General features: G+C 41.2%; 1 protein-coding gene across 1 annotated transcript; it reads left to right on the top strand.

Moving 5' to 3' along the window:
* Positions 1-58550: 58550 nt before the first annotated feature.
* On the top strand, positions 58551-68749 carry CUNH9orf170 (chromosome unknown C9orf170 homolog). Its single transcript, XM_008062111.1, is given in 4 exon segments — positions 58551-58603; positions 60412-60577; positions 68557-68682; positions 68684-68749. Coding segments are annotated over 4 exon segments (411 nt in total).
* The last annotated feature ends 3340 nt before the right edge of the window (positions 68750-72089 follow it).

Raw genomic sequence — 72089 nt, 5'->3', positions numbered from 1 at the left:
TGGTGGTCTCTGGGTAGACCCCAAGTGGTTCCAGAACAGAAAGACTCACAGACAAAATTAGCATCCCAGAGTCATACGTTTATTAACTCAATGTAAAACATGTCGCCAGAAAGGGACAGGGACAGGTAAAAAGTTAACACACTTAGCCTGATAGAGTGGAAGGGACACACTCTCAGCATCTTCTGTCATGCAGCATTGATCCATTCCATCTCTTCTTTGCGACATGACCCTTCCCACTGGCAGACATGTTTTAAGGACTAGAGTTGAGGCTTCAGCAAGGGAGCCCAGAAAACGAAATGAACCTACAGTCAACATACACACACTCCTGGAAAGGGGCAAGCCTTAACTGTTTACCTGATAAATAGCTTTGGATTTCATCTGCCTTTCTTGGGGAGAGGACAAATGTAGCCAGAATAGATGTCACTAATGGATAGCTGATATAAGACATCATGAATATTGAGTGCTTTGTGTGCATGGTGACTAAGTAGTATGTCGTGAATATTCAGAACCTCATACCCCATGAATACTTGGTGTCTATTGCCCTGTGATTTAGCCAGAGTTCGTCTGAGAGACAGAACCAATAGGAGATGAGATAGATGATAGATATATATAGATAGATAGATAGATAGATAGATAGATAGATAGATAGATAGACAGATAGATGATAGATAAAGATAGAAAGATAGGTATTAGGGGATTTATTGAGTCAATTGGCTCACATGATCATAGAGGCTGAGAAGTCCCACCAAAAACAGTCTGCAAGTTGGAGACCCTGGAATGCCAGTAGCAGGGCTCAGTTCAATTCCAAAAGCCTCAGAACCAGGAAGCTAGGCTGATGTGTAATTTTCAGTCTGAGTCCGAAGGTCGAGAACCCAAGGCAGGATTTGAGGGACACTGGTATAAGTCTTGGAATTCAAAGGTCCAGAGTTCTGATGTGCAAAGGCAGGAGAAGAACGGAATCTCAACCCCAGGAGAAAGAGGTAATTCATCTATCCTCTGCCTTTTTTTCTTTTTTTTTTTTTGAGTTGAAGTCTCACTCTGTCACTCAGACTGGAGTGCAGTGGCCGCTCCCGGCCACCGCAGCCTCAACCCGCTGAGCTCCAGCAATCCTTCCGCCTCAAGCCTTCCAAGTAGCTGCAACTACAGGCGCGCTACCACACCTGGCTAATTTTTATTTATTGTAGAGATGAGGTCTCACCAAGTTGCCCAGGCGGGTCTTCCAAGGCGCGGGATTACAGGCTGAGCCACCGAGCCCGGCTCTCTGCCTTTTTTTTCTATGACCCCAGCTGACTGAATGATGCCCACTCACACTCGGGGAAGATCTTCCCACTCAGCCCACTGATTCACATGCCAATCTCCACGGGAAACCCTCACAGACATGCCTGAAAGTGATGCTTTACAAGCTTTCTAAGTATCACCTCATCTACTTAATCTAGTCAAGTTGGCACCCACAATTAACCATCACACTCTACTTTCCCTTTCTATCTGTGTGTAGTACACATGTATTCTTCTTACTTGGTCTATGTGTAACATATCTCCCAGATTACTCACTTATCTGTATCTAACACACGTAATGAATTCTGTATATTCTTCATAAGCTACTTGCCCACACATCTTATGATTTGCATCTATCCCATTTGTTTTCTTGTCTTCCATAGCAGAATTGAGTATTTTCAAATAATACAGCAAATATAATACATTCACACTGGTTGAGTGGTATGGTAGGAAAAAGTAGAATGACTTTTTTATTGATGGAAAATATTTGTTTGGACTAGTATCCTTCTAATGGACACACCAACAATAGGAACCCAGAAATCTAGAACAAATAATTATCTCACTTTAGTCAATAGTACCATACGTTACCCAGTTGCTTAGGTCCAAACCCCAGGCACCATATTGATTTATCATTTGCTCTCATTAGCTTGTGTTTCATCCACCAGTCAATCCCGATGATTCTGCCTCCACTTCTCTCCATCTTTAATATTATCATTCACTCTAGCTTAGGCCACCATGGTGTCTTGTCTTGACAAGGCAATAGCCTACCAACCAGCATCCCTGTGGCCATTCCTTACTCTCTACAGTTCCTCTTCCACATGGCAAGCAGAGTGGTCTTGTAAATACGTAAACTGGTAAGGATGTCCTCCAATTGCTTCTAGAAGAGTGTCAACCAAAGTATAGTCAGTGAGGATGGAAACAACCCAAATAATCACAAATAAATAGGTAAGCGCAAACTGGTATATTCATTCAATGAAATATTATTTTTCCATAAGAAAAAAAGGTAGTCCTGACACATGCTACAACATGGATACATGTTAACATATGCTAAGTGAAAGAAGCCAGTCACAAAAAGTCACATATTGTATGATTCCATGAGTTTAAAATGTCCAGAACAGGCAAATCTATAGAAACAGAAAGTGCATTGGTAATAGCATAGAGCTGTGGAAGAGAGGATAGGGTATAGAGAAGTAATAGCTAAAGAATAGAGTTTCTCTTTTGTAGTGATGAAAATGTTCTAAAACTGAATGGAATGATCATTATAATTATCTCTCAATAAGGTTGTGTTTTTTAAGCCACCATCAGCATCATATGGGAGCTTGGAGAAATGTAATTTCTCAAGCTCCACTCCAGACCCACTAAAGAATCTGTAAAGGTGAGCCCAGAAATCTGTGTGTTAACAAACGCTAAAGTTTGAGTAACACTGAAATAAATTAAAATCTGAATTCCCCACCAAGTATACTAGTCCCTATAAGATCTTATTGTCTCTCATCAGCAACTCCTATCACAGCAACACCGATATCCTTCTAAAGTCCTCAGCAGGCCAAATGGGTTCTTTTACTGGCGTCTTTACATTGTCAATTCCCTTTACCTACAATGACTTTCCCTGAGATCTTTGTATATCTGGCTCCTTTCACCAATCAGTTTCCAGCTTAAGTGTTATTTCCTCAAAGAAGCCCCTCGAGACCATCCCAGCTAAATTAGTCTCTCATTCACGTGGTCACATCACCCCGTTATGTTTGCTTTATCATACTTATAATTAACTGATATTTTCCATTTTATTTATTTGCAGACTTTCCATCTGCCCTACTAGAATATAAGCAGGTCCTGCTATCTAGCAGCCACTCAATACATGTTTGTTGAAGAGGAAACACCAAATTTGAGCCCAGGTGCCCTGGAATACACACACCCTACCACTCACTATGCCCTGTGCCTCTCTTCTGAAGCCTCTGCATTTTGCCAAGGGATTGCATTGCAGCCTGTGCCACCAGAATTAGTCACATTTCCTGATGACACAAGACGACCTCAGAGACTGATGCTAGGCTAAGCTAAGGACAGTTGAGGGAGAAAAGCAAACTGGAGGAGAAAGGAATTTTTCTTCTTCACCAGACTAAAAATTCCTCAAGTATGGCCCCAGTGCCTGACACAAATTGGACGCCAAAAAAATGTTTGCTTAACTCTTGCCCTAAATGCTTAAGAAAGAAAAAGGAATTCATCTTTGTAAGAAACCAGACTCCCGAGAGAAGACCCCGTCCCTCTCCAAGTCCTTTGAGAATTACCTACATGCCCTATTCCCTGTCCTCCCCATCCTTTCTGTTAAATGAGATATTTTTGTTTTAAATGAAAACCATTGTTTACCCATCACTAGTGGGAAAGAATCAATGTGCATGCATTCCTCGTGTAATAAGAAATAAATCCTTTAAGCCTGTAATTGGCTCCTACTGGTTTAGAATTGTGGAGTCCAATAATGCATCTGCCATCTAGAAAGTTAATTCTGGGGATGACTGGCTCTGCAGCTATGTATGTAGCCATTGTTTGTGCTTGGACGACGGTCAGGAGGGGCTTGGGGCTCTGTTCTCATAATGGGCCTTATGTTTCTAAACACAGGTGCATTTCGATACAGACATCTGTGTCGTTAAACAGGGGGGAAAAGAACACGACAGCAGCTCAGAAACAGGCCCCTTGGAAATGCAAGGTGGTATGACAGCAGTGGCTCTTATCAACGCATCATTATTTCTTTGATGATGCATCAAGGTACAGAGACGGTGGTGACAAATCACATGATCTCACCACCGTGTTTTCAACATGCTGCCTTTCACTGCAGCGGGGCGGCGAGTGGGGGTGTCTTGCCAGAGCTAACTCCATTGTCATCTTATTGAAAAGAGTTGTCAGAGGGCCCCTGTTCTATTCTGCCATCATTCCAATCTGCTTTTCATTCCAACTTTGTCTTTCATCTCTGCTATTTGATGTACAAGAATGAAAGGGCTCTTGGGAAATGTTTGTTCCCTGATGGCTCTGATGAGATGTCCTGGGAAATGACTAAAAACGCGCGGGGCAAAGAAGGGAAGGCTATCAGATGAACCATAGACCTGTTCTTGCTGTCCCCACTGACTTCAGTGTGTTCTGCACTGCCGTTGCAGGATTCCTGTAATTCAGGCACTTACAGGTATTCAAGACAGCACAAGGCTTAGGACAAGGTGAGATTCTTGGCCGTTTCACAGGCACATATACTCTGGGAGTTGAGATCTTTGTAGTGAGTCTTATAACACACTACACTTTACACTTTGTTCATTGCAAAGTGAATTTTAAATTTTGGAAAACTTTAAAGGTTTTCGCAAAACTTAGCAGAAAACAATATGCAAAGTTAATTTTAATAAGCATCTTAGCTACATAGCTTCCTTTGACTAAAACATTCTCCTAGCCGGGCTCGGAGGCTCAGCCCGTAATCCCGCGCTTTGGGAGGCTGAGGTGAGTGGATTGCCTGAGCCCGCAGGTTCGAGACCCGCCTGGACAACTTGACGAGACTTCATCTCTACAATAAATCAAAAAAGTTAGCCGGGTGTGGTAGCATGCACCTGTAGTTCCAGCTACTTGGAGGGCTGAGGCGGAAGGATTGCCAGAGCAAAGCAGGTCGAGGCTGCGGTGGCCGGGAGCGGCCACTGCACTCCAGTCTGGGCAACAGAGTGAGACTCCAACTCAAAAACAAACAAACAAAAAACATTCTCCTAGATCATTTCTAATTCTAAAACTGGGAGTGAATGGACAGTCTCAATAAGTTGCTGATGCTGTGGAAGTATTTGTCTAGCAACTTCCTCCAACTTTTTGCTGGGGCTGCCAATCGTGTTCATTTAATCTGACAAAGCGAAGATACAGAGAAATCAAGTGATGTGTCACACATACACAGTTAGTGGTAATGGCTGAAACTGAAGGTCATTGTTCCAACTTGCATCTGTCTTCCCGCCTTCAGTCTCAGTGATGAAGTGACTTGTGATAAGAAGCTGATCGCCTTTGCCACAAGCCACACCTGCACCTGGCCCCGGACACAACAAGCAGAAGGAGGAGATGGGCAGCAAATGGGGCACCTGAGGTCCCTGCCACCACCCGCTGCCCTTGCCACCTAGGAAGCCCTCAGATCAGCATCCATGGAGGGAGCTGCTGTACCACCAGGCACTCTACATCGATCTTGGAAATGTAATGACCTGTGATTCACTGTCTGTCATCTTCCAAACCTCATACACATTTCCCTTTTGGCCAACTCTGACCCAGAACCTAACTGTGAAGTGAGGTCTGGAAAAAACTAGATCAAGCTCAACTAAGTAAAAAGGCTCCACATGAGGCGGCTTTGGTTTTTCTTGATGACCACATATAGAATAATTCAAATATACAAGAGAATGTGTATATTTCCTTGATTGAATTACTGACTTTCTGTTATTTTGAGAACTTAGTTGCTTCGGATCGTTTTCTTGCCGTATTGTGTTTGCTGGAATGAATTAAAGGATCAATCTGCTTGTATATCATACATACAAAATGTAAGCTTTTGATCATACTTGTAGCAAAAACAAGTCCTTCAATACTTGTATATGTTAGATAAGCGAAGACTAGACAAAATTTAAGATCCACCTGGCATTAGTATCTGTGTAACTGTATACTTATGCATTTATTTATCTAGGTACGTATCTTTATTTGTCATCTATCTCTATTAACCATCTATCCGTCTACCTATTGCCTATCTATTTAAAATCAGGTAGTGCTGCATGAATTTAAGAACAGTTTTGATGACCTCACAGCCAGATACCTAAAGACTGAGAGCCAAGAGATTGAGAAATTGGTGCTCTAATTTCTGAGTAATTATTTCAACTACTCAACACCTGTCACTTATCTGAAAGCCCCAAAAATGGACAGTTGTGTAAGCTGTTTCTTGACTTGAGATTACTGTGATAGGTATAGATAAGAAATGCACAAGCAGTAGGGACAAACAAATTAACAAAAACACCCAAGTACACATGAGTATTAGGAATCTGTTAAACTCTCGGACTTGGTTTCTGACTCTGTCAACACTCCTTAAATTCTCTAGAATTGTGGCTTTTTTTTTTTCCCAGAGCTAAGCCCAACAACGCTCCTTTCCTTTACACTTTCTAGGTGGGGAAAGAAAGTTAAAAGACTGTAGGCAGATAAATAAACCAATCAGTATTACTTCATAAAAGACATTGATATAGTGCACTGAGATTATAAATCAATCTTTTTCTTTTTTGAGTCAGAGTCTCACTCTGTCGCCCGGACTGGAGTGCAGTGGCCGCTCCTAGCCACCGCAGCCTCGACATGCTGGGCTCCGGCGATCCTTCCGCCTCAGCCTTCCGAGTAACTGGAACTGCAGACATGTGCTACCACGCCCAGTTAATTTTTTGAATTATTGTAGAGATGAAGTCTCGCCAAGTTGCCCAGGCGGGTCTTGAACCCGTGGGCTCAGGCCATCCACTCATCTCAGCCTCCCAAAGTGCAGGATTACAGGCTGAGCCACCGAGCCCGGCTATAAATCAATCTTTCAATCTTTATCAGCAATCCAGTGAAAAGGTGAGACACAATATATCCACAGCACTTGGTAGAACATAGAGAGGGTAGTTGTGGGTGGAAAAAATCCTGGTTTTTGATCCAGAAGACCTTGAGTCAATCTATTTATTCATTTATAACTTCTTAAGCATAATTTAACTTATTGGAGTTTACACTTCCTTTTCTACAAAATGACCTCGTGTGACTCAGCCAAGAACGTTCACATCAGGCGACTCAAGGTTTTCACTGCTCTGCATGTGCATGTATCTGTGAATGACCACAAAAGCAACCAGAGTATTGACTTTGGGATTACAAGTTAATTTTGGCAAGGAGGCAGATTCACAAATACTGAATCAGCAAATAATGAGCATCAATTGTATTGTGTTTAGAGGAAGCACAATTAAATCCCCTCCCCATCTTCCTGTCACAGAAGAAACCAGTATTGCAACCATTAAGCAAATTCATTGTGGCCATTCCCAACCATCTATATTAGATATGTGTCCACTCTTTGAATTCTTCTTTGAACTGGTTGTAACAAAATATTGGTTCCCTCAGTGAATATTGAGATACAAATCACAGCCAGATGCTCATTTTATATTTATATGAGTGTCCCAATATTATCTTTTTTTTTTTTTTTTTTTTTAAAGACTATCTTTTAATATTGGAAAACTATTCAGGCTAAATTATCATCTTCAGTTTGGGCAGTTTTAAGGCTGAAGAAACTCACATTCAGAAAGATTCTGTGACTTACTCAAGATCACACACAGAAAATTTTAGTTTTTTTGTCAAGAGTGAAGAGATAGCAGTTTAACAGATTTAGTGCCCTTCATATATGTGATACAGACATCAATCTCAATGATCATAAGAGATTAAAAGCTTTTCTGTACCTAAGGAGAATAGTGTTCTTTCCTGGGTCTTGTTATGCAGTTCAGGGAAATGCGTGGGTTAGGGAGTTGTTGAAAAGCATCTATCCTGTCTTGATTGTATCGGAAAGAGTAGACAGTCACTGGAAGAAAAAAAAAAAGAGATTCCTAGTAAGAGCTAGTTAAAACGATGGAAAAAAGAACCTGAGAGGTCTAGATGAGTTTTGATGCTTGACTGGGAGTGGTGAGAAAGGATAGGAGGACAGTTTACCTGTTGTGACCAATGGGACTTTGGGAAGACTGGAGAAAAGGTTTTGTATTCTGCTGAGTTTGAAAGACTTCAGTAAAGCTATAAAATAACTAAAATAATTTTGTGGGAATGTTGAAGGTTTTTTAAGTACAGCATCTTACCGAAGGGCAAAAAGGTGCCAGTTTTATCTGAGTTGAGATCATGTACTTTTCCAGTGATGTAGGGTAGGCATGCCCAGCTCACAGCCCACGAACCCCATGTGGACCAGGACAGCTAGTAATGCAACCCCGCAAAAACTTTTAACATCATGTGTTTTTTACCATTTATTTACTTCATGACTCCATGTGTAATTCCATTTTTGAAATTCACAATCACCCTTGATGACATCACTTTTAGGCAGCACATACATTTGTGAGCATCTGTTTTCAATTATGAAGCACACAAAGAGTAAAATTTGAACAATCATTTCTGATGAGCACCTAGAGAACTCACTAAGAATTGTGACCACTGCCATCGACCAGGCATTGATAGTTTTACAAAAACAAGGTCAAAGTTCCCACTAGTTTTATATTGTTCTCATTTTTCTAAAACTTATAATAAAAAAATTTTTTTTAAAGAAGACTTATTATATATATATATTTATTTATTCACTAACGTATGTGCAGCCCAAGACAATTTCTTTTCACTCGATGCAGCCCAGGGAAGCCAAAATGTTGGACACTCCAATGTAGAAGATTTTTATGCAGAGAGATGAGAGAATTCTGATACAAGATTTGAAGTTTACCTAAGTGATAACAAGACTTTGACCAATGACTGTGTCTTCAAGCACCATTTGATCAGCTAATTATATTATTTTTTACTTTTTTTTTTGGTCATTTTCCTAGAATAAGATCACCAGAAAAAAGGTGAAAAGAGACAAAGCTTCTGGGGCTGAGGTAGCAGAAGTGTTCATCTGATAGTGAACTGTCCCTACCCCTGGCAATTAACAGAAATTGTATGTATTACAAGCACTTAGGGTGATCTTCAGAAAACAAGAACATAACAAATGGAGCAACACTTATGCTATCCGTTCTTAAAAGGCCTAAGAAGAAGCAAGTATGGGAAAATACTTTCCTAAGCATTCTGGGTTTAGCAATAAAAATGGCGGTTTTAGTCATGTAGGGATTGCAAAGGTCTTAACCTTTCGTCCTCTAAAATACATGTATCCCTTTCTAACTTTTATAGTAGAAGCTTTCTTATTGTCTTATATGGCATGGCAAATACCTGGTGGGTCAATCATAAAAGTCAGATATTTTAGAGATTCACTACCCAAATAATATGTATTTTCCATAGTTTGACTCAGAGCAGACACATTTAAATTTATTTGCCAACCTTTGACAGAAGATCAAAGATTATGCTTTGGTTTGGGGGTCGGCTAATGGGAATTCTTTATTGTCTTTCATACATGAGCCACAACAGCATGCCTATTTTATAATTCGTGGTTTTAATTTTTTCTTAAAGGGAGAGAGATCTTAAGTCAAAGCCAGTGAAAGCAACCAGATAGCAAAATCACTCTAGAGTCTTAAGATTATTGTTTCCAAAGCTGTACATTTCTCCTACGAGTGTTCAAAGCATTTAAGTTAACTTTTCTATATAGGTACATAAGTAGTCTACATGAAGGTGAAGTTTGAGCCTGCAGTCGGTCCTCACTTCTCCTGATTTAGGACCAGACATTCTTTGTGTTGTTACGTGACCTCCTTCTCCCCTGGCAGTGTCCCGTGCCAGCCGATTCCTCCCTTGTGCTATTGTGATTAATGTTCTGGTTCCACTTATGAGTGAGAACATGCGGTATTAGTTCTTTGTTTCTGTGATTGATCGCTAAGTGTAATGGTCTCCTCAACCTCCCCAGTAGCTGAGACTACAGGTATGAGCATGCACCACCACATCCAGAAAACTTTTAAAATTTTTTTTGTAGAGGTGAGGTCTCACTATGTAGCCCAGGCTGGTCTCAAACTCCTAAGTTCAGGCAATCCTCCCGTCTCTGCCTCCCAACGTGCTGGGATTACAGATGTGAGCCACCGTAGCTGGCCCTTGACTTAATTTTTATAGAGGAAAATTCCCTTTCTAAATTCATTTTCCATGGATTCATATAATATATTTAATTAGATAGCTATCGTAACAAGGACAACTGACAGAAACAGGTTTGGGGACACATTCAACTGGTTCTGTTTCAGAGTCCAGCTCCTATGATAAGAGAATAATTCATGGCATTCTTAAATCCAGTCCTGTACAGCAAATATTTAGCAGGTTGTGGGCGGAAGTTAATATGCTTGGAAAAGGAACGAAAAGCAGGTTGTTCACAGTGAAGTAGATCACCCTGAAAGGGCCCAAAGTCAGTTTAACTGCCTTGGAGTTTAACTACTATGGAGTGATCTGGAGGAGTCCTGCAGACTAAGAGGAGCCGCACTAAAAGCTAATTTAATCCCAACTGGTGATGTGGTTTGGAAAAGCCACTCAGCTCCTTGCTTTCTCAGTTTTATCATCCATGAAAAGTGAAGTTCGAGTTAGAATAAAACTATGTGGGTCAACTTCATCTCAAAAGTCAATGGTTTCTTTGTATATCTATTTTTTTCATTGTTTGCCTTATTTTACTTTTTTGGATGCCTAAAATTACAAACACTGTTTATATATGGTAGCAATGACAGCACTGAACTTAAGCTGATGCTTTAGAATTCATTTCCTGGCCACTGGGTTGGCAGCGGGAGTGGAAACCACCCTTGGAGGCCCTTAACGAGAGCTTTTATCAACTGCTTGGGACACAGTGGGGATGGGCTGGCCATGTCTGGCCACAGTGACACCAAGAGAAAGCCTGCAGCGTCCTTACCTCTCAACATTGTCCCGGCTCCCACTAATCCTGCAGACGGGAATAAAGACCTGAACCAGGGAGTGCGAGACGGATGCTTTTTCTCTTTTGCTAGGAGCTGGTGTGTGTGAGAGCTATTTCTAAGGAGGCTTCTTTCCAAGGCTTTGGACAGCAAGAGGCCTCCTTGACCGAGAGAACTGAGACCCAGCAAGTGGTTTACCTTCTTCCCTGGGCAGATGCAGCAAGTAGAGGAAGGTCGGCAGCTCTGGTCTGTAGCCACCGCTTTCTGTGGAAGTCCCTGCAGCAACAGAAACGATCAAATCAAACTTGTTGTGCTGAGTGAGGATAGAACTCAAATGACCTAGTACTGTTTCTCCTCCAATAAATCTTTGTTCCTTACTGGGAAAATGCATGCAGTGCTCACGGGAGGCAATTTTTTTATTCACAGAAGAATAAGTGGACTACAGAGAAAAGACCCATAGTAGACTAGTGTAGTTGTTATACATAATAATATAAGGTAATTCTTCTGAGTGGTCATAATGATCAATATCTTGCAAGCAGGCCTTATCTTTCTCTGCCATAAGCAGGTCCTAGAAGCTGCATTTGAGTCTCATTTGTGCTAATTGGAAGACAGAATTTAAACTGGACTGAATTAAGTTATTGGCCAGGCATGGTGGCTCACACCTATAATCCCACCACTTTGGGAGGCCAAGGTGGGCGGATTGCTTGAGCCCAGGAGTTCGAGACCAGCCTGGGCAACATAGTGAGACCTCATCTTTACAGAAAAACAAGAAATTAGCCAGGCATCTGTAGTCCCAGCTACTCAGAAGGCTGAGGAAGAAGGACTGTCTGAGCCCAGGAGGGTGAGGCTGCGGTGAACCATGATCGTGCTACTGCACCCCTATCTGTATTCTGTATGTGGCAAGGACTAAAATCTCCAAGTACTTCTCATGTGGCTAGAGTGACTCTTGTAAAACTATATTGCTTTCCAAAATTCCTCCTTTTTTAAAAAAGACCTTGTGGGAGGCTCAACTGAGAGTATTTCTCAGATGCAAGACCCTTTGCAAAATCAATTGTTGTAAGAGGCCTTATGCATGGTATCTATTCAATAAATATTTGTTGAGTGGATGAATTTATAAGTTGCCTGAAAAGGAAGATAAAATATTTATTTTTTAAAGCTCAGTTGTCTCAGTATGGTTTCAATAACTATTGTGAATTTTTCAGAAGTTCAAATGCAGAAATGCCAGTAATTTGTGTTTTCATGTCACCATGACAAAAGAATTCTCAAACTCTATTTTTAAAAGTTTCTGCATAGATGTTCTTCTTCTTAAAAGCATTTTCCAGATGTATGTACATTTTTGTTCTTTTTTTTTAAAGCTACAAAGACTCATGTCTTCCAAGGAATATAAGACGGAGTATAGATTTTGGAACCAGACAAATCTGGGCTCAAATCCCAGCTCTGTTATGAAGTAGCTGTGACCTTGATCAAACAACCTAACGTCTCAGAGTCTTGGTAGTTTCAGTTACAGGAAAAAAAATGAGTGAGGGAAGAAGGCACTGAAAAGAGGGAGGGAAAGGGTGAGAGAGAGAGAGAGAAAGAAAGAGGGAGGGAGAGAGAGAGGGGAGGAAAGAAGAAAATATCCTCCCTTTGAGGGTTGTTGGGGGGGAAGGGAATTGGAGAAAACATTAAGTAAGTATCTGGTGTGGTTCTGGCACAAAGTAGATATTCGAAAAATAGTACTCATCCTCATCATCAGTGACGATGGATTGATCATCCCTGAAATAACTGCCTATTTTTCTAAGAAGATACAACTGCTTTTTGTTTCTGGCCATTCCTCCATTTAGACCATAATTGCAATATGGTCTAAAAGCCATTGGCGATTTGTAAGCTGGTCTCTGCCTCTCAGGGGGGGATTTCTCCCCAGCCGTTTATCTTGTCCCTCATTTGTTTTTGAGCAATGTTTCAATGGCTCCTCATTGTCCTCAGTGAGAACCTCACCTTCCCAGGAACAGCTTGGAGAGGGGAGGGGTGGGGATAAGCCGATGCGCTTGCAAGTCACAACCACGCAGGGTATTTCGCAGATCCGCAGCACCAAGGCATTTGCAAATAGCAAATGCAAAGAGCAGATGCATGAGTCAGTATCTTGCTCATGTGAGGAGCAGTGGGCAACTGCAGCTAGGAACACCAAAGACTGCCACAGAGGGACTCTGGAGTCTTAAATTCTGGTTGTGTTTCCACATCTTGTCTTCCATTTTGTTCTGCACTTCCTGACCACGCTTACAAAAAGCTAACCAACCTTTGAAGAAGCTGGAATAGGCTGTTATTTTACCAAGGTTTACGAATTAAGTGCTTGATTTTAATGTATCCTCTACTGTTTTGATTTTCAGATTTTCTTAATTCAACATTTGAAGATGTGCCTTTGGTTGTGCAATGTTAATCACGGATGTAGTGATGTTATTTCATGATTGTAATAATGTTACATGATCATGGGTGCGGCATTCTCAACACAAATGATGTGAAAGGAAAGTAGCTTTCATCAAACTCATGGCTCTGGTTGCACAATCCCACTTGCTTTTGATGCTATATCGAAGCAAAGGGCACTTCTTTTAAGGCTACTTTCAGAACTTGTCTTTGTATTTTCTCTAAACTATAAATGCAATTATGTCCATTTGGAGGGCAGGGTACCACAAATTATTAGGGTTAGGGTTAGGATCTCAAAAGAAGGAGGTGACCAACCCCAGAGCCAATGTGTGGGGCACACGAGGGATACTCAGAAGGGGAAGGCTGACCAGGACCAGGTGAGGTGAAGAACCCAGATGTGCCCGTGGCTGGTGCACAGGAAGACCTCTCAGCCTCCTGGCCTTCTTGCCAATTCTTTAAGGAAAAGAAACACTCGTTTTGATCACCCCCATGCACAGACTTCTTCTATTGTCTATATGTTTATGCTCAAGCTAAATCCTAGTAAAGGGCTGACACTTATGGCTGCAAAATGTGGGTCAGCTTGGACTCAGCAAAGCCAGGCAACTCAAGACTTCATGAAGACGATGGGGAACTGCATCAGGAGTCAGACAAAGGAATACACAGTGATGATCTGTATGAACATTTCAGTGCCCAGAAGACGTGTGTTTTACTTTGGGTCCCTCCCCTCCAGAAGCTGACACTGAGCTCAAGATCCAGGTTCAAGCAGTTTATTTCGGAGTTGAGAGGGTTTATTTGGGAGAGGGCCAAAGACTGGCATAGGGAAGGAAAGCACTAAAAGTGAGGGAGGAAGCAATTCCACGGGGGGAAGGAGCACTGGGAACCACGAGGACCCCCTATCCGAGAGACAAGGGAGTCAGGGTATTTATACACCAGCATCATCAAGGGCTGTTCTCAGGGACATTAACTCCTAAGCGCTATTTCCAATTTCCATTTGAAATGAAATGAAAATTGAGCACAATTATAGGTAAAGAAAAGAGAGAGCAGGTGAGGGGTGGGAAGTGACTGAAATAGAGGTGCCACCACTCCCTAAAGCCAGCCCTTCCTCATGCCAAATACTGGGCACATTCCTTTCTTCCTGGCCATGCACCACTGCACTCCAAGCACCTGGTGTGCACATTGCAGACCCAGAGCCCATCAGAGATGGGATTTTTTTTCAGCACCATGAACCCACTGATATAATGGAAGAAATCTTCTGCAGGATTCTGGCAGGTCAGGCTTAGAATTTACTTGTCCGAGTCAGAATCTAAATTATAGTGTTTAAGGAAGTAAAGAATATATACAACTGAGTATTTAAGTGCATGTATGTACTTAAAAATACGCCGCTCCTTTCTTTTTATGTGAGATTGAGCAGAGATCTTGCCTGTAAAAATCAAGTAACTGAGGTTTGAATTCTGTCCCAAAAAAGCACTCCTTCCACCCAGTGGTCACATCACAAGGTCTGACACCCAAGTGACTCTGTCTCCCCAAATGCACAATAGTTAGTATGCTCAGATTACCCTCTCCCCAGCTCCTACCCTGGATGCTGTCGGACATTTTGGGAGCTGCGTCTTTGGCTCCAATCCAGGGAAAAATCGCTTCCTATGGGGAGCGCTTCTGGTCCCAAAGAGTTCATGGGAACCTCCCAAAATATGTTCCACTCTTCCCAGGACTTGTTTTTGTCCTAGGAGACCTGAAATATATAAAAATTTATAATCAGTTTCCCCTTTGACATGAGAACTTGAGTGATTTATTAAAATTAGAGGCATCGTCCTGCTGCCTGCAGGAACAAAAGAAAGCCTCTCTGGCTACACTGGACTTCATGTTCTAGGGCTCTGGTTTCCCATTAAGTTTAAAATGAGGAACAACTCTTAAATCATACGGGATCCTTTCTTGTCTGATTTGCACTGCTTGTCTTTTGTGTGGAGACACCCAATATGTCCACGAGGAGACAAGGGCTCAAATGGACCACTGTAACTGATCAAACACTTTGACTATGCCCAATGCAGATGGGTCGTCACTATTCCGATGGGGTGCTAAGTCCAAACCAGGGACTTAGTAGAATGACAGGACTGCTCCCTAAAATGCCGCTTAGTCTTAAGGGGAGTGCCAATGTCCTGCCATTGATACTAGAATTGTGGAATCCTCTCGAGCATGCACATAAACACACACACACACACACACACACACACACACACACACACACACACACACACAAAGAAGGACAGAGACAGAGATTTCTTTGAAGCCTGGAATCCCTCAGGTTGATTTCAAGCTACAAGAGAAATTTGTGTTTGGAGAAAGCTTGCAGGTACATCGTCAGACGATTTGAGAACTTCAGCACTTTGAAAAATGAGACTGAAGAGTGATGATTTTTCTTTGCTGTATTTCAGCCTTCCTTCCTCCAACCTTATCCATAACTCAAAGGAGGACACCCTTTTATAAGATCAAAATTTTTTATGCATTTAACTTTCATGCCAGATTCTAAAGGAGAAATGTCAGATTCTTCACTTTGTGTATGTACCAAATTTAAAGAAACAGAATCCCACACGCTTTCAGAACTGACATTGCTAGAAAAAAAAAATGAGTTACCATATGACTTAGGCCATAAAGCATCGGGTTGGGAAAAATGTTCTAATGTTCTCTTGTGAACATAGAGATCATTACTGACCAAAGAGCCCCACATAAGTGGTTTCAAAGTTTCCCACTGTTGCTGAAATAGTAAGTCGTGAAAAGATGAACATAAAACGGGATATTTGTTTTTCATTCCAAAATATGCTCGCCCTGGCACTTTTGACCTCAAATGGAGTTTCTACTGTCTCTGATTCATTGTTTCTCTTGTGTTCCCTGTAGTAATGTGCTGAATGGCTCAGATGTGACCGCCATACTGTTTTCAAACATCTGAACCTACAGCAATCATTGTATTTAATATTTACAGACTCGATATCCTTTCTTTCAGTATTCCCATGTCTTAAATGCACATTTCTTAAAACATATTTTTCATCCAAAGACTTAGACAACGATAAGAAATGCATGTACAGAGGCGAGTACTTGTTTAATAGTTCATGTTGGTTGCCCCATACAAGGCTGTATGGAAAATCTTCCATGTATGGAATCTCTTTCACCATGGAGTTCACTTTCATTGATTCTGAAAACTTCTGTGAAGAAAAGAGATATTGCAAATGGAGAGCCAGAGAACAAAGGATGACTGAGTTTCAAGGTTGACTGGCCTCACAAAATTATCTAGCCCAATCCCTGCATCCAAAACTTGCATGCATCTACAGTATGCCTGGTTTGACTTAAATACATCAATGACATTTAAGGGTAGGGGACACTCTTTCTTTGTACTGCATGCCACTTAATAGAGGAATTTTTTCGTAGAATCTGTCATGTTGACATTGATAGGACCTCAGATCATTTCACCCCCGTCTGACACCACAAGTTTACCTGTTGATGTGATTCTTGCCTGTCTGTCCTTGGGGCTCTATGTTACACCTGGACCCAGAGGCTCATGTTTGGTTCTCTGCTCTGCCTCTGCCACCCAGGCTAGTGCTTGACACATATCAAGCCAATACCTGTGGAAGTGTCTGTGGATGTGTCTCTGCTCGTTTCAGAAAATGTCAACTGTTTAGAGATGCCTAGTATTCCATGGGCTTTTCCCCTCTCCTGGCCTAACTGCCAACAGAGCCTTCTCCAGTCTGGGACCTGGTTTACTGTCCCCTCACCATCCTGGCTGCAGCATTCTGGGAGTTGTTTCTTCTTCTGTTTTCACCTCTCCCATCCTCTTACCCTTCCCTTTCTATTTTTTCTTTTCTTCTTTCTCTTTGTTACACACACACACACACACACACACATTTTATATATATATAATTGATTTTAAAATGACCTCAGATGGCCTTGTCTCTCGGTCATGAGCTATTGGGTGCAGGTGGCTGTGATCTACTGATGGGGCCAGCCAAGCATCACACTGCCCCATTTGGCCACACCCTGCTCCACAGGTCAGCTGACCTCTTAGATTCTTTGAGTTTTATTTTAGAAATTCTCTGGATGCTACTATTGCCAGGCCTTTGCTGCCACTGCCTTACTAGACCGTGGTGTGGCCATGTGCTCTTTGAGCTATGACCATCACCCTGTTTCCTGGCTTTGGACCCCTCCCCTACCTTGGGGAGGTGAACCCTCCCCCATTTACTTTCTACATAAACTATATTTTCTCAACTAAAAAAAAAGAAACTCTCTGGTGAATCCCAGGATCTGAGTTTTAAAAATAATAATAATAATATTAACTGGGAAATTCTGATTTACAGTCAGTTTTGTACTCACCTAACAAATGTGAGCACTAAAAGCATTTTATCAAATAAAATCTTGGTTCTTGACCTGCAAAACAGAAGCTGGGTGTGTTTCTACAAGGTAAAGTAGACACTTGATGATAAGGGATGTCTTTGATCAGGGAAGAGTAAATGACATGCAACCTTGAGACTGGAAATCTAGCTTGGATTTGACATCAGCTCAGATAGGAGCCACACGTTCAAGGATCTGTAGGGGCCAAGCGGCTCCCATAAAACAGGGAAGTTAGGTGGATGAAGCTGCAGTTGAAAAGGAGATGCTTGGCCCCAGGCAGAAAGGACAGATACCTTTTGCTTCTGTCAACTGATGCTAGACAAGAGAGTGGGTTCCATGCTGCTAAGCCTTTACGACTTCAAAAAAATTTCATATGTTTTATAAAATTACCCAGCTTTCCAATGTTGGAAGTTAATACTTAAAAATAAAACTGTCTTGGCCGGGCACGGTGGCTCAGCCTATAATCCCAGCACTTTGGGAGGCCGAGGTGAGTGGAGTACCCAAGCCCAGGAGTTCGAGACCAGCCTGGGCAACTTGGTGAGACCTCGTCTCTACAATAAATCACAAAAACTAGCTGGACGTGGTGGCACACATCTGTAGTTCTAGCTACTAGGAAGGCTGCAGCGGAAGGATCGCCAGGGCCCAACAGGTCGAGGCTGCAGTGGTCGTGAGCATGCCACTGCACTCGAGTCTGGGCGACAAGAGTGAGATGCCAACTCAAAAATAAATAAATAAATAAATAAATAAATAAATAGATAAAACTGCCTTATTTTTTAATTCAGCCCGCAGCCTGGTGACCTGCAATCATTGGTGTGGGCTGTCCGTGCCCAATTAGTTATTCTGAAAATTATGCTTTACTTTAATTGTAAACACTTATTGAGCTTTATATCAGTGATAATTAGATATATCCACTAGCAGTATGAACCTAAAATGACAGTGACTTAAAAATGAGAGAGGTGTGTTTTTCTCTCATACTGAGAGTACAGGGCCCAGCAATACAATGGTGACTACGTGATTGCTCTTTTCTTCTGCATTTTTTTGTTTCTGATCTACTATTGTTAGCACAGGGCTTGTATCTTCAAAGTTGACTCACGATCTCAATGCAGCTGCCAGCATGTCAACCATTATAATCAAATTCTGAGCAGAAAGACAAAAGAAGAGGAGAAGAGGAGAAAGATGTCTCCCAGTTGAGTGAGCTCCCTTTAAATATTTTTTTTCCTAAAATATCTATCCTTAACTATCCATTTGCACACTGGCCACATTAATCTGCAAGGGAGGGTGGGAAACGTAGATTTTTAATAAACATAATATGCCAACCTGAGTCTGTTACTGAGGAAGAAGAGAAGAACTGATATGGGATAGGCAGTCGGTATTCTCTCCTGCAAGTGTCTATTATGAGACAGAGGACTGAAAGGTGAAAAATGGAGATTTCTTACCAACAAGATACCTAAAGTCACCGGGCATGGTGGTTTACTCCTGTAATCCCAGCACTTTGGGAGGTAGAAGTGGAAGGATTGCTTGAACCCAAGAGTTCAAGACCAGCCTGGACAACATGAGACCTCATCTTTACGAAAACGTTTTTAAAAATTAGCCAGTCATAGTCCTAGCTACTTGGGAGGTTGAGGCAAAAGGATCACCTGGGTCCAGGAGGTCCAGGCTGTGGTGAGCTGTGATAATACCACTGCACTTCAGTCTGGACAACAGAGTAAGATCCCAATTCAAAAAAGAAAGAAACCTAAATTCTAGCATAAAAGAATCCATGTCATGTTTTATACACACACACACACACACACACACACACACACACACACACACACACGCACGCACACACTCACACGCTATTTGCCTTGTTCAAAGAAAAACATTAAGCGAATTAAATTTAGCAGAATTCATTTAAGCAAAAAATGATTCACAAATCAGGCAGTACTCAGACCCAGAAAAGGTTTGGAGAGTCCAGCAGTGCAAGCAGTGAATTTATTTTTTATTTTTGAGTTGGAGTCTCACTCTGTTGCCCAGCCTCCACTTGCTGGGCTCCGGCGATCCTTCTGCCTCAGCCTTCTGAGTAGATGGAACTACAGGCGCACGCTACCACGCCGGGCTAATTTTTTTATTTATTGTAGAGATGAGGTCTCGCCTGCCCAGGCGGGTGTCGAACCCGTGGACTCAGGCAATCCACTCGCTCAGCCTCCCAAAGGCGCGGGATTACAGGCTGAGCCATCAAGCCCGGCTGAGCAGTGAATTTATATAGGCCAGACACAGCAGCAGAGGAGAAAAAGCACCTGATTTGGCTACATCCAGGCAGCTGCCATATTTGAGGATGGAGCCATGCTTTGGCTGCCGGTGATTGGCTGAAAACCGGCTGTTTTCTATATTCCTAAATTAGGTTTTGTTTTATTTACATGCGAAATTGAGTTGTGGTTTATTATGTAGGAACTCAAAGTACACAGACAGCCTCAGGCTAATGGCCTCCTGCGTTTTGATTTAACATATCAGTATTATGCTGACGATATCAACAGAGTACTATGGGGACACAAAGGAGGGAGCAACACACGTGCTTGGGAATGACATCCAGCAGCTCTGACTCTGAAGCAATGACATGATTTGGAGAGAAGTCACCCTGCCACTGACTTGTCTGTGTGTCTCATTTCTTGGTAATCCCGAGAGGGCTTTGACAAACATGTAAATGAGCCCTCATGGAGAAGGAAGAAAGGGTTTTGAAAGCAGAAGAGAGGAGGAACGAAAGCCAAGTGTGAACATCTCACGTTCATGAACACACAAGACTAGGCTAAGGAGGAAGGATGGATGCCAATTCTAAGTCAGTTGCCCAACAGGCATCATAGATTGCATAATATGAGCATTTTTAAAAACAATCCTTATGCAAAAAGAAAAAAAAAAGGTAGATGTTCCAGGATGATGACTTGGAGATTTTCCATGTAGCCAATCATATCTCAGGGTCATTTCTGTGTCACTAGTGCTTGGCAAATGATAAGATCTCGGTAAATGTTTGATGAAGAAACGTTTTACCTACCTGAGGGCAAAGATGATCTTTTCCATTTGTAATGAGTGAGGCTGCATAAAGCCCAAGAGATGCTGGTAGTTATCTTGGAACCAGGGAGGCAAATCCAAGTAAAATATAAAACTGTTCCTGGTGGGATTTCTGAGCAGCTGAATTGAGATTATCCTTAAGTCAGAATCTAGACAATACAGTTCATTAGTTGCTTTTTTTGGTCAGTTTTATTATTATCTATTTCAAATCTGCAACACAGTAATCAAAAATAATATAATAAATATTGGTGTACCTACAACCCAGCATCTTAAAACTGTCACAGTTGTGTTTGCATTTCTCTTAAAGAAATCAAACATTAAAGATTCTGTTCAGTCTCTCTTTTATGGCACCACATGATCCAATGTCCTTCACTTCTGCTCCTCTCTAGAATTACCTGCTCTCTAGATGTGGAATGTGTTATTCTCATGTTGTTGGTAATGGAATGGCCCAGCTGCTGTGACAAGGAGACACAAAGTTTTAGCGGTTTCAAGTACATGCACCTGTAACTGGCACTTAGCCCTGGTGTGAGCAGCTGAGGCAGGAGAGGCAGTGTTTTTCCACAAGGTCTTCCACAGAACTCATTTCTTTCCTCTTGTAACTCCATCATCCCCAGGACTGTCATTACCTGCTTGCTTGAAGCTGTGCCCCTGCCACTTCCAGATTTCAGCTGGTAGAAAGGGGTGAAGAGTTTGAAAGAGGCATGCCTATGTCTTTTTTCCCAACATTTTATTTTATTTTTTATTTTCATTTTAAAGATGTGGGGACAATGCAGAGTTAGGTATACAAATGTTCATTATGCAAGTACGCTTGTTGATGAGGTGTGCCCCCTCACCCCCAGGCAGATTCCCGCTACTGCCAATCCTTTTCTTATAGTATTACGATAATTGTTCAAGATCTGCCTATGAGTGAGAACATGGGATACTCAGTTCTTTGTTTCTGTGATAGATCACTCTGTATTATAGACTCTAAGTCTATCCGAGTTGCTGCGAAGTTCATAATTTTGTCCTTATTTATGGCTGTGTAATATTCCGTCGTGTATATGTACCACGTTTTTTTTTATCCAATCCTTTTTTGATTGGCAGCATGGTTGGTTTCATGTTTTTGCTATTGTGAACAACGCTGCAATAAACATGCATGTGCAAGTATCTTTTTCATAGACTGATTTGAGTTCCTTTGGGTATATTCCTGGTAGGTGATTGCAGGGTCATATGAAAGGTCGGTTTTTAGATCTTTTAGGAATTGCCAAACTGCTTTCCACAGAGGTTGTATTAGTTTACACTCCCACCAAAAGTGTAGACGTGTTCCCGTTTCCCCCAGCCTCTCCAGCATCTGTTGTTTTCTGAGTTATTGATGATGGCCATCCTGACTGGAATTAGGTGGTATCTCAGTTTAGTTTTAATTTGCATTTCTTTGATGACTAGTGAAGCTGAGCATTTTTCATGTATCTGTTGGCTGCTTGTATGTCTTCTTTTGAGAAGTATCTATTTATATCTTTGACACTTTGTAATGGGGCTGTCTGTTTTTTCTTTTCAGCATATTTGAGTTTCTTGTAGATCCTAGATGTTAGGCCTTTGTCAGACATACAGTTGGCAAATATTTTTTTCCAAGTCTGTGGGCTGTCTCCCTGCTCTCTTGATGGTTTCTTTGGCTTTGCAGAAGCTTGTCTATCTTATCTCTTATGGCATGGGCACTCGGGGTTTTGACAAGAAATTGGTTGCCAGTTACGATTTCCATAAGGGTGTCTCCTGCATTTTCTAAGGTTCTTATAATTTGAGGTTTTACGTTTAGATCTTTGATCCATTTAAATTTGATTTTTGTGTGTGGTGATAGTAGGGGTCTTGTTTTAATCTTCGGTATGTGGTCAGCCAGTTTTCCTAAAACCTTTTACTGAATAGGTTCTCCTTTCCCCAGTGGTTGATAGTGGAGGCTTTGTCAAAGATGAGTTGGTTGAGAAATTGGGGTTTTGCTTCTGGGATCTCTACCCTGTTCCATTGGTCTATATGCCTGTTCTTGTACCAATATCAGGCTGTTTGATTATTGTAGCTTTATAATAAAGCTTAAAGTCTGGGAGTGTGATACCTCTCGCTTGTGTGTGTGTGTGTGTGTGTGTGTGCGTGTGTGTGTGAGGTTTGTTTTGGCTATTTGAGGTTACTTATGTTTTCATATGAATTCCTGTTTTGTCATTTCCAGGTCTGAGAAGAATGCTGCTGGTAATCACACAACCTCCCCAGGTTGAAGAATGCTGAGAAGAATGCTGCTGATAATCACACAACCTCCTCAGGTTGAAACAAGAAGAAATCGAGACCCTGAATAGACCAATAACAATCCAAGAAATTGATAATGTCATAAGAAAACTACCTACCAAAAAAGCCCTGGACCAGATGGAAGTACTGATACCTTTCCTATTGAAAGTATTCCAGGCAACTGAGAAAGATGGAACTCTCCTCAAATCATTTTATGAAGCTAACATCACATTGATACCCAAACCAGGTAAAGATCCAACAAAGAAAGAGAGCTACAGGCCTATATCCTTGATGAACTTAGATGCTAAAATTTTCAACAATTTCCTAGCAAACCAGATCCAATAACACATCTCAAAAATCATCCACCACGACCAAGTAGGCTTCATCCCCGGGATGCAGGAATGGTTCAACATTTGCAAGACCATAAATGTAATTAAATACATCAACAGATGTAAAAACAAAAACCACATGATTATATCATTAGACGTGGAAAAAGCTTTTGATAAAATCCAGCACCCTTTCTTGATAAAAACCCTCAAACATCTAGGCATAGATGAAACATACCTCAAAATAGTAAGAGCCATCTAAGAGAAACTCACAGCCAGCATACTGCTAAACAGACAAAAATTGGAACCATTTCCCCTGAAAACCAGAGCAAGACAGGGATGCCCACTCTCACCCCTCCTGTTCAACATAGGTTTGGAAGTCCTAGCTAGAGCAATCAGAGAAGAGAAGCGATCATGGGCATCCAAATAGGAAAAGAGGAAATCAAGTTATCTCTCTTTGCAGACGACATGATTCTATACCTCCAAAACCCAAGGGAATCTGTCAAAAACCTCCTTTCACTGATAAAGGACTTTGGCAAATTCTCAGGGTATAAAATAAATGTGCAAAAGACAGTCGCATTTCTATACACCAGCAATAAACAAACAGAAACCCAAATAAAAAGCACAATCCCGTTCACAATACCCACAAGAAAAAAATGACATCTTTTTGGCATCTTCCTAACCAGAGACATGAAAGACCTTTACAACAAAAACCACAAAGCACTGCTGAAAGAAATCAAAGATGACACAAACAAATGGAAAAATATTCCATACTCATGGATTGGAAGAATCAACATTGTTTAAGATGTCCATCCTTCCCAAGGAAACCTACAGATTTAACACATACTTATGTCTTTTTTTTTTTTTGAGTTGGAGTCTCACTCTGTCGCCCAAACTGGAGTTCAGTGGCCGCTGCCGGCCACCGCAGCCTCTACCTGCTGGCCTCCGGCGATCCTTCCGCCTCAGCCTTCCAAGTAGCTGGAACTACAGGCGCGTGCTATCATGCCCGGCTAATTTTTGATTTATTGTAGAGATGAGGTCTCGCTGCCCAGGCGGGTCTCGAACCCGCGGGCTCAGACAATCCGCTCACCTCAGCCTCCCAAAGGCACCGGATTACACCGGCTCACATACCCATGTCTTAAGATACAGACCTGTGAGTAGCACACAACCCTTCCTCTTGCATTCTGCAGGAGAAAGCTTAGTTACCCAGCCACATGGCAGGTCAGGGGAGATGGGGAGATATGAGCTAGCTGGGCAACCATGTGCCTCGCTGGAACTCTATTGCAATGGTGGCGAAGAGTGGATTTTGTAGACAACCAGCAGCCTGTGCTTTTGTACTATAGCCTGTGCTTTGACACGATTACCACCAGGATATGCGTACCTCAACACTAGAAAGGAAAATGAGGAACTAGCATGGGCCACCAAAACCCATTCATGCCAAAGGAGTGACAGTGAATGCAGACGTACTTCTTCCCTAGCCTACTGGGAAACTCCTAAAATCTCATTAGGCAATATGATGTTTGCTACTGAAGGTTGGATATGTGTCCTTATCAAATGAAGGAACATTTTTCCAGTCCTGTTTTGCTAAGGGTTTTTAACTTTTTAGTTATGAGTGACAGAGGACTTCCATTTCATAATTTTTAGGCATCTATTGAGATGATTACATAATTTTTTAACCTTTTTTTAAGTTTAAGATTGTGGGGTACTATTCAGGGTTAGGTACACAAATATTGATCATGCAGGTACCTTTGTTGATGAGGTGTGTCCCCCTTCCCCAGGCAGTTTTCAACTACCGTCAGTCCCATCTCCCAGGGCTCCCTCCACACTCCCCTGCAGTTTCCCGCTACTGTCAATCCTTTTCTTATAGTATTACGGTAGCTGTTCAAGGTCCACTTATGAGTGAGAACATGTGATACTCAGATGTTTGTTTCTGTGAAAGATCACTCAGTATTATAAACTCTAATTCCATGCAGGTTGCTGCGAAATGCATGATTTTGTTCTTCTTTATGGCTAAGTAATATTCCATTGTGTATATGTACCACTTTTTTTTATCCAGTCCTCTTTTGATGGACACCCCGGGTGGTTCCATGTTCTTGCTATTGTGAACAATGCTGCGATAAACATACATGTGCAGGAACCTTTTTTATAGAGTGATTTCAGTTCTTCCGGGTATATTGCCAGTAGGGGGATTGCAAGGTCATATGGGAGGTCGATTTTTAGAAGCTTTAGGAATCACCACACTGATTTCCACAAAGGTTGCACTAGTTTACACTCCACCAACAGTATGGAAGTGTTCTCTTTTCACCACATCCTCTCCAGTATCTGTTATTTTTTGCATTATTGATGATGGTCATTCTGACTGGAGTTAGGTGGTATAATTTTTTACCTTATTCTGTTAATGGTATGCATTACATTAGGAGATTTTTTCAGTATTGATTCAGTCTTATAATTACTGGGATAAATTCTACTTTGTCATTGTGTATTTTCTCTACTGAATTTGATTTGTTATATTTTATTTAGGATTTTTCATCCATGAGTATAAGAAAAATTTGTCTATAATATTATTTTCTTGTACTATTCTGTCTAGTTGCTATATTAAAGTTTTACTAGCCTGATGAAAATTAAAATCACGATGAGATACCACTTTACACCAATCAGAATGGTCATTATTATTATTATTATTATTTTGAGTTGGAGTCTCACCCTTGTCACCCAGACTGGAGTGCAGTGGCACGCTCATGCTCACCGCAGCTTCGATCTACTGGGCTCAGGCTATCCTTCCATCTCAGCCTTCCAAGTAGCTGGAACTATAGACGCACGCCACCATGCCTGGCTAGTAGAATGATCTTATTTTAAAAATCAGATAACAATAGTTGCTGGCACAGATGCAAAGAAAAGGGACCGCTTATGCACTATTGGTTGGAGTGTAAATTAGTATACCTCTAAAGAAAACAGTATGGAGATTACTCAAATAACTAATAGTAGATCTATCATTTGGTCCAGCAATTCCACTACTAGATATCCACCCTAAGGAACAGAGATTGTTATATAACAAAGACACCTGCACCTGCATGTTCATTGCAGCACAAGTCACAATTGCAAAGATGTGAAATTAACCTAAATGCCCATCAACCGATCAGTAGATAATGAAAACCCAATACATCATAATCCCCGGAACCTGTGACTATTATTTTATATGGCAAAAAAGGCTTTATATGGCTCCCCTAGAGACCCCAGAGAGAGCATAACCCAGACATCTTAATTTCAGCCCAGTGATACTGACTTCAGATCTCTGGTCTCCAGAACTGTGAGTGAATATGTCTCTGATATGTTAAACTACCAAGATTTGTTATACCATCAATAGGACACTGATACACATATGAATGATTCCAAAGTATATTTCTAAGTTATCCGATATTTACCTGTCCACTTTTATTCTATTTTTTGTTAAACTCTACGTTATTTTAATTGGAAAATCATTATTCATAAGATACTGATTACTTGAAATATGTACACAACTTACTTTTGATCTATACATAATAAATTTGTATAAATACCTCTGTGTTAAAAGTGATTATATATTCTTCATGTGGGGCTGTAGGATTGCCTCTGTATTTACTAAAACACAATTTTTGTTTTTTTGTTTATACTTTTTACAGTTTTACCAATTTGGAGTCCCCCCAATCAATCATTTCTGATATATGTGAAATATCCCATATATAATGTCTGTGGATTAGCCAATGTATCCTACAGTTATGTCAGATTCTGCTTTTTGCATTTTGATTCTGTGATGTCAGATTCATACAGTTGTGTGACTTTTATATTTTCTTTCCCCAAATCCCTGAAGCTTCCATCCCAAGTCAGTGACATTTGTGCCCCTATCTCATGTCAAGTCACCATATCACCTGAACAAATTGACTCAGATCCCAGTCGAGAAGTGGTGCCTTTACCCTTTCTATTCTAGACCATGCATATGTAGTTCTGAGACCATCTCAGGTCCTAGCATCAAGTAGTGAACCAGCCTCTAACACTCTGCTTTTTCTTTTCTTTGCATGTAGAATGTTGGCCAGTCCAAACTCCTGGTCAATGCTTCCTTCTTCTGCCTCTTTGTTTTATTTTCTCATTTGTGGTTCTCAAATATATTTATGTGGCTTTGAGCCCCAAGCATACCTTTTTCTGTTATTCTTTCATGTATCTGTAGGAGTACTCAGAGTCATCTTGCCTGGATGTACTCCTGTATTGTGCAAACTAATTTTAGTAGGATGTTGTGTTATTTACTACTCAATTACATGCTATTGTTCTCTCCATTTCACAGATTTAAAAAGCGGGGGCAGAGAAGCTAAATGACTATCCCAAAGACACACAGCTCACAAGCAAAGAATCCAGAAAATCCGTTTAAGTCATCTGGCTGCAAAGTTTAGGCTATTTTTCTTTTTTCTTTTTTTTCTTTTTTTTTTGAGTTGGAGTCTCACTTGGTCACCCAGACTGGAGTGCAGTGGCGGCTCCCGGCCACCACAGCCTCGACCTGCTGGGCTCTGGCGATCCTTCCGCCTCAGCCTTCCAAGTAGCGGGAACTACAGGCGCGTGCTACCACGCCCGGCTAATTTTTGATTTATTGTAGAGATGAGGTCTCGCCAAGTTGCCCAGGCGGGTCTCGAACCCGCAGGCTCAGGCAATCCACTCACCTCAGCCTCCCAAAGGCGCGGGATGACAGGCTGAGCCACGAGCCCGGCTGCTTATTTTTCTTTTACCATACTGCTTCCAAAATAATATTTCTGGAGTTTAAAAAAGAGCACGCTTTTTTACGCACGCTTGGGTCAGCACAGCTCTCCCTCATTCTCTACCAACCACTGACTGCCTCTTCTACTGCTGATGTCCTTGATTCTAGCTTCTTTCACCCATGGCAGCACCACAGATGGATTAAACTGATGCTGCCTGCTGGGATAATTTTTCGGATAATTTTTGCTTCTCTGCCTCTGTTTGGATCACATGCTTCCTGTGTGCCTGCCACGGAGAGCACGTGGTCTCACCGTGATGCCCGGCCCCTCTTTGCCAACCAACATCCATAAAACAGACTCCAGCAAACATAGCAGGTCTCTTAAACACGAGCTCCTCTGCAATGTCTGAATCTCTTCTTGCCAATGCTCTTGAAGGATCTTAAATGTGACCATACACCTGTCATTATCAGAGAAGATTAATACTTTCCTGCCATGTTCCCCATCATTATTTTCCTCTCAGCCTCAACACTCAGCCAATGAGAGTCATTTCATAGGAATACATTTCCCTTTTCTGATCCTTTTGTTTAATGTAACAGTCCTGAAATTCGGGCCAGGCAGCACTCTTTCTCTGTCTTTCTTTATTCTTCCCCTAGAGCTAGGCAAGAAACTGCTGTGTATTCTCTTTCTTTCTCTATGTTTACCAAATTGGTCAAATGCAGGACTGGAAGTTTTCCATACCCCCAAGAAACCTTCCAATTATCATAGCATGCAGTCAGCAGATAGGAATATAAATAAAGTTAAAATTAGATCAGCTCCAGGAATGTGCTTCCAGTGTATATAAATAGTTCTTGTAAGAATGAACTCTCTCCTAACTTTAAAAAAAAAAACACATAATAGCGATTCTGTAAAATTAGATTAATAGTGACTCTTAAGTATAGAACCGAAGGAGTGTCTGGTAATACTAGTATACACAAGTAGGATTAGAGTGATTTTGTTAATAAAATGATTGTATTGTGGCAATTTAATAATGAAATTGGTTTCTCAAGGAGCCTTCCATGGGACACTTGTTCTCGGGATGTTCTCTGAACTAATGGACCCAGGATAGCATCAGACACATGTCGTGCAAAATTTCAGGCTGTCTCAGCTTCAGCTGTTTCCTAAAGCCAGCAATTGCTTCTATGCAGGTTCTGAGCAGCTTCCTGCAGGTGGGGATTTTCTAGGTGCTCAGACACGCAGAGCCTGCATGGTTTGGGAGGTAAGGTCCTGCAGAGTGAACTTTAATTGTGGAGGCGGTCAGTGGGTAACCACTGCCCCCTTTCTCCCTCTGGTAGAGAGCCCCACACCCATTTCATCCAGCTCTTGGAGATGTCGCTATCTCTGATCCAGAACGTCCTAAGCCCTGGCTCACCTTCTGTCAGTGCCAGATACCTGTCCTTCTCTCTGGCTCCCTAAATCCTGCTCCCCACTGGAAAGCTTGCACTGAAGCCTTATTTCAAGCCCAGCATTCTGGGAAACCCAGGAAAAACCCAGCTCAAAAACATTCTCACATGGAAAATGCTGTGCATCACATCTTATTTCTGAAAAGATGTGATGCCCGTCAACTTCTTAATTCCCGAGGATTCCTGCACCGACACGAACAAACAAAACAAACCCAAACAAAAACCTTTCTTACTGTTTAACTTTGTTTGTCAAATTATCAAAGTTATTTGACCATGAAACGTACTTGGAAAACAGCCCTTCAAAACTGAGTGCAAGAAACACATGCTGGGAAATGCAAATCTAGAATTTACTGTGCCCACATTGAGTCTTTAGGGCTGTTTCTGAGAGTTCATTTACACTAATGCTTGTAGTGGGTTGAATAGTGGCCCCCAGAAAGAATTTCCATGTCTTAATACCTGAAACCTGTGAATTTGACCTTATTTGGACAAAGGATCTTCTCTGATGTGATTGAGGATCTCGAGAAGAGAAATTCATCTTGGATTAGTTGGGGTGTACCTTAAATCCAATGACAAATGTACTTATGAGAGAGAGGAAGAGAAAACATAGGTACAAAGAGAAAGGCACACAGAGGCAGAGACTGGAGTGATGCAACCCCAAGCCAAGGAACAACTTGAACCACCAGAAGCTGGAAGAAGCAAGAAAAGATTCTCCCCTAGAGCCCTTGGAAGGAGCGCAACCTTACTGGTACTTTGATTCCGGACTTCAAAGTGTTGACAGTAAGTTTCTGTCATTTAAAGTCATGCAGTGTGGGGGATTTTGTTACAGCAGCCACAGGAAACTAATACAGATGTCTAGTGCTCAATGCAAAAGACACATGGTAGGCGACTTGAGTTGTCACCTGGTCACCTGAATTTGGAGTTGTTTACATACAACCCAGGTTGCTCTTTGGGGGGAGCTCATTCTTATATGAAGAGATTCTGAAGACCATGTCTGCATCAAGGCAGAGCAGAAGAGAGGAGAGGGGATAGCTGGAAGGGACCGATGCCCAAGAAACTCTGCTCTGTCTTTATTCACCACCTGGGCATAATACACATCAGTCCATAGTTCCAGTTTTGAGGTTTCCTCATTTGTGAAAGATATTGAGCACATGCTAGCTTCCCTTCTAGCTCCAAAGTTCTGGGATTGCTTACAGGAAATCTTAAACAGTGAGCTCTCCCCACACATTTTAAACAGTTTTTAATATATTAATACCGACAGAGGAGAGGGAGGGAATAGAGAGAGAAGGGAGAGAACAAGTGTCCTCTCAAATTATCAGGAACATGCATAATACATCAACATGGATTCAGACTTATCCTCATCTAAGTATATTCATAAATGTCCAGGCAAGGCCATCTCCTCTTCTCTTTCACTTTGATTGAGTGAAACTTGGAAGGGCTATGAAGGCTGTAGGTGCTTTTAAAAAATGGGGTAACAGTGGCTGAATTGTCCTCAGTATAGTTGATCCTACCCATTAAATGCCTTTTAAAGTCTCACTTTCATGTCCCATTTCAGAAGAAAAACACGGGAAGCAGCCTTTATTACAAACCTCTTTGTAAATATAATTTTCTGAACTTCCTGCAATGCTAAGACTTCCGTCGTCTCACTGATCTTTTTTGGCAAGGTCTTTTGAGGTGCTGGGAGCTCACAGGGGGACGGGACAGGTAAAACCCTTAAGGCAAAGGCTCTCTCACCATCAACCTTCTTTTGGAGAAGCAAATATTTCGTTGCACTATGGTTTTTAAAACTATGACCTCTGACTATTTCAGGAAAGTCAAGCTTAATTTTTTTCATAAATTGAATTATATTTGTATAATTCACTAAAGTATTTACTATTTACAGATAGCAAATAGTAAATCAGCAAGCAGTTACTTGCTTTTGCAAAACAGTCTCTCACAGGATGTCCCTTCTCCTGTCCTTGAGAGAGTGTGCACATAGAGAGGTGTACCTGGTGCCCGCCCGGCCTTTCTCCTCTGTTATTAAGTTGCACAGTGCCTGACTTCCTGCATGTCCAACCTGCCAGAGACCCTCTACAGAGTTCTGGGACCACCTCCAGGCGATAGTAAGCAGCAATGAGATTCTTGAAAAGGGGCCAGATGGAAAACACAGTGACAGCCCTGGATTCCTTCCAGGGCCTGGAAAGGCAGCACTACAGATATAATCATTTCTCCACAGTGTCTGTAGAAAAGAAAAAAAAGTGGTCACTCACGTCTCTAAAATCTTTCCACAGAGTCAGAAGTAAACAGAAGTAGCAAAGAGCCTATATTTCATGTGGACATCTTCACAGGATATTTGGAGGATGTCAGAATCGTGGCCTTGGTGGAGTGAAGGAGACCTAGGACTGAAACAAGAAGTCCGGAAGTGCAGTCCTGACACCCCACGCTCCAGGCAGCACCCCAAACAAGGGCCTTGCTGCCCAGAGCCTCACTTCTTCCTCTCTAGAAGGTGAGGAAGAGGAGACCGGCTTCTCAGGGTTACTGTGAGGACAAAATGAGAAGGAAGGAAACATAGTTTGTCAAGAAGGCATCTGTCATACAGATGTAAAATGTCGTTAGGAAGGGTCCCACAGGAGACTTTCCTGAAGGAAACTTGCCATCATTCTTGGATGGTTACTTGACTTGATGCTCTATGAAGAAGCAGGAGGGCGCCCTAAATGTTCAAAGTCTTTTTTCCTTTTTTTGAGAAAACAGACTAATCTTGAGGTTCTTCGCCTCATGAGTAGCCAAAGGTTTATGTGTACTGAGTTCCTACTCCCCGCTCAAGAGACTGCAGATTGTCCTAGAAATAATTTGCAATTAAGGGACCTGTGATGATTTCATGGCATTATATCCAACAATTAGATAACTCAATTTGGGTGACAGAACAAAAGAAAGTTATGCCCTCAAAATACTCCCGGTCATTGGAAGTTTAGAAGCCTACAAATGTCATCAATCCTCTTCCCACCCTTATGTTCTTGAAGAAATAAGTCACAAGTGAAGCAAAGAAACTGAACAAATTTTCCCATAGAAGTTATGCTTCATTAGAGAGTCTCTGTTCCCAGTCAAGAGCTTGGCATTATTATATGGACCATTGATAACGTTGCAAGCAGAAAGGTAGCACAACTCCAGACACTACACTAATTCAATGTACTGATTTATTTAGAAATATTATGTTCTAAATGGTATACTCTTCTAACCAAAATGGACTTGAAAGGTAACCCTGGCCAATGCTTCACTTCAAAAAGGGAAGCTGAGGCCCATAGTGTCTCCTCTGATCACATGGTTGGGTCACCCGGGGGCTCCCAATTCAATGTTTTTCCCATATCCATCTTCTGCTCTTGCTTTGTGAATAAAGCTCTATGTGAAGATATGCTATCCCCTTGGATAGTCAAAAGGGCCACAAATTCCATAAAACTGTGCTATTTACAAACTGCAAGTTGGAGTCTGAAAAGCTTGCTTGAAGTTTCCTGTCTCCAAACCATCTGAAATCAGTTGGTGTTCATCAATGTCACTAGAGCAACCACTGACTATTCTACCACCCAAAGCTGACCACCTCATCCCAATCCTTGATAGCCCGAAGAGCAGTCTGGGGATCAGCAAAGTCAGCCTCACCCAGGAGCTTGGTAGGAATGCAGAATCTCAGGCCCTCACTTCCTATCTCCTGCATCAGAACCTGCATTTGAGGCCAGGTGTGGTGGCTCACGCCTATAATCCCAGCACTTTGAGAGGCAGAGGCAGGAGGATTGCTTGAGCCCAGGAGTTTGAGACTAGCCTGGGCCTAGTGAGACCTCATCTCTAAAAAAAAAAAAAAAAAATAGCCAGGCATAGTGACACGTGCCTGTTATCCCAGGTGCTTGGGAGGCTGAGATGGGAGGATTGCCTGAGTCCAGGAGGTCGAGGCTGTTGTGAGTTGTGATTGTGCCGCTGCACTCCAGCCTGGGTGAAAGACAAAGAGTGAAAGAAAGAGAAAGAGAAGGAGAGAAAAAATCTGCATTTGAATGTTTCTTCTAGAAGAATTATTCTTTTTCCTTCTTTTGGGGGGGGGAGTATTTATAAAAATGAACAAGGAATAGGATGTTCTAGACCTTGCCTCTGAATTCTACCTTCCTTGCCTCTCTATCCTTCTACAACCTTCCAATTCTAAAGAAATATTTGAAAGAGGAAAGAACTTACAAAGGCAGCCTGAACATCAAAGTAACAGGAAAGGGGGTATACATCTTTTCATTAAGGAAGCTGGATTCTGGGTATTATGAATTGATTGTTTATAACGAGCCTCAAGGTTGGTCATTGAGCCAAATAAAAGGATCACTCCCTCCTCTTCATTCAATGCTTTTCACGAAGACTGTAGTTGAGGGGCCTCAGCAATAGAAATGAATGACAATGCAAAGACATCCAGAAGTGAAATACAGATGTTGGTTAGGCAGGCCCAATTCGGTGGATGGGAAAGAAGGAAGCCTGGGCAATTAGGACCAGCCGTGAGCCTTTCTTTTCTCCACCCACTGCCCTCTGAAACCCTCCTAATTCATTGCATGTATACGTGTGACATGTAGATCCAGTGACTGATGGGCCTTGTCTACCGAAGTGGACACAGCCCTCGACCAGGCATCAATGAAACCTGAGTACCTGCCTCATTTCTGCCACCAGAAGAGCTGGAAAACTGAATAGTGGGAAACCTTAAGTGGCCGGTCCAATCTCTCTCTACAATGAAAAATTGGCTTTCTAAGTATCTTTCGTATCATTCTGTGAAATCAGTTGTTAAAAAGTTACCCGATTGTCTAACTTGACTGTGACTTGTTGGTACGTGTTTGGTAGTAGAGTCTTCATTTCCAACCCAGGAATTTTCTGCCAAAAAGGAGAACACAGTGCTCTGGGCAAGGTCTTGGGGTCACAAAAAACAGAATTTCCACAGGCACATGGAGACCTAAGCCATATTTCTATTTGGTATATTTCTGTTATCTTGTGCCAAACATCGATCCAACCTTTTTACTTTGGTCCTGAGCTTACTTAAGAGCTGCCTTTTTTCCTAGTCTGCTTATCAATTTCTTCTTTACACAACTGGGGAAGCACCTGCCTGGGGCTCTGTCTGTGTCCCTGTCTATGCAGAATAACCTGGAGGCCACAAAACAGTGAGACCAAGTACATTTCCTCTTTAAGAAGCTCTTTCTGCTTTCCCCTGGATTTAGCCCCATTTCTCTGAGGGTCCTGCTGGTTTTCATGGCTGTAAAATCTCATTTCTCTGTCCTGAGTCTCAACTTTTGTGCACAGAGTATCATAGAGTCCTTCATATGCATCAGCTTAAATCACAGTCTTCCATTCCAGTAAACACGAAAGTTTTAGGAGTCTAAATTTGACTTTGAAAGTGACACAGTGGTGGCTCAGCCTGTAATCTCGTGCTTTGGGAGGCTGAGGTGAATGTATTGCCTGAGCCTGCGGGTTCGAGACCCACCTGGGCTACTTGGGGAGACCTCATCTCTATAATAAATCAAAAAATTAGCCGGGCGTGGTAGCGCACTCCTGTAGTTCTGGCTTCTTGGAAGGCTGAGGTGGAAGGATCGCTGGAACCCAGCAGATCGAGGCTGCAGTGACAGGGAGCGGCCACTGCACTCCAGTCTGGGTGACAGAATGAGACTCCAACTCAAAAAATAAAAGAAAAAAGAGAAAAAGAAAGCGACACAGAACTACACATATTTTTTGTTTACCAAACACTTGCAAATAATTTCGCCCCTACAAAAGCCTTTAAAAATGTCAGCCTCCTGAATCTCTCTGCCCATGGGCCGCTCTCTTCTACTACCAGAACTTGGCAGTGATTTACTGCCTGGGATCCACCAACCCTGTGAGGTTGTGAGTCTCATGGCCCTTCAAGAGAAAGCTTTTTGGAAATGTCTGGGAGAAGTGAGTGCCATTCCACTTCCCTCTATGGCACTGAAACATTTTTGTGAAAGCATTTTTATTTTAAATAAGTGACCTCAACAGGTAAATACTGAGTCAGGACTAGTAAAGTGCTTCACAATGAAGCCAAGATTGAAGAAAGAAAGGCTTTGGGTGCTATAACATTCTGGTTTTTCTTTCTTTCTTCCTTTCTTCCTTTCTTTCCTTTCTTTCCTTCTTTCCTTCTTTCCTTCTGTCTTTCCTTTCTTTCCTTCTTTCCTTCTTTCTTTCTTTCTTTCTTTTCCCCCCATCTGTCTCTTTTCTTTTCTCTTTCTTTTTTTTTTGAGGAGTGGGTACATGAGAAACAGGCATTCAGCCTCTCATTAAGAATTAGTTCTGTGCGTAAATCATAGCTACATGGGCTAAAAACAGATCCACGAATGTAGACGATGGTGTAAGCTTCATTTTCCTGCAGTTACCACGTGAAGGAGATAATTAGTCATCCTCCTATTCCTCCTTTAATCAAAACTTCAGGAAGATCAAACTTTGCTGTAAAGACTATCATGAATCATCAAGAGAGAAGTAGAATTTATTTTTATACGTAAATGGGCTAAAGAGGCATCTGGTTCAGGTTCAGAGGAAGGCGAGGCAAAACAGGCAAGAGGCACACCCAACTCTTTCTGCAAACATACTTTTCTGTATTTGACCAGCACAATATCCTCAAAAGCAGATGGAGAAAACAGCATCCCATTTTTCCTCCAGCAGGGAGAATTAAACCCAGATTTGAAATACATCATTGTAGTGTTTTAATTAATGCCCATATCTTGAGCACATTTTCAGCAAAAGGAACTAACTCTCTCCCCAAAGCCACATTCTCGGGTCACTGAACAGGATGTAAAGAGAATTACTAAGTCCTTGCTAGATCATGTTTCACTCAGAAGTTGCTTTTCCAGCTCTTACTGTGTCTGACTCTACAGATGAGAAAACTAAAAATGATTTTCAAAAATGAAAATCAGAGTTTTGTACAACAGCATTGAACAAGAAATGCATACTGAGGACATAACCAGATTTTATTTTGTTTCTAGATTGAAAAGGTTGAAAGAAAATAGAAAAAGCAGAATTTCTTTTTAACCGAAGAAATTTTGCAGATAAGGGCTTCCAAAAGTAGATAGACATTCACGTAAAATCTAGCTCTCCACTGCATTTCATTCTTTTAAAACTTTGTTTATGCTATCCTCTTTCTTGCAGCTTTCACAGACAGTGCAAACATTTGTAAAAAGCTCAAGTCTCAAAGGATTCAAACAGCTATAAGATATCAACTAGGCAGTTTTCTTTCTAGACATCTAAATACATTCATTTATTTTCAGGAAGGCCAATGAAATGTCCATAACATAAAATAACTGTCTTGTTTATCATGCTGTATGAACAAGCATAGCTGTATGTGTGAGGCATGCACATAGTCACATTTAGCCAAGACTAATCACTCTAGAACAAAATGTAAGGGCTTACTCAATGACTTGGAAGATTATTAGTTTTACTTGAAATTGGAAGAGAAAGAAAAAATGCAATCATGTCTAAATGCCAAGGCCAGGATAAAGAGGAGATGCTGTGATCAAGCATTTTTATCATCCTCCTTAAAAAGGTCACCCATATCTCCCTCTGTCTGTCTCCCACACTATGACAAAATGAACATGCTCCATGGGGAAGCCTCCATAGCATTCATCAATTTTGCATTGATTTTGTTTTGTTGTATTTAAGTACAATTTTCATTTGTTTAAATGCACAAATCTTAAGTGCACACCTTGGTAAATTTTACCTCTGAATATGCACCTCTATAGCCACCACCCAGGTCAAGACAAAATATTTCTATCATGTCAGGAATTTCCCAGATATCCATCCTGGTCAACATTAACCCTCTCAGAGGTCACTACTGGATGATCTTAAGTTTCATCTGTATACCACCATAACAAAGATTTCTGAAAACCTATAGGCCATTTGCCTTTCCTAACTCCAAAACAGATTACCGTGTCCATTATCACTAACAATTTATATATTCATTCAACACATATTTATTGAGCACTCACTATGTGGTAGTCAGTATTATAGATGCTTGGGATAGTTCAGTGTACAAAATAGATAAAAGTTGCTGCCTCCATGGGCCTTATAGTCTAATGGAGATAGGCAATAAACAACACATATACTACGACGTTAGTAAATTACATAGAATGCTAGAAGATTTTAAGTACTGTAAAGAAAAGCAAAAGTAGAACAAGAGAGATTATAAGTACCAGGAGAATGAGTAAGAAATTGGTTACAATATTAAATAGGTTGCTTAGGATAGGCTTCCCTGAGATGGTGGAGCAAAGACTTGAGGATGTGAGGAGTTAGTTGTGTGATTTCCCAGGAAGGATTATTCCAGGTGGAGAAGAGTCAGTGCAAAAACCCCAAGGCAGGAGTGCGACTACTGTGTTTGAGAAACAACAAGGAGGCCAATGCGGACAGATTATAGTGATTGACATGGGCGATGAGGTCAGAGCTAGAGATTGTTCAGATCACCGTGGGAAGGACTTTGGTTTTTATTTTGTATGAAATGATGACCCATTACAGAGTTTTGTGTAGAGAAAGGATATGATCTAATTTATGTGTAAAAGCCTTCTATCTGGCCATTGTGTTGAGAATCAATTACAGAAAGCAAGTAGAGAAGGAATACGAGTAGCTATGAGGCTATGGCCATAATTCACATGAAAGAAAATGCAGGTTCAGACTAGCGTAGTAACATGGAAGTAGTAAGAGATGGCCTGAGTTTACTTATATTTTGAAGATAAGATTTTCAAGGATCCCATAATTTGTCTGGATATGGGGTGTGTGAGAGAGAAAGAGAAGTCAAAGAGTATATCAAGTTTTATTTGTTGGTATTTATCACTGAGGTTCTAATTCAGGTTCTACCATTGGGAGGCTCATAGAATATGAGAAGATGAGAAGAAGATGCACATGAATCTTCTAGCTCCAGCTGTAGCAGCAGCAGTCAGCCACAGATACCCTTAGGTATTGGTTGTGTGACAGCCCAAGGACAAATGAACATGATTCCACAGTGTTAGTCATGGCTCCTGCACTTACGGGTCTCTAAGTATCTCTCGTCTCTTTCTGGTCCTTCAGCCATTCCAGAAATTCTGGGATGCTGGTGTTACACTACGGATGAGAAAGGATAAGGATGAGGGAAGGATGGAGAAGAGAAAAAAAGAAAGAAATGGCATAGTGTTAAACATAAGTGGAAAGGAGTCGAGACTTGTTCAGTAAAGAGCAAAAGTTTCATCATACCAACTCCCACTCTTGTAGACCATTGCCTTCAGCATTTCCTCTTATTACAGATACTTCTAAAGCCCAAGAATCTCAAGTCATCTCTCATCCACGGAAGGTTGCCTAGGTCCCTAATCTGGCCATATCTCACACTCCTTTGCCATCCTACAAGCGCATCTATAGGGTCTGCAGGAATTCAAGGTCATGAGCAGACTCCTCTGTGACCTGGTTTCTCCTCTGAACTTCTTTTCACTTGTAGTCAATCCTCATTATTCATGGATTCCTGTATTTGCTGATTTGTCCACTCGCTAAAATTGATTTGTATCCCCACCACTTGGTGTTTGCCATGCTTTTGTGGTTATTTGTGGACTTGTCCAGAACGGAAGAAAAAAAAAAAAGAATCATCCATCACACACATTCTCAGCTAAAGTTGAGTAAGATACTCTACCTTCTCGTAAACAAGTGTTCTTTTTGTGATCCATTTAGTACCTATTTTTTGCATTTTCATGCTTTATGTTGGCGATTTCACAGTTTAAAATGACACCCAGTCATAGGGTTGAAGTGCTGACTAGTTCCTAAGCACGTGAAAGCTGTAATGTGCTTTATGGAGAAAATACTTGTGTTAGATAAACTTCATTCAGGCGTGAGTTATAATGCTGCTGGTTCTGAGTTTAATGTTGATGAATCGACAATATCTATTAAATGAGGTGTCTTTAAGCAGAAACACACATAAAGCAGGTTACATATTGCTCAGTGGATAAAAATCTGGTGAGGAGGGTTTGCAAGGCCCTCATCCAATATTCCTTCTACGAGCAACAGTTTGTATTCACTAATCCAGTATTCACAGCAGCTTCATAAAACTTAACTACCATATTCCCTTGCATCTTTCTCAAGGGAGTGGCTGTCTGTGCACCTGCTTGTGTTTTAATTTCTCCTCTTGCATACACTAAGACTAGAGGTAATGGTGATGTCTTCCCTGCCACTCATTGCCTCCTTTTCTGAATTTCAGACCATAAGACTGTGCCCTTTGCTAGTTCTTTGGGGGACAGTCTCTTCAGACACCCTAGTTACTTCTCGCTCCTTTCTCAAAGAGTTTGGTTTATTCTTTTTTTCGCTGTCATTCTCTTGACTGCTACTCTTGTTATGATTCGTGAAGATTTCAATATCCACACAGAGAGTCCTTCAAATTTAGTTTCTTAATTCACCCTCCTTCTCTTTCCTTATATGAGCTGCCCACTCCAAATGATCCACCCCACTCTAGACCTTGTTGTTGTCATGAATTGCCCCTCTTCCATAAACCTGACTTCAATCATACCACTCTCCAACTGTTATCTCTTATCTTTTCTGATCATAACCAGCATTTTGACTCTCTAGAACTTCTAATCACCTTTTCCTTTATCTTTTCACCCCTCTTCTCCTTTGACATCGCCTTTTGCTCCCACGACTTGCCCATTTCTCTACTCTCTTGTAGCAAAAATATCTCCAAATAATTTTCTGAATGGATTGTCTCCATATTGCCTCTTCTGATTCTCTTTTAAACATATTCCAAGAGTTTTGCCTCCACCACTCCGCTAAAATGCCTGTCAATTCAAACCAATGTTCATTTCTTAGTCTCTCTTCTTTCTCGGTTTATCAGCAGAATTTATGCCAGTTGGTCATTCCCTTCTCCTTGAAGTGCATCTTTTCATTTTCCTTCAGAGCACCATTTGCTTCTAGTTCTCTTCTTATATTATTACCTGCTACTTCTTACAACCTATATTGGATTCTTCCTCCTCCTCCTCTGCCTCTCCTACTCCTCCTCTGCTTTTTTTCTCTTCTTCCTTCTTCTCCTCCTTTTTGTGAGGAGGAGAAGTCACTTAGACTGGTGTGCAGTGGTACAGTCATAGCTCACTCTAACCTCAAACTCCTGGGCTCAAGCAACCCTCCCACCTCAGCCTCCCACATAGCTGGGACCACGTGCACATACCAGTCCAACTTGGAATCTTTTTCTTCCTCCAACCTCCAAGCGTTGGCATGGACCAGAGTTCAGCCCAAACATCTCCATTCTCTAACTATACAGACTCTCCACAGTCTTCTCTAATAAATGACATTTATACACTGGTGGCTCTCAAATGTCTTTCTGCAGCCTGGGTCATTCTCTTGAACATGAAATTTATTTATCTACCTCTCTTCTTGGATATACAATAAATAGTTTGCACTTAACATGTCCACAGCTGAACTCTTGATTACTTAGCCCAAACTGGCTTCCCTCCCCACCTTCCCTATTTCAGTAAAAGACAATGCCATCTTTCCTGTTGTTCGAGTCCAAATCCTTGAAGTCTTCCTTCTTTGATTCCTCTTTCTCCCAGGTTCTTCTTCTTCTTCTTCCAATTCATGGCTCTAACTTTGGAATATATTTACAATCTGGCCATTTCTCCATCTCCCTCTCCTCCTCCTCATCCTCCTTCTTCTCCTTCTCTTTCTCCTTCTTCTTCCATTCTTTCTTGCCAGGATTGCTACAATAGCCTAATGTTCTCCCTGATTCTAACCCTTTGTCTCACTGTTTGATTTTGTTTGGTGAGCTGTATTCAAATAGCATTCAGAGTGCTTTTAAGATCTAAGTGGGACCTATCATTTCTCTGCCCAAAATCCACCAGGGGTTTCTATCTCACTCGGAATAAATCCCAAAGTTTTCACCATGGCTCATGAAACCCTTCCTGGTCTGGCCCCTGCCTTTACCTCATCTCTTTCAACTCTTCCCACTCATTCACTCAGCTCCAGCCACTCGGGCTATCACCTCAGAACAATAGTATCTGCTTTCTCCAGATTTTTGTCCATATGCCATAGCTCAGGGCTTTACACAAATGTCGGTATCGCGCCTCAAAAAAGCAGTGATAATTATGTGAGGTAATGGATACATTAATTAGTTTGATTTAGCCATTCCACAATGGATGTATACATATAACCGATCGATATGTACCCCAAAAATGTATATACTTTTTGTTCATTTAAAATAAATAAATGTGACACTATCAAAGACTGTCTTCTCTATTCTATTTACAGTAACCTCGTGCTCCCTTCTTTTTCTATCTTTAGTTTTTATTCACATTCACCACTTGACACAACATACCTATTTGTTTATTATCTGCTGCCCTCCATCAGAACTTGAGCTCCACCATAACAGAGGTTTTGTTCATTTCATTGCTGTATTCCAAGAGCTTTGAAATATAAGGGAGGACCAAGAAACGTATGTTGCCTGTACGCATTAATTTTTAGTGTGTTTTCATAATGATATTTCCCATGCATAATATTCAACTATTTGTTTAGTCATTACACATTTTTTTTTTGGCCTTCTTCTTTGGATCATAATATCAGTTGCCAAGTAAAAACATGAGAAGCTAAAGATAAATGTGCTTATGTAAGATGGTATCGACAGCCATTTAAAAATATTTCTACAAACACACGGAGATGGTCATTTGGACCATATATCAATCAAAAAGAAGTAAGTCAAGTGTGGCACTTGGAAAGATGCAAATGTCAGGGACAGTAGAGGCTTACTATGTACATATTGACTAAATGAATCAAAGTTGCAAGCTCCAGAAATTTGCGCCTGACATTTTGACATATGAGGACACCGAGTCATTATAAATCTATTATGTTTCACTGAAGATAGATGTAATCTGTTTCCTTTGCTCTCAAAGGTAAGAAAACACCTCTACATAGGAAAAATGCAATAAATTTTATTTTGCAAATTAACGTCTCTGACCATGTTCCTGACACTGTCTTGAAAAATGTTTCAAATGTGGAAGGAGTTGTTTTGAAAGATTTATTTTATTTGCTTTAGTAGATCATGGGAGCAGAGATAGATTGACATGGAGGGTGTAGAAGGGGTGCCTGTGTTTTATTTACGCTGCATTTAATTTGTGTTTGACACGTGGGCAATGGGGGCTGGTGGGAGGAACCAGGGCGCACACACTGAGAGATGAACTACATAATCCTACACATCAGGATGTCCAAGCTTCCAGTGAAGACAAAATCCATACTTCTTTCCTTGGTTCTCATGTGTCTGTCGGCTCACTATAAGCTAACCACTCTGGCTATTTCTCTAATAGCTCTTCATTGCTTAGGAAATCATTAGGAATCAATAATTGTCTCAAAACCAATGATCTTTTCATATGTTCTTTTCATATGCAACCTAATGATGGCACACTTCTTTTCACACGTTCACTAGTCCTTTAAGTTTCTTGTTTTTTGTTGGTTTTTTGTTTTGCTTTGTTTTGTTTTTGTCTCAGGCTTTGAACTTTCTCACTCCTTCACCCAGAACTCACTTCTCCCAGATCTTCCTGCAACTGGCCCTTCTCATAGCTCCGACTTTAGCTCAAATGTCGCCTCCTCAAAGAGACTGGAGGTGGTCACTCAACTTAATGACACTCCTACCCCGCTCACAGTCTCTCTTGACATTACCCTGTTGTATTTTCTTCTTTGACCTCACCACTGTCTGACATTAACTTGTTTCCTTGATGATTAACTTGTGGATTTGATGTTTACATGTTCCTTCCCGCCCCCAGACAAGCAACATCTTCATGGGGGTAGACACTGTGTCTGTCTTGCTCAAGATCCATGTCACCAATACTGGAGCTATGCCCGACACATAGCAAGTCCCCACCTGTAGTTTTGGAAGAGGGCCAAAAAAGACTTCTCATTTCTAAATCTGAGATGGTCTCTGGACTGAAAGAGTTGGACGAGGTTAACGGTTCTCAAAATGGAACCTCTGCATCAGCAGCACCGACTTCACTTGGGAACTTGTTGGAAATGCAGGTTCTCAGGCACCGTCGTGGACCTGCTGCTGCTGAGACTCTGAGGTGGGATCCAATGTTCTGTGATTTAGCAACACTGCGGGCTCCCGAATGTGCACTGAAGTGTGAGAATGACTGCACGAGATGCTCTCTGAGGCTTCTTCATGCTTAATATTTTTAGTATTTTTAGTTGTTCTGCAGACAGAAAAAAGAATAGACAATAACTCAGTGAACAGCCTCTCCCCAATGGCTCTATTTAACAAATCTTATGTCATATTTATTTCAAAATATTTAAAAATGTGTTTCAAATATATTTGAAGCTTACCATGTATGACTTTGCCTCAATCCCATTTTCCTCCCACCCTCTGCAGATGGAAGCCATGATAGCAAATTCAGTGCTCATCATTTCCAGATTATTTTCCAAAGTACTTGTATACATTTATATTTCCACTAACAGGAATACAATTAAAATCTTCATTGTTTTCATATACTTTTAACAGTGTGCACAATCAGATTTTAAGTTTTGCCGATGGATGGATATAAAATGTCATCTTATTGGAATGTTAATTTGCATTTCCCTAGTAACTAATGACACTTAACTTCTTTTCTTGTATTTGCTAGTCACTCGGACTTCCTCTTATATAGTCAAATACTAATTCTCTATCAGCTATGTGGTCGCAAATATCTTTTCCAAAAATGTGCTTGTCCCCCTTTATTTCTGATGGCTGTGATTATGCAGAGTTTTAATTTTTAATGTATTTGTTATCACTTATGGTAAGTACTTTTGTAATTACCTAAGAAATCCTTCCTTGGCCCCAAGATCATAATGATATTTTCCAAAATTTATAATTAATGTTATACTTTTTTACACGTAGCCTTTAATCCTTGGTTTCTGTATGTGGTGTGAGGCAGGGATTCTAGTTTCATTCTTTATTTTTCTATAATAGAAGATTGGGGTCTTGTCTCCTTTCCATTTAACATCAAAACAAAATTTTATCTATATAACCCCTGTCCTAGTGGAACTTGTAGGCTTTGGGGAAGAGAAATAGTGGACAAGTAAGAAAGTATATAAACAGAAATAGTAAATATTTATATAATACTTATCTGTATGAAGTACCAAGCTATTTAAATATTTAATTTATATAATTGTCAGTATTTCTTCATGAGGTAGGAGCAATTAATATCCTTATTCACACATGAAAAAAATTAAAGCACAGAACAATTCAGTAACACTCTCAAAGTTGCACAGCTTGCAGGGAGAGCCAGGATTTCAATCCAGAGATTTCCTCCTGAAACTGAATTTCAAACCTGACATTGCACTGCTTCTTATCTATGACATAGTAAGAGCTATGACTAAAAGTCATGTGGGGATAAGGTGAAGGACTTCCTTTAGTTAAGGATCAGGAGGAAGTCTCTCTGGCTGCATTGCGTCAAACAGAAAATACTTTGAAGGTGACTGAAGTTTAAACATGTAAGACTAAATATACAATTTTTTATAAATAGATTCAGTTTCTTTAATCTCCCCCTTCATATATTAAAAGGCTATCATAACCAAAGAGACATGGTATTGGTGTCAAAACAGTCAAATAGATCAAATAAACAGAATAGAGAATGCAGAGATAAACCCACATATTTACAGCCAACTGATTTTAGACAGACGTGCCAAGAACATACATTGGAAAAAGATCCCTCTTCCATAAATGGTGCTGGAAAACTAAATATCCAATAGCATATGAAGAACAACGAAGCTAGACTCCTATCTTTCACCATATACAAGAATTAACTCAAAAATGGATTGAAGAATTAAATGGAATACTTGAAACTATAAAACCACTAGAAGAAAACATGGAAGAAGCATCCCAGCACATTGGCCTAGGCAAAGATTTGGTAGCTAAGACCTCAAAAGCACAAGCAGCAGAAACAAATAGACAAATTGAACTATGTTGAGCAAAAAGAGAGAAATTCAACTAAAAGCTTCTGTACAGCAAAAGAAATAATTGACAGAGTGAAGAGAAAACCTGTTGAATGGGAGAAAATATCTGTAAACTAATCATTTAACAAATGACTGAAATCCAGAATATACAAGAACTCAACTCAGCAACAGCAAATAATAATAATAATAATAATATTTCCATTAAAAAGTGGGCAAAGTAGCTGTACAGAGATTTCTCAAAAGACAGCATATAGATGGCCAACAGTATATTAAAAATGTTCACTATCACTAATCATCAGGAAAATACAAATTAAAACCACAATGAGACATCCTCTTACCCCAGTTAGAATGGCTATTATAAAAAAAAGAAAAAGAAAGAAAAAAGTCACAGATGTTGGCAAGCATGAAAAGAAAAGAAAAATCTTGTACACTGTTGATGGGAAGATAAATTAGTACAGTCATTGTGGAAAATAGTATGGTGACTTCTCAAAAAATAAAAATTAGACTACCGTATAATCCAGCAATCCCACTACTGGGTATTTATCCAAAGGACAGGAAATCAGTATATCAAAGGGGCACACACACCCATATGCTTATTGCAGCGGTATTTACAATAAGATATGCGTCAACCTAAGTGTCTATCAACAAATGAATGGCCAAAGAAAATGTGGTATATTTACACAATGAAATACTATTCAGTCACAAAAATGAATAAAATCACGCCATTTGCAGCAATGTGGATGAAACTGGAGGTCATTACAGTAAGCAAATACGCCAGACACAGAAAGATAAATAACACATGTACTCACTCATACCAGGGAGGGACTAAAAAAAACCCAGAATTTATTTATCAAAAATTGCGTGTTGAGCCGGGCTCGGTGGCTCAGCCTGTAATCCCGCGCCTTTGGGAGGCTGAGGTGAGTGGATTGCCTGAGCCCGCGGGTTCGAGACCCGCCTGGGCAGTGAGACCTCATCTCTACAATAAATCAAAAAATCAGCCGGGCGTGGTAGCACATGCCTGTAATTCCGGCTACTTGGAAGGCTGAGGCGGAAGGATCGCCGGAGCCCAGCAGGTCGAGGCTGCGGTGGCCGGGAGCGGCCACTGCACTCTGGTCTGGGCGACAGAGTGAGACTCCAACTCAAAAAAAAAAAAAAATTGTGTGTTTATGTTTACATTTTTTCAACTTCAGTCACCTTCAAAACACTCTCTATTTTATGCAGCACACCTATCAAGATGTTTTTCCACTGCTCAAAGCAGTTTTTGAACTAGTCAGTTGTGATGCCTTTTAGAGCTTCTGTTGTTATTTATTTCACCTTTTTCACATTGCCAAAATGTTTCCCTTTGAGGATTTTTTTTCACCCTGGAAAGCAAAAAAGTTACTCGAGGTGAGATCTGGTGACTAGGTATGGTGGGGTGCAAGGGCCATGCCGTTTGGGGTCAAAAACTGCTGAGCGCTCAGCATGGTATGGACTGGTTTGCTCATAAATTATCCATCATGAAGTGGACAAACACGTTGAAAGACTCTCCAAAAAAAATTCACTGAAGTCAACTGCAGCCTCTCACAACAACACTAGCTGGAACGCTGATACTTGTGGGTTCCTAGAATACTTACATAGCAAGGAAGCCTGTACTCCAAGGGGACCACTATCCAAAAATTAATTCTGGGATTTTTGGGGGGTGTCCCCCTTGTATATGAAAGCTTAAAAAGTTGATTTCATGGAGGTAGACAGTAGAATAATAGTTACCAGAGGCTGGGAAGAATGTGGGTGTTGATGGAAGGGATAGAGAGAAGTTAGTTTATAGGTACAAATGTACAGTTAAAGAAAAAGAACACATTATAAAATCTGATCATGGAAAAGGGGGATTATAACTAAGAATACTGTATTATACTTTTCAGAGTAGCTGGAAATGGTGACCTAAAATGTTATCAACTCATAGAAATGCTATCCATGTGATGGATATCCTAAATGCCCTGACTTAATCATTGCACGTTTTGTGCATTTAAGAACATATCACATGTAGCCCATAAATATGTACAAATACTGTGTATCTAAAAAAGAAGAAAAAGTTAACTACACAAACTTCATTTTATCAGATTCATGTGAATTGTTTTTTATTAAATTATGCTTTGGGGATTCTAAGAACCTAAATAAAGAGTGATCATTAGAAAAAAACCTTATGAAACTTCAACAACCAAGAAAAAGGCATGGTTGAGGACATCAGTCATTATATTGTGTTTATGAGCACCTAAGTCTTGCTTGAGTAATAAGACTAATTGGAGCTTTTCTCTGTGACCCATTTTGCTGTGTTTGCATCCTAAAATCATTGTCAGTTGTGCAAATGAGCAGGTTAAAGCTGTATCTTCAACTCAACCAAAACAGATTTAGATCAAGACATATTTTTTAAGCTTTATTTCTTGCATTTCTCTTCTTTTACCCAAAATGTATTTCGCACTATATTTCATATTACATATGTTTTTATAATCAACTGACTCATTTCTAGAATTAGATGAGATATAAATTAATAAATAGCCAGACAGGGTGGCTCATGCCTGTAATCCCAGCACTTTGGGAGGCGGAGGATTGAGGGGTTCAAGACCAGCCTGGGCAACTTGGTGAGACCTCGTCTGTACAGTAAATCAAAAAATTAGCTGGGTGTGGTGGCACAGCCCTGTAGTTTCAGCTACTTGGAAAGCTGCGGCAAAAGGAGTGCCTGAACGCAGCAGGTCAAGGCTGCGGTAGCCGTGAGCATATCACCGCACTCCAGCCTGGACGACAGAGTGAGACTCTGACTCAAAATAAAAATTGAAAATTGAAAATAAATTAATATATATACCTACGGTCTAAAATTTGGTGAATGCTAAGTTCCAAATGTCCTCAAAGTCTCAGTGTCCAAAGTACAGCTGGATCACAAAAATCATAGCCCATTGCATTACTTCTTCCCGAGACTGCACTTCTCCAAATCTTAAGGAAAAAGAAAGAACAGTTCCATTTTGCTATTAAAAGAAGCATCCTGCCCTCTGCACACAGTTTCCATCGCTATTTTCTTGACCCTCAGGATGGGATTATTTGAAATTTCTGGCGCACCCCTTGTCCGAATTCCTCGGGTAACACTGAAAATACACTGTTAGATCTGCACTCAAGGAATTCTGCCTTTGAGATGCCCATAGATATACTGATGATGGAGAGGAGGGGAGGAATTCGGACATATTTATGGGCTACATGTGATACGTTCTTAAATGCACAAAACGTGCAATGATTAAGTCAGGGCATTTAGGATATCCATCACATGGATAGCATTTCTATGTGTTGATAACATTTTAGGTCACCATTTCCAGCTACTCTGAAAAGTATAATACAGTATTCTTAGTTATAATCCCCCTTTTCCATGATTTGAAACTATATCTTGTATGTACATGTTTTTATATGCTATAAATTCATTTCTAGAATTAGGTGGGATGAAAATTAATTAAAAAATTATTGGTCTGAAAGTCTGGCAACCTCTTAACTGTAAGTATCTGTGAGGTCGCTGGCCCTCAGCCGGCCCTTTGGTGTGACAGCACTCATGGTGGGTAGAATAATGCCCCTCCCCGCCAAAGATGTCTGCATCCTGATCCCCCAAACCTGTGGATATGTTACCTTACATGGCAAACGGTATTTTGCAGATATGATTAAGGTTATGTAACTTGAGACGGAGAGATGATTCTAAATTATCAGAAGGATCCTTATAAGAGGGAGGTGGGGGCCTGAGTGTCAGAGAAGGAGATTAGATGATGAAAATAAGGATAAGAGTCAAAGAGAGATGTGAAGACGCTGTAATGGTAGGTTTGAGGATGAAGGGACCACAGAGCTAAGGAATGCAAGTTGCCTCTACAACCACTACATCCAGAAGAAACACAGACCTGCTGACCACTTCCCAGTGAGATTTCTGACCCAGAGGACTGCAAGATAATAAGTTTGTGTTGTTTTAAACCAGAAAGTCTGTGATCATTTGTGACAGCGGCAGCAGTCGGAAGCTAATACAACATTCCTTATGGACTAGGGCCTACTGTCCTGCTCAGAAATGTTCAGGGCATCCATTCTGGCATTGATATATCATACCTGTTCCACCTGGGTACTTTGCCCAGATAGGACATCACCTTCCACTGTTCAACCACATGGTACCCAGCTTCCAAACACTGACAACTTCCCACACCCATAGTATGCCCACTGTGTAGTCCACCTGCCTCCTTGCTTTAGGACTCGGTGTCATCAACAGAACTTTCCACAATGATGGAAATGTTCTACATCTGTGCCCAGTATAGTAGCCACTAGCCATATGTGAGCAATTGAACAATTGAAATGTCACTAGTGTGACTGAGAAACCAAATGTTTAATTCGACTTGGTTATAATTAGGTTAATGTTCACTTTAAATAGCCACGCTTGGCTAGTAGCTACAAATTAGGCAGCATAACTGGGTCTTCATGAAATGCATATTGATAATGATTAATTGAAATAATCCTCAAATACCTATAAATAGTCCTTAGACTCAAATCAACCAATTTCTCTTTACATATTGTTTTAGAAGAAAGGCTGTCATGATTTAAAAGTACCTTTTTTAAAAAAGGCATTTTTCCATGAAATAGGCTCTGATAACATGCCAGAATGATCGGTTACTTAAACAAAATCCTCATAATTATTAATTCTCTGTCCATAGTGCCATTACCTTCAGGAACTCATAAAAGGAAATGTCCTTAATTAAAAGTGTGATTTTTTTGTGGCTCTAGGGACATGTAAATGTCTGAGGTATACATAAACCACATCTACAGTTGGATTTGAAGGTGTGCCCTTAGTTTGCTCGGTACTCAGCACCCCAGGTTACAATGACACTGGAGTGGGTAAGAAGCCGGACCTGTGTTACAGAGTGAAAGAGAATGGATGTTCATGCATTTTCGCCGGTAGCTGTGTCCTCACACTGTTTTCTGTGATTCATCTTCCATGAAACGCTTGTGGATGCGAAGGCCCACATAAAAAAGAGAAAGTGGGACTAACAGGAGATTGGTCAGAACCAGGCACTCACTGACTGCGTTAACTGGGGGGAATATAGCAGGGGCTAGGAAGACCCTCTGCCTGGGCTTCAGAGTAGACAGCCTTAGGTGAGCTGATGATACCCAAGGGAAGCTGATGTTTCCCATGACAAAAACCAGATGGTTCCGTGGAGAATGCCCCTCCAGTTTCTTGCCATTTTTCTGGCTTCTGCTAATCAATCCTGCAGGATTTGGACCAAAACCCTAAACTGAAAGATGCATCGAAATGCTAACTGCGTAAAGCTTTCATTTGACACCTCTTACTTTCATGCAGATAACTATGCATTTAGGTTTGCAAATGCATTATAATCCAGAAAGAGTGAGGGCACAAGAAACACAGGAACTACCTGTCAATCAAGGATCTCCTTCCAGAGAAGCAACGGGCACTTGGGCACTTCCTTGACTGGTCAGAGGAATAATTAGTGTTAGACTTGCTTTCACTTTTAAAAAATAAGTGAGAAATAACCTTAAAATATAAGGAAATTTGGCCAAAATATATAGTCAATTCAGTTAACAAAATACATCCAATCTTATGATGAAACTTACTTGAGCTCAGTGGCGCCTTGGTTTTGCAGCCTTAGAAGTACTCCCCTGGGAATTTCAAAATGTTACGACTTTATGCGCAAATCAGTGAGTCAGTCACATGCCAAGTATTCCAAGTTCCGGGGTGTACTCTGACCAAGACTTGGATGTTGTATAAGATTAATTCTGTCATTTCTCTCTCCAAGGTAGAGGGAGCTGGGAGAAACATCCTCTTAATGTTCCTTTCTTAAAGGTATTCTCTATCCCTGTATGTTCAGTCTTCACTCTGCAGGAATTTCACAACCCCCTCCTCCCGCCAACCTCTTGTGCTCTCTTTGGTAGATGCTGCCACAAAACATTTGGTGTGGCTCAGACAGAAGGCTCTCCACTCTGATATCTCAGGGTTCAGAAGTTGAATGAAGACTCTAAGTTCAAACCCCTATAAAGAAACATATACTATATTTAAGATGGAAATATCAGTATTCCCTAAGCAGATGATACAATAAACTTTCTTTAACAGCTCACGTTTTCTTAGAGTGTCATTATTTGCTTTATCACACTTGAAACCAGAACCAAATAATTCTTCATTCCTTACCTTGCCAGCTAGGACCACCTTACTCATAATTTCCCAATGCTTACAAAACAAGGAAAAGGATTCAAGTAAGGCTCTCTCTCTCTCTCTCTCTCTCTCTCTCTCTCTCTCTCTCTCACACACACACACACACACACACACACACACACACACACACACACACACACACACACACACACCCCAGAGGCTCCAAATCTGAAAGGTTGCAGATGTCTGAGCCTGATTGAGTCTGTGCTGGGGCATTCTATGTCTCACGTGGAAGTTCCATTTCTGTGTAGTGGGCAGCAAATGCATGGTATTGGGTTTCCTGGGGACATCAGAAAAGCAATACTGCCTAGCCTTTCCTCCTTTGAGCACACATGATTGTGGAACTCTAAATATGTTAGGAAAAAAGAAGTCTAGCAGAGAAAGAAGAGAAGCCTAGCTAAGAAAGAGACCAAGAGTCTGTCACCAAGCAAGAAGGAAAAATTCAGATGTTCACGTTTTTTTAAAAAATGATCTCTTATTCAAATCATACATTTTGCCTTTGAAGAGCAGCCAGGAAAATGAAGTTATTGGTATATTCAAATTTTCCTCTCTGCTGTCATTTCAATTTAATTATTCCTCAGACATCAAGAATGGAAAGAAACAGGAGCTTAGAGCAGGATTTTCAGCTTGAATCTTTCTAAATCTGTCTCTGGATAGATGATGGAACTCGGACAAGTGGCCATGGTCTTCAGAGAGGTATGTTTCTTTATAAAATATAAGGGGATCCTAATCTCCATATAACAGTGCTGACGAGAAGACTTAATGAAACCATGAATATGACACCAAGTCAATGCTCAGCATGTTAGGTGAGTCCAAATATAGTTGTCACATTTTTAAAACTGACAGTAAAATCCTGTTACCTGCAGCACCTCGGAGTTTTGACTTAAACCATATCATCTTGGGGTTCAGGACTTTGTGACAAAGTTATTTGGATTTAAGGAGAAAAGATACTATGTAGTGTGACGTCAAAGCATTGATCATTGACTTACCTTTCATCAGAACAAAAGGCAAAGAAGACAAAGAAAGAGCTCCTCCAGACACCATTTTGTAGGAGTTTGAGATTTTTCTAAAGTTCCTAGAAGGGTAATAATACCTGCAAAGTCTTCTCCAGGCATAGGATTCATTTAAACTAATTTGAAATTGAAAAACAGATGAACCTGAGAATCATAGGGACTTCAAATCAGATGGGATTGAATTATAGAATCATATGGTTGACAGTAAGATTTGCTTAGCTGTCATCCGGATCCTCAGAGAGCGTGAAATAAGACTCAACACCAACATGAGCTTAATTCCGACCTGCCTCAGTAGCAGGCTGTATTTAGAGTCTTTCAATACAAGTAAAGTGGTTTTCTTGTTTGTTTGTTTGTTTGTTTTTACACAAATAGACTTTTTTCAAGTGGCCTTTATAGACATGTGGCCTTTGAAACTTTCTCCCCCTTCTGATGTTTTAGTCGGCAATTGTCTGAAGTCTCAAAAGGAACAGAAGTAGAGAAACCTTTTCCAATGCATAACATTCATGGTTTGGCTTATATAGGTTTCCGGTCAAGTTGAAATAGGCAGGGAATGCTTAGGGCTTCGAGGCCTTCAGTAGGATCTTACTGTTCTGTTTGTAGAAGAGCAGCAGACCCTCTTTAGCCAAAGGGAATGAAAGGACTCCCTTTATCCACCACTCATGGATCCTTTCCTGCTCTGATCACAGATTTTGTCAGCAGGAACCACACCAGGCTAGAATTTTTACATGGGTCAGACCCTGGCTTATTCCCCTCCAACGGCATTTCCCAGCACACTGGGTTTCCTCATCCATCACACATTGCCCATATTGTGTTTCCTGGTTCAGCTGTTTATCTGGATATGCTGAGGCTGAGGGTCCTGGGAGTCAGTATTAATCATGAAACATGTCACTCTCAGGGCTAGCTTGGCTTTGAGGATGGCATCTTGTACTGGCGTGGAGTTATGCTTTTTCCCTGGAGAAATCTCAGGTTAGACAGAAGAAAAAAAAAAGCCCAACTTCTGCTTGATGTTTAATAGCTTGCTCATTACGAAGGATCCAGTAAAACCCCCGCTCCCTGCTGTTATGTGGGTGTTTCATAACCGTAAAATCAGCCGTTTCTTCCACAGATTATTTACTGGCTCCAAGCTAAGATGATCTACAAGGATTCCGATTTACATCTCACCTGTCTTCTTATCCAGTTCCCACATAATTATCCCTGGAGACGACCGCGTGTCTAAAGGTGGTATCACCCAACCCTGCACTGTTTTTAAGTTGCACAGTGTCACATAACGAGTGCAGCTAGCGAGGGTGGCACCTACGAACTGCTAGCCATCATTGTCAAGCACTGTGGTGAGTCTCAGTCACACTGTTTGCTTTAGCGCTAGACATTGCCTCAGCTTTGAGGTGTGGGAGCTGTAAATTAGCATCTGAAGCAATGCAGCTGTATTCCTGCTGTTGCTGCTGCAGCCTTTCCACCCAAGGCCCCTGATACTGTGATTTCTGAGGCTTCTTGTCTGGGAGCTGCTAGTTGTTGAATTTAATTCCACACTGGGGAACAAACATGGATGTCCTCGGAACTAGCCCATGGAAGGAACCTGCTGAGATTATAACTATCTTTTGAGGTCTCCCCAGAAGCAGATCCCTTGGCAAGGATTTGAGTGCAACCGGAGAAACTTTTTCCAGTGTATAACATTCATGGTTTGGCTTGTACAGTCTTCTGGTCGATTTGAAGCAGGCGGGGCATGTGGTGTCAATGACCCCAGGCTCAGCTTAGGGCTTCGAGGCCTTCATAGGGAGAATTCATCTCTACAAAAAATTTAAACATGAGCTGGCCATTATGGCATGCACCTCAGTCCCAGCTACTTGGGAGGCTGAGGCTGAAGGATCACCTGAGCCCAGTAGGTCGAGGTTGCACTCCAGCCTGAGTGGCAGAGTCAGTCCTCAACTCAAAAACAGCAAATCTATACCAATAGAAATTTCCAAACCTACAGAATGAGTGTTTTATTCATATTGTAAGCCAAAGCTCTGCTTATAACACGCTGAAGAGAAATGATTCATTAACTACTTTTAAAAGGCTAGACCTTTTCAAGAAGAATATCAATATTTTTCTTCTATCCAGTTTTCTAACCCTTTGTTAATTTCTTACCATATAGAGGCTACAGATGAAATCATTCTACCATATAATCCTCACCTTCCTCTGCAGGTGTTTTCAGATGTATTAGGAGTGAATACATGAGTACATAGAATCTACCACCAGTCATACCACATGCAAATAGATCCTAGAAAAAATCACCCAAGTAAGCCACCCATTGATCTGGTAGTCGGTAATTAAATATTTGCTCCTAAAAAAGAATAGGTATGCTCTCTAAAATAAGTTTATATTCAATAATTTCGTGTCATTTTAGAGAGAAGTTTATCTTCAACAGTTTTGTGTCATTGTAGAGAGAAAACGAAAAAAGTCACCGAGATCCCATCACATCGAGAAATCACTAACAGGCTATCCATGGGCCATATTGTGGATGTATTCTGCTTGTGGACTTACTATGCTTGGATCACCTAAAGTTCACCCACCTGGAGTTTTAAACCTGAATTTGTTGCCATTCCTTAAAAATAATGATAGTATGAGTCAAAAACCAAGTTTCTCAGTTGACTTGGAATATCAAAATGCCTGGCAGTTCTGAGCCTGTGATGCTCAATTAGTGCCAACTCCAACTCTTTCCTCTGAACTGACATATACTTCCTTGAAAGCCACATTCCCTTCCTCTCACTGTGGAAGGTCAATATCACCTATCATTTTATTTCTTCTGGCTTCTTTCATTTACATTACCTGTCTGGCCCCTGCAGACCTTTGAGATAGCCAGAAAGGAATAGATGAAGGAAGGATGACCAAGACTCCAGTATTTAAATTTTATTTTATAGGTTAGCATTTCCCAAGATCCCCCAGGGAACTGGAAAATGCTCCAGGAGAAAATGCAGTCTGTAATAAAATAAGTTTGATAAACTATCTCCTTTTGAAATTCTCAATGTACCAGTGCATTGAAGGAGTAGTCCCTTGGTTGAATACTAATTATACTGTTTGGAGTTGTATATTTTTGCCTTTTTCAGAAAATGACAAATAGAGAGAGGGGAAAAAAAAAGAGAAAAAGGAAAAGAAAGAAAAAGAACATGTTAACTTGCCTGGCTTTGGTTAGATAATAGAGAACCACTGGGAGGTTTTAAATAGTAGAGAAACTCGATCAGAGCTACCCATTGGTGAGTTAAATTTGCTCAAAGCACAATTTCCTTAAATATAAGGGTTAACATAAATTAAAGAAGTGCCACCACCCATATTCTTCAGGTTTTTCTTCTCCTCTCAGTCTTATGCAGAAGTTCTGCACTGAATATCTATTCCAGTTCTACTCTTATCTGATCCTTGCAAGCGAACTTATGTTTCCTGTGCTTAACTTCTTTTCTCTATGAATGGGCAGCAACAATACCTCCTGTTCTGTTACGAGCATGCATGTGATAAGGACATGTTAGCTATTCTTGTTCTTCTTATTCATATCTTCTTCTTACTATTTGCATTATCTGTAGATTCAAAGATTTCCATACACATATACACAGAAATATGTACAATCTGATATATTATGTAGGAAAGTCTACTCACCTACCAACCCAATGCAAACTTTATGTCCTCTAGAATGCATTGGTGGAGCTCCTTTGATTGAAATACTAATTACACTACTTGGAGTCATATATTTTGTATTTCTCAGGAAATCACATACTGAGAAGGGGGAAAGTGGAAAAAAAAAAAGAAGAAAGGACAAATAAACCTTATTCCCCTCTAGAATAGTAATGGAAGTAAGCCAGTGTGGCAACTTAATGTTAGTCAGCAACAACAGAAACTCCTTTACAAACTAAAAGAACAGGGAATTGGCTCAGTCATTTCCCAGAAATGAGAATTTCTAGGTCAACCGCAAAATTAGAAGTTTATAACCAAGAATTCAGCAAAATGAGCCAGCAGTTCCCCATGAGTCTGAGGGGTTGTCGACTACAGTTATGTTCAAACTTATTTTATATTTTTAACTTGATATTCTAACCATGCTATAATAGAAGTTTCTCTGAGATTCCCTTCCTATGAGTGGTTTGATCTTCCATCAACTGAGGCTGTACATGATAAGTGTCACTGTAGAAATCACCAAGGGTGGGATGTTTGGTGTACAGGCATAGGTGAGGTACTCAGAGTTATGATGTGGCAACCTAAAAAAATCTCAGAGGGCAGGCCCTCAAGTAACTGGAGATGAAATAATTCAACTTCAAAAATATCAGGATCTTACCATGTTTCGGACACTAGGCTGTAAATGCAGAAACAACACTAAACACAAAGCAGACATGACTCCTACCCTGTGGAGCTTATGGTGTAGAAGAGAACAAAGACAAATTTCATAGCTTTGGTTAGTGCTGAAGAAGAAAAGTTCTTTGAGAGGGTGCCCAAGGGAATATGGCCTCATCTTGGAGATCAGAAAAGGCATTCCTGGGGGAAGTGAAGTCTACATGATGACTAAGAGTTAACCAAACAAAAGGATGGAGATAAAGTTTCAGGGTTCATTTTCACCAGCCTCATAGCAATAGCATCAGGAGTATACAAATAACTGGGGAAAAAATGCAGCACAGTTGAAGAAAAGAGTCAAACTAAAGCATAAGGAGGAAGAGAATGGGAAGAACAGAACAGAGCATAAAAGAGATAAAGAACCCAACAAATGTTCTAGCGCAACTGCAACTTGAGTCCCAGAACGAGAGAAGAGAGTAAGATTGGGGCAGAGAGTTATTTGAAGAAATCATGTCCAAGCATATTCCAAAATGGATGAAAGACTTCAACCTGAGCAAATTCCCCAAAGTGATAAATCTATAAGCAAATTGTGATACACCCATGTAATGGAGTTCTATTCAGCAATTAAAGAAGAGCTTTTGGCTTCTGATATTTGCCATAACATAGAAGAATCTTAAAAGTATTATAATAAGTGAACGGAACAAAGTCACAAAAGGCCACACACCATATGATGCCATTTATATGACATTCTGGAAAAGGCAACACTATAGTGACGAAATTAGACCAGTGCTCACCACAATCAAGATTGGGTAAGAAACTGACCAGAAAGCCGGGCTCGGTGGCTCAGCCTGTAATCTCACACCTTTGGGATGCTGAGGTGAGTGGATTGCCTGAGCCCGCAGGTTTGTGACCCGCCTGGGCAGCGAGACCTCATCTCTACAAAAAATCAAAAAATCAGCCGGGCATGGTAGCGCGCGCCTGTAGTTCCAGCTACTTGGAAGGCTGAGGCAGAAGGATTGCCAGAGCCCAGCAGGTCGAGGCTGCGGTGGCCAGGAGCAGCCACTGCACTCCAGTCTGGGTGACAGAGTGAGACTCCAACTCAAAAAAAAAAAAAAAAAAAGAAACTGTCCAGAAAGAGGCACAAGGAAAATTTCTCGGGTGGTGGACTCTCACATATTAGTAACAGTACTATAAAACAGGCTACAAATAATATCACCAGTAGGGTGGAGACTTTGTTATATTAATAAAGAAAAATCTGGAAGAAAACACCTATAGCTCAACCACCAAGAGTTAGCCACTGCTTTATTTTTGTCTGCTTTTAATTTTGTTGTTCATACTTTTCTTAACTACTGAGTTTTCTATGAGACTATAATGATAATAGTTAGGGAAAGGATTATTTTTGAAAATCATAAATGTTAGTCATACTGATTCTAAAACATAGTACGCTATTTCTTTTTATTATTATTATTGTAGAAACGAGGTCTCGCCAAGTTGCCCAGGCTGGTCTTGAACCCCTGGGCTCAGACAATCCTCTCACCTCTGCCTCCCAAAGTGCAGAGGTTATAGATATGAGCCACTGCACTCAACTATAAAATATTTCTTAACGTTTACCATTGATTTTCTAATTTCAAGTGTTCTCTTTTAATAAAAGAGTGCTTTTTATTATCTTTAAAATTTACATTATTAATTCTACACAATTGCACCTCCTATCTGAAAACCTCTGTCAATAGAATCACTGTCTGTGGGTTTGCAGAATTCTTAGCTGAATGATTCACTTACCTGACCCTCCAAATAAAGTGAATTTTCGACATGGTGTTTGCACAGCTGATTTATGTCCACCTGCAAGATTTTCCAAGTGGCAGGTATAAAGGGAGATGGCAGGACTCTGCAATAGATCAGGTCTGCCTCGTGCCTGTGCCCGACCCCCTTTAAACAGTGCAATTAGAGTAATGAATGCTGCAGCTCAAGTTTAACCTGACAGAATGGTGGCCCTGCGGCTCAGCAAGGCTGCCTATGACAGAGTAACTGCTTGGGAAAGGACCCTCTTGAGGGTTCCTTAGTGCAGTCACCTGTTGATTTATGAACACACACCTTGTCTCACCCTTTTAATCATATCAATTTGCTACATCTCAGCGAAGGGGGGGAAAAGAACTGAAACCATTCATTATTAACAAACAGTTCAAATGCAAAGCTCCACAGCTGCTAACTCTGGATGGATGAAGTTTGTAAACCACTAACACCTCATTTTCCCTTATTTTGTAATGAATTTTTAATTACATAAGAAATAAGGGAATTCATTCTCCTCTTAAATATTAGAAGATTGACTCAAAGGTAGCTTTGGCCATCTTCTCCAATTTCCATCTTTTGGACCTTCCCCATGGATAGTTTGGGGTTTGGGGAGTTAGGTTTTTGGATCGTGTGTGTGTGTGTGTGTGTGTGTGTGTGTGTGTGTGTGTGTGTGTGTGAGAGAGAGAGAGAGAGAGAGAGAGATATGCTTTGCTTCATGAGGTTTTCCTCATTTTTTTCCTTTTCTACTTTATCTCTCCTTCTTTCTTTTCTTACCTACATGGTTTCATACTGTGGTTATCATTCTGCAAATTGTTTGATTTTTTTTCTTTCGCTGTGCCTTATCTCAGGTTGGTTCAACTAGCTCTTGTTTGTTTATTTTTTAACTACTCTGCATGATTCCATTATTTGACAACCGCACATTTTATCTATTCCCTTGTTGATAGACATTTTAGGCAATTCCAATTTTTCACCCTCACAAGCAATGCCACCGTGCACACGGCCATGTCTACCAATCCAGGTCCTCATGTTTCTTCCATCTAGACACAGTCAGGTCCATTGTCACCACAGTGGAAGGTCGGACCACTTGATAACCAACTTACATGGTACCTGGGCAACAATATCTTCTGTTCTAGACTCTGGTGGAGCAAGGCTGGGTGAGGGGCGGACTTGTGGCCCCATCCCTGGGCCAGACTTTTCCCTGGGAAGGCGGACAAGCCAATAGAAGAAACAGGGCCATCTCTTCATGACTACTTCAGCCAACCTGCTCCCAGCTGACTTGGGCTCATTTTCAGAATCAAATGCGAAATTTCACTATTTCCTCTAAAACTTAAAAACCCACCTAGAGGCGGTGGAGTATTTAACACTGCTCCTGGCTGTCAGGCTTGAGGAGAACAGTATCCCAGGTTGCCGCCATTGAAGGGGCCGTCAAGAGTGGGCAAAGGTCGTCGGCGAGTCCTTGCTGGAGATAAAAGCAATTTTTAAAAATGGATCTGACAAGAGGTCGAGTCTGACACGGGTTTCTTTCACACTTGCTACCTTCCACCCCATGAAGACAATCCCAGCCCTGTTCCCCAGCCCCACGGCCATTTCAGAGTCATGAAGTCATCCCAGCTGCAGCTACAGCCTGGTGTGAAGGCTGGGAAAAAGCTGGCTGGTGTCCCATCCCCCCGCCAGCAGGAAATGTCCGCTCAGTGAAATTCAGACGCTGCCCGGGGAAAATGTGGAGAGAGAGAGAGAGAGAGAGAGGAAAATAATAGCCTGAAGCTGGTGGAGGAGTCAGGAGGAGAAACAGGTTCGCCACCAGGGGTAGGCCGGTGTTTCACCTTGGGACCTCCTGGGTAGGGCGCACCAACTCAAGCCATTTCCCACTTTGAACACGTAGCAAGGATGGCCTCCTCTGTGCCACCCCAGCGTCAAGCCCAGTTCCACCCACTGGGAGCTGTGGGCAGAGCTTAAGAACCGGGGGGACAGGGAACAAGGTCTTGCCAGCGAGGTTCAGGCAGGAAGGCCTGGCCTCCGGCTCACTCTGTGCCAGTGGAAAAAGAGACGTAAGCGCCAGGCCTCAAGAGAGCAAGTCATGGGCCGGGCTTTACAATCTGTTTCATGAGTTATTCCTCCAAGCATGCCTGGCAATAGAATTTCTTCATTAGTGCCGCAGCAAGCAGATGGGAACAGGAGGGCCCGGGGGGCTTCCCAGGGAGCACAGAAACCTCTCACACAAGCAGGTGGCGCCCCAAACTTTCTGGGCAGGCTCTGGAGTCGAAGGAGGGCATTCTGACATTTAAGTGGCCTCCCCTTCCCTCTTGGATGGGGTTGTTTTATGGGGTGGTTTGGTGCCAGTTTTAAACCTAGACTCTCATTCTACCCTTTCTCTTGATCCTATTAGGAATGTCTGCCTCTAGCTGACCCCTGACTGTCTTTCTGTGATACCTGAAAAATCTGGTGTTGTGAGGAGCTGTAAAGGGTTTCATAGTCTAAAACAACCAACGGTTCCCTTTTCTTGGGGAAGAGGTACCAAATTAATAGAGACCAGGAGAGAGTAGAGCATGGGAAGGTAGGGATTGAGTATGGATAAAGAGCTGCCAAGTTGTCAGGAAGACTGAATGGTATAGACCACGTATTTCAAGAAGCTGGGGATTAGCGAGTCAGCATTTCTCACTCATAGAAACCCTTGGAGACACCTTATCATTTAAGCTCCATCTCTTTTCCTCAGATACCTTCTTGTCACTATTAGCTCCTCTTATTTCCAACCACAGCTTAAACCTCTGAGAAACAAGGTAACAGCTCACAGTATGTCCCCTCATCTCTGCCCTAGAATCCCTCTGAAACTAAGGGTTGTCACGGAGGGAGGCTTTGGGAACGAGGAGGCAGCTGCTATGGGCTGAATGTTTGCATCCCCCGCCCCCAAGATGTGTATGTCGAAGCCTCATCCCCAGTGTGGTGGCATTAGGAGGGAGCCCTTGGGAGGTGAGTAGGGCATGAGAGTGGAGCTCTCACGAATGGAATCCGTGCCCCTATGAAAGAGGTCCCAGAGGGCTGCCCCACCCCTTCCACCATGTGAGGACACCAGGAAATGCGCCATCTATGAACCAGGAAGCAGGCCATCACTAGACACCGAATCTCCTGTTGCTTGATCTTGAACTTCCCAGGCTCCAGAGCTGTGAGACATAAACTGTTGCTTATAAACCACCCAGTTTGTGGTATTCCGTTAGGGCAGCCTGAGGTGACTGAGGCAGGGGTTTTTTTTCATCCCCATCTCTGTGGTCCTCACACCCAGCCCACCAGCACTCCCCTTCTTCTTCATAAACGTGGAACTTTGTGGACCTCCACTCCCCCACAATCCCTCTAGTACTTTGGTTTCGTAAGGAAAGACCTCAACGGAAAGAAAGATGGCAGAGAAGCAGCACATGGAAACCGTCCTCTTGGGAGCACGGGAGAAAAGAGAAGAGGAGGAACAGGGTGAGGCAGGGCGAAGGTATCCCCATCAGGTGGAGGAGTAGAGCTGGGAAAGTTTGGAGTGACTGGGCTCACTGTCTCCCCTTCTTTTCTCTCCCCTTCCTCAGGACAGTGCTGCTCCCCAGGCCAGAGGGTGGCGATGGGGGGACAGGGTGGGGTGGCAATGGGGGCAGCATCTGAAAGAAGAAAATGGAAATTCCTCGGAGAGATAGCTGAGATGAACATCAAAGACAGCCCTGGAAAGTGGCCCCTACCCAACCCCTCATGGGAGCCTCTCCTCTCTCTTACCTGAATGATCTTCAAAAATGAGTGCCTGCTTTCATTGTTTTAAAAGAGAGAGTGAAAGACACGCAATATTCGTGTCCCCCCAAGAGGGTTTCTGATGAAGAACTGAGAAAGCACAATCAATGTGGTTTTGCACTAGTATGCACAGCAGTGAATGTGGAGTAACTTTGAAAAGTTGTGCATATCCATTATAAAAAAAAATCACTTGACCACACTTGAAAAGAATGAGTTCTATAACTATATACATACAGAAGAGAACCCCCAAAACCATAATTTATTTATTAAAAATCGTGTATTTATTCTTACGTGTATAGACTTCAAACACCTTCAAAGTATTCTCCATTTGATGCAATACACCTATCGAGATGCGTTTTCCACTGCTCAGAATGGTTTTTGAACTTATCAATTTGTATGCCTTTTAGTGCATCTGCCGTTTTTTGTTGCACATTTTTCTCACTGGCAACACATTTCCCTTTGAGGATTCTTTTCATCCGGGGAAACAAAAGAAAAGTTGCTTGGGGTGAGATCAGGTAAATGGGGAGAATGGGGCATGAGGGTTAAGCCGTTTTTGGTCAAAAACTACTAAACCCTCAGCATGGTATGAGCAGGTGTGTTGTCACAGTGGAAGAACTAGTTACCTGCATGCCACAACTCAAGGTGTTTCTTCCGCAGTGCAGCCTTTCACAACAATGCTAGCTGGTACACGGATGCTGGTCTTACTGGCCACAATTAACTCATTAGAGATTGCATTTGTGGTCAGTGTTGCCATTTGTAGTAGTAGCAACGAACCTCATGGAAGGCAAGAACAAAAATCGAGCACCAAGAACGCTGCTGGTTCTTCATCAATTCATTGTTGAGGCTCAGACACAATAAAGCACATTTCCTCTCATTCTCCTCCACAAAATACTGATAAAACTCTGAGGACAGCAGGAAGCAAACAGCAACAAGTGACTTTCACTGAAGAGGAAGTCCCATGTCCTGTGACATTGCTTCCTGCCACCTGGCCCTGTAAGAACAGAAAACCATCATCTTTCATCTTCAAATTTTTGAGACTATGTTTCATGCACAGAAGTTTCCTTGGATCCTTGAAGTTTACTCAAAAACTTAAGAAGACCAGGCTGCACTGTGTTTTGTGCATGATGATCACATGACCACAATGGCCAGCGATCCCAGGAATGGTTTGAACCCTACTCTTGCACCCAGCTCTTCTGAAATGGACATAGCATTTGCTCTCAAGACAGATCCATAGCACAAGGTAGCACACGCTGCCTTTCCAATGAGACCATGAGTTCCTCAAAAGCAGAGAACATACTCTCACTGTATCCACTTTCTCTTTGACCCTAGATGATGCGTGTTTCAAGGTAGGAACTCAAGTACTAGTTCCCTTCACATCTCTAAGAATGTTGACTTGCTCAACTTCTAGGCGTACCTGGACTCTTCTTAACCAAAATGCTTCCTGGGAATTTATAGGAGCTGTGATGATTCAGGTCATGAAAGGAGGTCTGAGTATGGGAAAGTGGGAGATATAAGTAGAGGAGAAACAAGAGTTGTACCAGGCCCTCTGAGCCTTGACCTTGGTGAGCTGCATCCTTCAGGAGACAGTCTTGGAGGAAGCCCCTTGTGCCAGGTGGGTGTCAGAATCCAGGGACTGTAAAAGGCCAGGATGATACCCTTCAGTCACATGCCAGGCCCAACACTGGAAATGGGCATATTCTGTCTTTGGCCTAAGATACACTCTTCATCTTCTTGAGCCTTAAGAATATCACATTGAGTTCTTCAGGGAGTGGTATTGAGAAATGCAAGAATTTTCATCCCATGCTTTATCTTTAAGGCAATGTTCCCAAGGTTCCCAGCGAGCTCATTCAAAGGGTTTAAAAGCAGAGTGGCCAAGGCTTTGGCTTTGCTCAATCTCGTAACTGAAGTATATAGTGTGTTTAAACTAAAGTTTTGTTTGCTTAAAAAAATGCAAATTGTTTATCTACTCTATAGAACACAATTGATCTATAAGGCAGATATGGGGAGGTTCTACTTTGAATTCTCACAATCAAGAGCCTTCCCCAGTCACTGAGGGTGATAAGCCAACATCAAGGACATTGTCTTTTGTTGTCTAGAAACTAACCTTTGGTCTCCATCACATAATACTGGGTTTCGTGAGATTTCCAGTGTGCATCAGGAGCAGGAGAAACAGTAGGACACTTGCTCCATCAGACAGGACCCGGGCGTTTTTGCCTTATTTAGAAATGTACTTGTTTTATTATGACACTGGCCGTTTGTTAGCACAGAGAGAGACAGAGAGGCTCACAATGTTTGAGTCCCTTATTTCGCATTGTTTATGTTCTTAAAACAATTTAATTAGCTTAATAAACAAAAGCATTTTCAATTCATAAACAAAGAGAGCTCAGAAAAATTAAATGTTTCCAAAATGCAACATGAATAGAAAAGTCAAATCATTCCAAGTCATTCTCTCATTCCTGTATGCCCTGGCCCTGAGAGCCAACAGGACTTCTAAAAAATATGATAACTTCCTCATTTTAAGATTTCAGTAGGACTTGGAAGACCTCTAGATGGATCAATGTTTAAACTGATTCTAAATGCTACAGCCACGGCCACCTTCTTAAATAGCTCTCTAAAACGATAAAATGGAAAGGGCAGTCAAATGTATGGTTTGTCATTTACCAAGCAGTTTTAAATACCTGGATTGATTCAGTTTCTAAAGCAGGAAGAATTTAAAACTCCAAGGCCAAAGGAAGATTTCTAAAAGAGCAAAAGAAATGAAAGGGTTACATAATTCTGAGTTTACACAATCAACACGAGTAGACTATATCATTTTGATCTTCTATTATATTTTATTAATGTGTCTGACATTTTATTATTACAAACTCTTTAACCCATAAATAACTATGGACGCTATCAAAATATTTATACTCATTACCTCGACAGTACCTTGTAAACTCTGCACTTCAATAACATAAACACAGTTTATGAATTGTGAGTATAAATGTAAATCAATAGAATACAAATCATGGTGGGGACAAATGTGCCATCTACAAATAGTTACGCATTTTATACAGTTATTTGTTAACTTGGTTTGAACATTAATTTCATGTTAGTCACATACTAAGAATTTCAAGTGTATTATCACTTAATCTTCCATAAACCCATGTGGCAGACAAAGTTGTTTCTTTCATTTTACAGATAAAGAAACTGAGGTTTAGAGTTTACCCAGTGAACAATGATTAGAAAGTGGTAGAGTCATTCTTGAACTCAGCCTCTGTGACTCCAAGGACTATTAACTCCTACACTGTCCTGTGAGATGATAAAGAGGTAGTATGGAGATGTGGTTGGTTTGTAATATTATTACAGCGATGGCTATTAGAAAACTGATGATTTTCCACTGTTTTGACGGGTCTCAAATTTAGCCTGATAAGCCCTCCTCGCTGGTCTTAGTCATAGTACAATCAGATAAGCAGACCTACTGGGAGTAATACGTGTATTACATTTGCATGTCAAATCTACATGTACACATCTATACAAACTCATTTACATATATACCCAAGCTTGTGTGTGTGTATATAAACACATTGTGTGTGTGTGTGTGTGTGTGTGTGTGTGTGTGTGTGTGTGTGTGTGTGTGTCTGTCATGGGCATTTTTACCTTATAAAGTTGTGGGTGCTGACTAAACAGTCTCTGTAAGAATTTTGTCCACAAGGCAGGCAGTGGGGAAGCAAGGACAAGCTGGAGCCCACAAGCATGAGGACTGAAATTCATGTTGATTTGTGTTGCCTCTGACTTTGATGGTGTGGGTGTCCTGCAGGAAGTGCTGGTGCCCTTCCTCACAGAACCGGTCCAGGATTCAAAGAGACCAAAGCAGGATGCAGGGGAAAAAAGAGCAGTTGCAGGCTTGGCTGCTGCCCCTCACCAAAAAGAGGAGCCAGCGACAAGTGACACATGCATATGAGCGACAACAAGGCTACTGCCCAACCTCTGCCCTCTGAATTTCCCACAGGAGTCTCTTTTGTGGCCCACTCTAACCAGAGATATGCAGAGGAGAGAATTCTGGGAAGTGTAGTTCTGTCTAGACAAGCCGACACTTGACAAAGCCACCACACCAAAGTGCACCAAAGGAACCAAGATGGACAGGGCCGAGTTCCTGTCTTCACATCTGGGGGTGTGAAGGGAAAGAGAAGCATGGATAGCTAATATCAACACAAGTATGATGGCAAGTATTATGAGAAGAGCACTCAGGGTGCAATAGGAGCCCACAAAGTGGTTCGCTCAATCCAAGCTGGAATTTCAAGAGATCTTCCTGGAGAATATGGTATTAAGCAGTCTTAAGAGATGAAGTCGGAGGTAGGCCAAGTGCAGGAAGTAACTTACACCTGTAATCCCAGCACTTTGGGAGGCCAAGGTGGGACAGTTACTTGAGGCCGGGAGTTTGAGACCAGTTTGGGCAACACAGCAAGGCACATTAACTAAAAAAAAAAAAAAAATCAAAATAGTTAGCTGGGCATGATGGAGCATGTCCGTAGCTACAGCTACTTGTGAAGGTGATGTGAGCTGGGATTGTGCCACTGCACTCCACCTGAGTGACAGAAAAAGACCGTGTCTCTCTCTTTCTCTCTCTCAAAAAAAGAAAAAGCATGATGGGATGATGTAGGAGTTGGCCAAGAAGGGTGAGTAGGATTTTAAGGTGGGTGGAGAAAATAGCCATTAAGGTCTATGGCAGAGGTGGGATGGAGAGATTTATAAGCAATAATTGTGAGATGCTAAGAGTGAAAAGAAAGGACATTGGAAAAATTAATGCTGCAAACCCTGAAATGTCTATGTGTGATATTCTAGGGAGTTTGGACTTTCAGTCCTAGTAACTAGGGAGCAATTCAAGAGTTATATACATAAAAATGAGGTAGATATTCTCCAAGATAACTTCCTCACTGACTTTCTTCCATGTACATATGTACTGCTCATTAAACTCAAAAGAGTTTAATTTTCCTCCTCTTGAATTTGGGCTGACCTGGAGGAAAACGACAAAAGTGATATTCCTATGGTAGGTCTTAAGAAGTCTTGCAGCTTCTGCCTGGGCATCTTGGACTAATAATTATTGGAACATCCTATCTCCTCTTGGAAGCAAACTGCCATGCTGTCAGACCCGGAACCACATGGAGACACCACATGTAGGTGCTCTGGTCAATCACCCCAGCTGAGTGCCCAGCCAAAACCATCATGTGCATTGTCATCATGAATGCCATCATGAATGTCCAGCCAAGTCAAGCCTTTATGTGACTCCATTCCCAACCACCATCTGAACAAAACTATAAAATACCCCAAATGAAAGTTATCCTCCATCAACCCACAGAATTTGAGAGAGAGTCATAAATTGCTTTAGAATTCAAGGTTTTTATGCAGGTTGTTTCATAGCAATAGATTATGAGAATTTCCATGGTAATGTTTTGGGTATTTTAGGGGGAAAGGACAGGGAGGAAGATACTTAATAGACTGCTGATTGACTTTTTAAAAAAAGATAAAATGAAAGTAGGGAGACCTGGCAGGAATTCATTGCCAAAACCAAAAGAAAAGATATTAGAGCCTAAACCTAAAAGAACTAGTTGCAATGAAGAAGAAAATTTGTATTCCAGAAACAGAAATTAATAGTCTTTATGATAAATGAAAGGCAAAAGAGAGGAGTCAAAAGTGTTTTGTGTGTCTCTTGTACAGCTGGGTCTGGAAGCTGTTATCTCAATCACAAAGACCTAGAATACTGTGTCAGAAAGGATCAGAATAGACAGAGGAAAGAATATTATGGGTTCAAAGGCGTTTCTAGACATATGATTAATTTTACTTGACTGGACTATAGAATGCTCAGATAACTGGTAAAACATTATTTTGGGGTGTGTCTATGGGAGTGTCTCAGAAAAGACTGGCATTTGCATCAGTAGATTGAGTAATGAATATGGGTATGGATCATCCAATTCTTTGAGTGCCTAAATAGAACAAAAAGGCAGAGGAGAGGCAAATTCTGTCTTCTTAAGCTGAAGCATCCATCTTCTCCTGCCCTTAGACCTTGGCACTCCTGGTTCTTGGGCTTTTGGACTTAGAGTAGGACACACCATTAGCCCCCTAATATTCAGGCCTTTCGAGTTAAACAGAATTACATCATCAGGTTTTCTGGTTCTCCAGTTTGCAGATGGACTTCTCAGCCTTGTAACCACATGAACTAATTCTTATAATAAATCTATTTTATCTATCTATTTGCCTGTCTAACTATTCTGACTATTCTAACTATTTACTGGTTCTATTTCTTTGGAGAACCCTGGTTAAAATAGTAGAGTATATCCAGGCTGAGAAGTTCAGGAGGAAGTTTGATTTAGGATTTGGCCCAGGTTTGGAAAACCTCTAGATAGATGTCATTCATGAACGACCATGAAAATGAACAAAATTCAAAGAGAGGATGTAAAGTGAACTACAACATAGGCCAAGGATAAACCTCTCATGTAAATCATACCCAAATTCTCTGCCACAGAAGAACTGCATGAACTTGGGCAAATAACCTAGCATCTGTCCATTTCCACATTCCAAAAATGGGTTTTTATAAGAAGTAAATGTGATGCTGCATTCCAACTACCTGGCGTTAGAGCGGGTATCATCACTGTTGCCACCATTGTTACCATCATCTACATAACATCATGTCATCATTCATGTTGAAGGATGCTAGGATGCTAAGAAATTAACGAAGGAGTTAAATAACTATTACAAGGTGGAAGGAAAAAGAGAGAACTATCACAGAAGTAAAAGAGTTGAGAGTTTTGAGAAAGAACTAGAAGTCAGAGGAATCGGAAAGTTCTCTCTAGAGTTGACAATATTCAAGCTATTGAGGACCTTGATGAACTTTTGATGATGTGGTGGGAGTTAAGCAAAACTGAGGTAGAATATGAAGCTGAGGAAGGTTGTGAGGGTTCTAAGATCATTCATTCAAGAAACTTGTCTGCAAAGGAAAGGAGAGATTATAGTAGCCAGAGGAGAGTAGCAGGGTACTAGAAGTTTTTGTTTGTTCATTTGTTTGTTCTTTGTATTGCAATTACTGTTTGCATGCTAGTTTTTTGTTGTTGTTAAAGAGGTAGAGTTATGAGTATAAAAGAACCTAGAAATAGAGAAAAACAAGAACAGATTCACATGAAAGCCCTTGACTGAGAACAGAATTAAGTCCTGCCAGGGTAGACTTCAAGCCTTGGCAGGTAGGCAAGTGTCTGAGACACAGCTGGCTCAGGAATAAGGCCCCTTCCTTGGCTGGCAGGCTTGAGGGTGCATAATTTGGAAGTGGATATTAGATGAGGCATAATAATGTGAAATTTGAAAACTTATTGGGGGAGGAAAGCTTGCATATTGTGAAGTGGTTATGAAAGTATTTCCTTCTTTTGGGCTTCAATGGCACTGCCTCTGAGCATTCATGTCTGTCCTCGGGAGGTAAGCATGGGGACTGATTCCGCAGTTACTACCCGAATATCCATGGCTTACAGAGGTAGCATGGTTTATAGGATCAAGTGAGTCTACATCTCACTGAGGTAGACGAGAGATGTAGAGCCTGAGTTAGGAGGCCCCATGGCCCCTGTCACATGAGAGGTGGGATCAGAAAGCATCACTGGCCACAAACTGAAACAAGTGGCTCAGACATGAAGAAGTCACTTGCTGGAGTTGTCAGGAACAGAGAGTGGGAAGCAGGTGAGGGGAAGATTCTGGGCTGCAATTTTATGAAAAGTGGGTAGATCTCTACAACTTAGTTTCTAGACTAAGCGGAATAAGCATGTTCCAACCTATTCTTCCCACTAATTATAATGAAAAGCTCTGTGCAAAATTTATACAGCAAGCAGCAGAAGACTCTGAGGGTGGAGAAGAATAGACTGACAAGCTTTGCCAGACTCAAGGGACCATCAGCAGGGAGGGCCCTGGGTTTTGTTTGCTCGCTTGTTTTGTTTTGTTCATTATTTTTGCCTCCTATGTGTGACAACCAGGATTCCAGAGAGGCCTGTAACCCAGAAACACAGTTAAATGGGTACAGATTTTTTAAAAGCCCAATACAATCGTCTCTTTTGAGCCAAAGGACCAGGACCAGGGTTTCCATCAAAACAAAAACATTTTGACCATATTTTTCCCATTCCAGGTAAACTGCACCAAAAAAAGTCCGTATCCTTCCACTTCTCACCAAATGCCACTGGTAGGAGACTGTGAATGGAGCCCCCTTATCCATCCTTCCTCTAGCAATAAAGAGACAGAGTCTTTTCCTCTTCTAACTAGAGACTGAGGGAGGACTATGTGGAGAGGAGAAAAGAAATGACTTTCAAAATCTGTGTATGAAATACTGTGCAGAACTCTGAGCGTGCCATGCACAAAATAGACAAGAAACAGCACAGCGAGAGATTTCAAGGGTCAGAAAAACAGAACACTGGGGTTTCAGACGGCCCTCTGGGTAGCACTCAAGTGGGACAGATTGGAATAGCACTGTAAAAGCATTGAAAACGAAATGGACATTTGAACCACAGCCTACAAAGTGGACCAGAATCAGCATTCTGAGCTTAAACAGGTCAACTGCCTGCTAAAATCAATACTTAAATAGGAACCAGAATAATATAACATAATACTCAAAATATCTAGGATGCAATCCAAACTCCCATCACACTGAAAACCATAAAAATCTCAACTTGAAAGAGAAAAGGCAGCAGTAAGCATTGAGATGACACAGATGTTGAAGTTATCGGGGAGAACTATAAAGCAGTTATTATACAAGTGCTCTAATTTTAAAACAATGATGAATGCTTGGAACCAATGACAAAATAGAAAGTCACAGCGAAGAAGTAGAAAACGTGAAGGTGAGCCAAATAGAAGTATCAAAACTGAAAAATACAATAACCAAAATTATTTTTAAAGATCACTAGATCATTTTTCAAAATCAGTAGCAACGTTCATAAGGAAAGATCGATAACCCACCAGAAATATGAGCAGAGAGAAGAAGAGTTTACAGAAAAGGAAATACAAATAATTCTTGCACATTTAAAAATATGTCCAACTTCACTCATAATAATAAAAATAAAAACTACACTGAGATACTGGTTTTTACTGATCAGAATGGCAAAACCCAAAGTGTGAATATACACTATGAGGAGATGGAAAATTCTCTTAGATTACTTATGGTCATTGGAACAATTTGGTCACATCTCTAAAATCACATGCCATTTGGCCCTGCAATTCAATTTTTAGAAATGCATCATACAGAAAACTTGCATATGAGTGAAATGGCATATATATAGTGTTAATCCAGGCTACAATGTTAGTCATCATAAAGGATTAGAAACCATTTAATATCCATCAATAGGCTACTGGTTAAGTTAATTACCACATATCCATAACATGAAAAATTACACTATTATAAAAAAGAGAAAGAGAGAGAATGAAACCCTCTATAACTTGCTACCATAAAACACATAAAAGGAAAGACAATGATTTCCATTTGTCTGTGGCTGTATTTGCATAAAGAAACTTTGAAAGGACAGATAACAAGAATTGGCTCCCCAGGGGAGAAACAGGGGCTGGAAGGGAGTCTGGAGTTACACCTGTTAACTCTGTTTATTGAATGATGTGAGCATATTGCCTATTAAAAAAGCAATATAAACAAACACGCAAAAAACAAAAATAGTCCTCAGTGTCTAGTCCCAGGGCTTTGTCATAGTGGTTCCTTTATGTCTGGATGATGTAAACCTATTCAGTGTTTCAATTAACTTGGCTTACTATTAAGCCAATAATATTAAAGGACTTAATACTAGCAGGATATTG

The sequence above is a fragment of the Carlito syrichta genome, unplaced genomic scaffold, assembly GCF_000164805.1.
Source record: "Carlito syrichta isolate Samal-C Ts95f unplaced genomic scaffold, Tarsius_syrichta-2.0.1 Scaffold305656, whole genome shotgun sequence".
Taxonomy (NCBI): Eukaryota; Metazoa; Chordata; class Mammalia; order Primates; family Tarsiidae; genus Carlito; species Carlito syrichta.
Note: the sequence above shows the minus strand (reverse complement) of the source record. Positions and strands in the feature narration are given on the sequence as shown.